The sequence below is a fragment of the Somniosus microcephalus genome, chromosome 4 (genome assembly GCF_052327205.1).
Source record: "Somniosus microcephalus isolate GS21.2 chromosome 4, FLI_Smic_1.0, whole genome shotgun sequence".
In the NCBI taxonomy this organism is placed as follows: Eukaryota; Metazoa; Chordata; class Chondrichthyes; order Squaliformes; family Somniosidae; genus Somniosus; species Somniosus microcephalus.
The window spans coordinates 8460302-8532164 of NC_140990.1; the positions used below are offsets into that span (position 1 = coordinate 8460302).

At 49.2% G+C, this 71863-nt stretch overlaps 1 protein-coding gene across 6 annotated transcripts; it reads right to left on the reverse strand.

The window, feature by feature from the left end:
- Window positions 1–27818: 27818 nt before the first annotated feature.
- On the reverse strand, window positions 27819–57611 carry LOC147118245 (uncharacterized). 6 transcript variants are annotated; one of them, XM_085984329.1, is made up of 4 exons: window positions 57498–57611; window positions 56032–56194; window positions 43873–43960; window positions 27819–28708 (listed from the first exon to the last, which is right to left on the reverse strand). In XM_085984329.1, exon 4 carries the CDS (start codon window positions 28598–28600, stop codon window positions 27983–27985), a length of 618 nt encoding a protein of 205 aa, XP_085840455.1. In that variant the 5' UTR covers window positions 28601–28708; window positions 43873–43960; window positions 56032–56194; window positions 57498–57611; the 3' UTR covers window positions 27819–27982. The 6 variants fall into 6 exon arrangements, with proteins under 6 accessions (XP_085840455.1, XP_085840454.1, XP_085840457.1 ...); XM_085984328.1 differs by having other exon boundaries at window positions 57462–57611; XM_085984331.1 differs by lacking the exon at window positions 57498–57611 and adding an exon at window positions 57098–57180.
- Window positions 57612–71863: the final 14252 nt, after the last annotated feature.

A 71863-nucleotide genomic window follows, 5' to 3' on the forward strand; every position in this document is an offset into this window, starting at 1 on the left:
CTGGATTTTAAAATTCTGTATCAATAAATCAGCTTTGTTTGAAACACCCAGTCTATTGAGGCCTTGTTTCTAAGATAAGCCGAGAGCTAATTGATGATTTGTTACAGACATTCCCTGTCCCCTCAATGTCGGTGTCCAGGGGAGAAGCTGATGGGTTGGTGTTACTTTCTTGAAGTGAATTTTTGTGCTCATGAAGGTGCTGGATGTCACTGGGGAAAAGGAACATTTTAACATTCTCAGCACCTGGTGTCAACATCAAACACTCCCTGGGCAGGTACAGCACGGGTTAGATTCAGAGTAAAGCTCCCTCTACACTGTCCCATCAAACACTCCCACGGCAGGTACAGCACGGGTTAGATGCAGAGTAAAGCTCCCTCTACATTGTCCCATCAAACACTCCCAGGGCAGGTACAGCACGGGTTAGATACAGAGTAAAGCTCCCTCTACACTGTCCCATCAAACACTCCCAGGGCAGGTACAGCATGGGTTAGATACAGAGTAAAGCTCCCTCTACACTGTCCCATCAAACACTGCCAGGGCAGGTACAGCACAGGTTAGATACAGAGTAAAACTCCCTCTACACTGTCCCTTCAAACACTCCCAGGGCAGGTACAGCATGGGTTAGATACAGAGTAAACTCCCTCTACACTGTCCCATCAAACACTCCCAGGGCAGCTACAGCACAGGTTAGATACAGAGTAAAGCTCCCTCTACACTGTCCCGTCAAAAACTCCCAGGGCAGGTACAGCACGGGTCAGATACAGAGTAAAGCTCCCTCTACACTGTCCCAAACAACACTCCCAGGGCAGGTACAGCACGGGTTAGATACAGAGTAAAGCTCCCTCTACACTGTCCCATCAAACACTCCCAGGCCAGGTACAGCACAGGTTAGATACAGAGTGTCAGCTGTGGCTCAGGCGGCAGCACTCTCTCCTCTGAGTCAGAAGGTTGTGGGTTGAAGTCCCACTCCAGAGACTCGAGTCTAAAATTCTGTGCTGCCCCTCCAGTGCAGTGCTGAGGGAGTAAAGTCCAGTGCAGATTAAAGTTCCCTCTGCACTGCTCCACTAACAGGCCTGAGCCCTCTGCTGCATTCCACTTGTCTCAGCAGCGGGAGAAGCAGGCGGCGGAAGTCCCGCCCCTCGGACACCCCGATTGGTTGGAGGACCCACCGCCACCTCAGTCCTCCAAGCTCCGCCCGCTCTCTCCCTATTGGTCGGAGCTCCCGTCAGTCACCGCCGTGGAGTTGATGACGTGGCCCAGTCCGGCTCCCTGCAGAAGACAAGGGGCTGCGGCCGCTCAATCCGCTCCGCTCGGTGCCGGGAGGGCGCTGGGACGGTGCGGTTTGTATTTTCTTTTTATTTATCTCCCCGCCCGCGCTTCTCTCCGCTATATATAAAAAACCCTCATAAAACTCACTTTCCGCCGACGATCCGGACTCTCGCGGTTGCCCGGGCCGACCCAGAATGCGAGGCCCTGCACAAGCGCGGTAGCGGCTCATCCTCGGGAGCGGGCCCCGGTGGCGCATGCGGAGTAGGGGAGGGGGCGGGGCCTGTTCAGAGCCCGCGCTCACCTTGGAGCGGCACATGCGGAGTAGGGGGAGGGGGCGGGGCCTGTTCAGAGCTCACACCCAACAATGAGAACAACAACAACCTGTATTTCTATAGCGCCTTTAACGTAGGAAAACGTCCCAAGGCGCTGCACAGGAGTATTGTAAGACATTGAAAAATGTGACCCCGAGCCACAGAAGGAGAAATTAGGGCAGATGGTCAAAAGCTTGGTCACAGAGGTGGGTTTTGATCAGCCATGATCTCATTGAATGGCGGAGCAGGCTCGAGGGGCTGAATGTCCGACTCCTGCTCCTATTTTCTATGAGAGAGGTGGAGAGTTTCAGGGAGGGAATTCCAGAGCTTAGGGCCGAGGCGACAGAAGACACGGCCACTGATGGTGCAGCGATTATAATCAGGGATGCTCAAGAGGGCAGAATTGGAGGAGCGCAGATGTCTCGGGGGGGGTGGGGGGTGGGGAGGAGGTTGTTTTCTTTGGAACCGAGGAGGCTGAGGGGAGACCGGATTGAGGTGTATAAAATTCTGAGGGGCCTAGATAGGAAGGACCTATTTCCCTTGGCAGAGGGGTCCACAACCAGGGGGGCGTAGATTTAAAGAAATTGGTCGGAGCTTTAGAGGGGAGTTGAGGAGAAATGTTTTCACCCAGTGGGTGGTGGGGGTCTGGAACTCACTGCCTGACAGGGTGGTAGAGGCAGAGACTCTCATCACATTTAAAAAGTACTTGGATGTGCACTTGAAGTGCCGTAACCTACAAGGCTGCGGACCAAGTGCTGGAAAGTGGGATTAGTGTGGATAGCACTTAATCGGCCGGCACGGACAAGATGGGCCAAATGGCCTCCTTCTGTGCCGTAATTTTTCTGTGATTCTATCGCGGGGGGCGGGTGGTTGCGAGTCTGAAGGGAATAACTAAGATAGGGAGGGGCGAGGCCATGGAGGGATTTGAAAACAAGGATGAGAATTTTGAAATCGAAGCATTGCTTAACCGGGAGCCAATGTAGGTCAGCGAGCACAGGGGTGATGGGTGAACGGGACTTGGCGTTGATTTACGACACTGGTAGTTTTGGATCACCTCAAGTTTACGTGGGCTGGAATGTGGGAGGCCAGCCAGGGGTGCGTTGGAATAGTCGAGTCTAGAGGTAACAAAGGCCCGGGTGAGGGTTTCAGCAGCGGATGAGCTGAGGCAGGGGCGGAGACGGGCGATGTTACTGAGGTGGAAGTAGGCGGTCTTTGTTATGCTGTGGATATGTGTTCGGAAGCTCATTTCAGGGTCAAATATGACACCAAGGTTGTGAACAGTGTGGTTCAGCCTCAGACAGATGTTAGGGAGAGGGATGGAGCCAGTGGCTCGGGAACGGAGTTTGTGGCAGGGACCGAAAACAATTGCTTCAGTCTTCCCAATATTTAATTGGAGAAAATTTCTGCTCACCCAGAACTGGATTAGAGATCGTGGAGCGGTCGAGAGAAGTGGTGGTGAGGTAGAGCTGGGTGTCGTCAGCGTACATGTGGAAACTGACGCTGTGTTTTCAGATGTCGCCAAGGGGCAGCATATAGATGAGAAATAGGAGGGGCCCAAGGATAGATCCTTGGGGGACACCAGAGGTAACGATGTGGGAGTGGGAAGAGAAGCCATTGCAGGTGATTCTGTGGCTACGATTAGATAGATAAGAATGGAACCAGGCGAGTGCAGTCCCACCCAGCTGGACGATGGTGGAGAGGCGTTGGAGAAGGATGGAGTGGTCAACCGTGTCAAAGACTGCAGACAAGTCACGAAGGACGAGGAGGGATAGTTTACCTTTGTCACAGTCACAAAGGATGTCATTTGATGAGACTTTGATGAGACTTGATTTGACTTCAGGGCCAAGTCAGTGAGGTGGATTGGGCTGTTTCTGGCCCGCTGGTTATTGTGGGCACGGCTGGACACCAGTGGGACTGGCTCTGCCCTGTTTGTTCTTTGAGGCAATATTAGCCAAAAAAAATTCATGCTTCCCCTTACCCTTTCTACACTCCTTTTATAGGGTTTTAGAAGTGGAGCATTTACAGACAGGAAGCTCAAACCAAACATCACCTCAAATTCTGACAGAGCTACGCGATTCATCAGGACCTGATTCAATCGCTCCTTGAATCTGCTGGCACCCCTGTGAGTTCACACTGATGAGAGACCTTTTAAATGTTCTGAAAGAGCTTCAAAATCTACAAATACCTGAAGCGACACCAGTGCCTACACACTGGGGGAAACCCGGGCCCCGTGTGTGGAAGGGATTCACTCAGCCACCCGCTCCGATGATACACAAGCAAGTTCACACGAGGGAGAGACCTTTAACCCGCTCCATGTGTGGGATGGGATTAATTCCACCATCCATGCAGCTGAGACACCAGCTTGTCCACACTGATGAGAGACCTTCGACCTGGTCCGTGTTTTTGAAGTGATTCTCTCATTCTTCCACCCTCCTGAGACACCAGCTTGTTCACAGTGATGAGATTAAATGTTCTGTCTGTGGGAAGAGATTTAAAAGGTCCCAGGATCTGAAGAGACACCAGCTGTAGAGAGCAGGAGAGATTCTGTTCACCTGCTCTGTGTGTGGGAAGAGATTCACTCGGTCCTCGAATCTGCTGGCACACCAGCGAGTTCACACTGGGGAGAGGCTGGTGAAACATTCCGACTGTGGGAAAAGCTTTCAAATGTCCCAGGAGCTGAAGGGACACCAGCTGGAGAGAGCAGGAGAGAGACCATTCACCTGCTCCGTGTGTGGGAAGGGATTTGCTCAGCCATCCCACCTACTGACACACCAGCGAGTTCACACTGGGGAGAGCCCGTTCACCTGCTCCGTGTGTGGGAAGGGATTCACTCAGTCATCAAGCCTGGTGAGTCACCAGCAAGTTCACACTGGGGAGAGGTCATTCACTCGCTCCGTGTGTGGGAAGAGATTCACTCGGTCATCCCACCTACTGACACACCAGCGATATCACACTGATGAGAGACTATTTAAATGTTCCGTCTGTGAGATGAGCTTTAAAACCTCTGAAGATCTTAAGCAACACCAGCGAGTTCACTCCGATCAGAGACCATTTACGTGTTCTGTCTGTGGGATGAGCTTTAAAAGCTCCAGGAATCTGAATGGAAACCAGCGAGTTCACACTGGGAAGAGACCGTTCACCTGCTCTGTGTGGGGGAAGGGATTCACTCGGTCTTCTCACCTGCTGACACACCAGCGAGTTCACATTGTTCTGTAGCGCAGGGCCCTGTAGACAGCTGGGGTGACATGAACATGGAATGGATGAATGTTTTATAAATTCTTGTACTGCTGTTTAATCTTTAAGATTGTTGTGCTGATGATTCGCTTTGTTTCACTGTTCACAGAAACATAGAAGATAGGAGCAGGAGTAGGCAATTCGGCCCCTCGAGAGTGCTCTGCCATTCAATGAGATCATGGCTGATCATCCAAATTCAGTACCCTGTCCCTGCCTTCTCCCCATATCCCTTGATCCCTTTAGCCTTAAGAAGTATATCTAACTCCTTCTTGAATATATTTAATGAATTGGCCTCCACCGCCCTCTGTGGTAGAGAATTCGACAGGTTCACCACTCTCTGGGTGAAGAAATTCCTCCTCATCTCTGTCCTAAATGGCTTACCCCTTATCCTTAGATGGTGTTCCATAGAATGTACAGCACAGAAACAGGCCATTCGGCCCAACTGGTCCATGCCAGTGTTTATGCTCCACACCCACCCTACTTCAATTAACCCGATCAACATCTCCGCCCATTCCTTTCTCCCTTGTGTGGCTTCCCCATAAATCCATCTGTGCTGTTCACCTCATCCACTCCCTGTGGTAGCGAGTTCCCCATTCTCACCATTCTCTGGGTAAAAAACTTTCTTCTGAATTCCCTCCTGGATTTATTAGTGACATTTATATTTATAGCCACATAAATATGATGAGATTTTGTTAAGCTGACCAGTATGTTGTTGTACTTTGTCTTTTTCTGATGAATGAAACATTACTGAGCCCGTGTTATGGGATGAAGTGCCAGACAAGTGAAGGCACAACGTCTGGGTGTGAATCTAATAATAACCTCACGGACCGTATAGGTGTGATAACCAGACGGGCTTGTGTTTATAGTCTGGCCACAGATGGACTAAATTCCCTGAATTAGCAGGAGTTCAGGAGGTGGTCAACAGACGGGTCCAAACAATCCCATTTCCTGAGCGGTAACCAAGCTTGTGTATAAGAACAGGCCACTTAAGCTGTTGTCAGTTGGAACAGACTCGAAGGTCACGCGCGAATCCACTGTACTTCTATTCTCCAGATTGAGGGAATTATCACCCGATCTGTGTTATGCAGCGCTCTTAATAAAGTCTGGAGAGACAATTTGTGTTCTTGTGAGCTTGATTATCTAGTGTCCGAAACCCTGGGACTCCCGATCGTTAGAGTCAACCTCAGTGTGTGGAAAGGGATTCCCTGGTGTATCCCAACCGCTGACACACCAGAGTGTCCACAGTGTGACTGCGGTGGGTCGATTCCACTGTTTCCGATGCCTTTAATCACATCCAGGACTGAACCATGTTAATTCAGGCAACTGGGGCTTGTTAATGTTAAGAGCCCCCAATAACTGGGCTGGATTTAAAGATTATTCCCTGTTCTCTCAGTACTAGTGAGCAGAGAGAAGCTGATGTTATAGAATCATAGAGCACAGTAGGATGCCTTTTGGCCCATCGTGCTGGTGCTGGCTCTCTGAAAGAGCGATGCAATTAGTCCCACTGCCCTGCTCTTTCCCCACAGCCCTGCAAATTTCTGCCTTTAGTATATATCCAATTCCCTTTTGAAAGTTACTATTGAATCTGCTTCCACCTCCCATTCAGGCAGTGCATTCCAGATCATCACAATTCGCTGAGTAAAAAAAGTCTCCTCATTTCCTCTCTAGATTCTTTTGCCAATGATCTGAAATCTGTCCTCTCGTTACCGACCCTCCTGCCAGTGACAACAGCTTCTCCTTGTTTGCTCGATCAAAACCCCATATAATTTTGAGCACCTCGATCACAGCTCCACTTAACCGTCTCTGCTCCAAGTTATATTGCCATTGTTTTGTGAATTGTTGCTGTGATCGAGGTGCTGGATGTCCGTGCCTGGGGAATGGGACATTCTATCCTCGTGAGCACCGAGTGTCAGCATCCAGCAATCTCTGGTCAGGGACTGTCTTTTTAAACTGCCTCACCTCAGCTTTTTGACTCCCTGATTTCATTATTAAACATTTCAGAGTTTTTGCAGGCTGACCAAGGCTGAACAGATAAATAGAAACATAGAAGATAGGAGCAGGAGTAGGCCATTCGGCCCCTCGAGCCTGCTCCGCCATTCAATGAGATCATGGCTGATGATCCAAATTCAGTACCCTGTCCCTGTCTTCTCCCCATATCTCTTGATCCCTTTAGCCTTAAGAAATATATCTAACTCCTTCTTGAGTACATTTAATGAATTGGCCTCAATTGCCTTGTGTGGTAGAGAATTCCACAGGTTCACCACTCTCTGGGTGAAGAAATTCCTCCTCATCTCTGTCCTAAATGGCTTACCCCTTATCCTTAGACTTAGAGATGAAGAGGAATTTCTTCACCCAGGGAGTGGTGAACCTGTGGAATTCTCTACCATAGAAGGCAGTAGAGGCCAATTCATTAAATATATTCAAGAAGGAGTTGGATATATTTCTTAAGGCTAAAGGGATCAAGGGATATGGGGAGAAAGCAGGGACAGGGCACTGAGTTTGGATGATCAGTCATGATCTCATTGAATGGCGGAGCAGGCTCGAGGGGCCAAATGGCCGACCCCTGTTCCTATCTTCTATGTTTCTTCTTTGTTTAATCTGAAGAACACATGAAAGGGGGGAGGGAGTCCCTTTAAATGTGGAGGAGGTGGGCATCCCTTTAAATGTAGAGGGGGTGGGTGTCCCTTTCATTGTGGAGGGGGTGGGTGTCCCTTTAAATGTGGAGGGGAGGGGGTGGATGTCCCTTTAAATGTGGAGGGGGTGCATGTCCCTTTAAATGTGGAGAGGTGGGGCCGCGCATGCTCATTCGGCCCCCTCACCACAACACTAGGCTGCCAGTGCGCCTGCGCGGGGCCTCCGGGTAGCAGACGGATGGCCGGGCCCGGGGAAGAAGCGGAATCAGCGGCCGGGGTAAAGTCAAGTGTTTGGGGAAGCGATTTAAATCGAGGTGAGGGGGGAAGCGGAGAGCGAGATTATGAAGTAAACTACGAGAAAAACCAAACCTGAGAGGCGGGCGGGCGGGCGGGACCTCCGTGGACGCCGAACGGAGTGGATTGTGCCGCGTGGGGGGGGGCCGGAGTGAGCCGGAGCAATGTGATTCTGACTGACGGGAGCGCTGATCAATAGGAAGAGGGCTGAGCTGGGAGGACTGAACTGGGCGGCTTGGTCCTCCAACCAATGGTGGTGCGGCTAGGGGGCGGGACCTTCCTCCCCGGTGCTGGTGGGCTGGGAATAACAACAGAAAATGCTGGAAAAACTCAGCAGGTCAGGCAACATCCGTGGAGAGAAATTTGAGTTGATGTTTCGGGTTGAGACCCTTCTTCAAAACTGAAAATAAAAGAAAATAGATCGAAGGCAGTGCTGCGATCGAACAAAAGAACTAAAAGAGACAATAAAAGGTATTCGAACCCAGACGAGATGGTAATAGGCCAGTGGAGACAAAAGGCAGCTGAGATTAGGTGTGAAGTTGTGGTAAACCACTTTTATCGTTACACTATAGTTATCACTGTTGTATTGTTATCACCGTTATCACTGTTGTATCACGATACGAGGTCGCCTCTTGTCGCGCTGTTATACCTGGGCTGACCACCTCCGACTCCGCCCATGGCTCCACCTACCTGCCCAGGTATAAAGGTAGTCGACTGGCTGGTATTCCTCCTTGTTGGACCCGATCACCCACGAGGGTGGACTCTGTTATTTAGTCAATAAAAACCTTTAGTTACGTTCCTAACTCGTCGCTTTTTATTGGACGAATTGATAGGTATATCAATTTTATTGACTAAATTTTAAAGATGTCTACTACTGGCCAGCCAGAAGCCCTCCCAGAAGCACAGCCACACCAGCCGGCTTGGCTGCAAGCCCTCAAACCACCGTACCTGGATCTAAACCCACAGGCAGCAAACGCAGCCCTCAACTTCAAACACTGGCTGGACTGCTTCGAATCCTACCTGGAAGAATCCGGCGCCCCGCAGAGATCCAAACTAAGACTTCTGAACGCCCAAGCGAGCCCGAGAGTATACGCACTCATCCAGGACACGACTACGTACGAGGCCACTATCAACCTACTGAAACAGCAGTACCGCAGCCCGGTAAATTACATGTACACCAGGCACCTCCTAAGATCCCGCCCGCAACAGCCAGGAGAGTCTGTAGCTGAATTTTTACGGGCGCTAAGAGCGCTCGGCAGGAACTGTGACTTTAAAGCGGTGACGGCTGTTGAAAATACGGAAGATAATATCCGCGATGCCTTTGTGAAAGGCCTACGGTCCGACTACTCACGGCAAAGACTGCTTGAAGCTAAAGACCTCGACCTGGACAAAGCTGAAGCCCTCGCTCTCTCCCTGGAGGTGGCCCATCAGGACCAGGAGGCGTTTTCCAGGTACTGCTCGCGACCCTGGGACTCGGGCCCGACCCCTACCGCAATACCCTTCGCAGCGCCGCCCCCGGGACCTACCTCAGCGTCGGCGTCCCGGACCCGACCGGGCCCGCCACCCCCGGTACCGGCTCCGACATCGGGCACCCGCGATCGGGCCGCCGGCTGCTTCTTTTGCGGCCAGGAGAAGCACCCGAGGTCGCGCTGCCCAGCCAGGAACTCTACCTGCACAACCTGCAGGAAGAAAGGCCACTTCTCTAAGGCCTGCAGGAGCGGATCTTCAGAGGCCAGCAGTGCCTCATGCGAACTGTGGGGGCGGCCATCTTCTTTCACGGCAACTGAGGCCAGTATCCCCACACGTGAGTCATGGGGGCGGCCATCTTTGATCAAGGCAACCGACCCCAATAGTGCCTCATGTGAGTTATGGGGGCAGCCATCTTCTCCGCCATTTTGTCCTACCTCGTGGGAGACGCCATTTTACCCACCACGCCCGACTGCCACCGGGCCCCCGGACCCGACAACCGCCTCGCCCGCAGACGACAACGACTCGCTTACCTACACACTAGCCTCCGTCACTCTGGATCAAGCCCGCCCACACCACCTGTCCAAGTCGATGATGGACATCAAAGTAAACGGCCACGCCACGACCTGCCTGTTCGACAGCGGAAGCACGGAGAGCTTCATCCACCCAGACACGGTGAGCCACTACTCCCTCCCTGTCCTGCCAACGCGCAACCGAATCTCGATGGCATCGAGGTCCCACGCCACGGACATTAGCGGCTACTGTGCTGTGACCTTGTCGGTTAAGGGTACAGAGTATAAAAACTTTAAACTCCTCGTCCTCCCCCAGCTCTGCGCTGCCGTCCTACTAGGGCTGGACTTCCAATCCCACCTCCAAAGTGTAACCCTAGCATACGGTGGACCCCTCCCCCCACTCACAGTCGACAACCAGCGAAGGTTAAACCGCCCACCGCGTAACACCTGCAGCCTATCCACCCTCAAGGTGCCGCCACCTTCCCTGTTCGCTAACCTCACCCCCGACTGCAAACCCGTCGCTACCAAGAGCAGGCGGTACAGCGCTGGGGACAGAGCTTTCATTAGCTCTGAGGTGCAGCGTCTCCTGAAGGAGGGCATCATCGAGGGGAGCAACAGCCCCTGGCGTGCCCAGGTCGTGGTCGTTAAGACCGGCGATAAAAATCGCCTGGTCATCGACTACAGCCAGACCATAAACAGATACACCCAGCTGGACGCATACCCCCTTACCCGCATATCTGACATGGTCAATCAGATTGCACAATACCGCGTATTCTCGACCATCGACCTTAAGTCGGCCTACCACCAACTCCCTATCCACCCCGAGGACCGCCAGTACACCGCCTTCGAGGCGAATGGGCACCTATACCACTTCCTTAGGGTCCCCTTCGGTGTCACCAACGGGGTCTCGGTCTTCCAAAGGGAGATGGACCGGATGGTTGACCAGAACGGACTGCAGGCCACATTCCCCTACCTAGATAACGTCACCATCTGCGGCCGCGACCGGCAGGACCACGACGTGAATCTGGAGAAATTCCTCCGTACAGCCCAACGGCTGAACCTCACCTACAATAAGGAGAAATGTGTGTTTAACACCTCGCGCCTTGCCATCCTTGGCTGTGTAGTAGAGAACGGACTCATCGGCCCCGACCCCGAAAGAATGCGCCCCCTCATGGAGCTACCCCTCCCCCACTGCCCTAAGGCACTTAAGAGAACCCTGGGGCTCTTTGCCTACTATGCCCAATGGGTGCCCAATTATGCGGACAAAGCCAGACCCCTCATGAAGTCCACATCATTCCCCCTTACGGAGGAAGCGTGCGCAGCCTTCTCCCTCATTAAGGGAGACATTGCCAAGGCCACTATGCACGCAGTGGATGAGTCCATCCCCTTCCAAGTCGAGAGCGATGCATCCGACTTCGCCCTAGCCGCCACCCTTAACCAGGAGGGGAGACCGGTGGCCTTCTTCTCTAGGACCCTACAGGGCCCTGAGATCCGACACTCGTCGGTCGAGAAGGAGGCCCAGGCGATTGTGGAGGCGGTACGACGCTGGAGGCACTACCTGGCAGGCAAACGATTTACCCTCCTTACCGACCAACGTTCGGTCGCTTTTATGTTTAATAACAAGCTGAGGGGCAAAATCAAGAATGACAAGATCTTGAGGTGGAGAATCGAGCTCTCCACCTACGATTATGATATCTTGTACCGGCCAGGTAAGCTGAACGAACCCCCCGATGCTCTGTCACGAATTACATGCGCCAGCGCGCAAAGTGATAGACTTCAGACCCTCCACAACGACCTCTGCCACCCCGGGGTCACCAGACTTTACCACTTCATTAAGGCCCGCAACCTGCCCTACTCCATCGAGGAGGTCAGGACCATAACCAGGAACTGCCAGACCTGCGCCGAGTGCAAACCGCACTTCTTTAGGCCGGACAGAGCAAGCCTGATCAAGGCCACCCGCCCCTTCGAGCGCCTGAGCATCGACTTTAAGGGGCCCCTCCCGTCCTCTGACCGTAATGTGTACTTCCTCAACATTGTTGATGAGTACTCCCGTTTCCCCTTTGCCTTCCCCTGCCCAGACATGACCAGTACCACGGTCATTAAATGCCTGAACGACCTCTTCGCCTTGTTCGGGTTCCCAAACTATATACATAGTGACCGGGGCTCCTCTTTCATGAGCGAGGAACTCCGTCAGTTCCTACTAGCGAGAGGTATTGCAGCAAGTAGGACCACCAGCTACAACCCCCGAGGGAACGGCCAGGTGGAAAGAGAGAACGCGACGGTATGGAAGGCCGTCCTCTTAGCCTTAAAGTCTAAGGGCCTCCCAACCTCCCGCTGGCAGGAAGTCCTCCCGACAGCGCTGCACTCCATCCGGTCACTACTTTGCACTGCCGTTAACGCCACCCCCCATGAACAAATGTTTTTTTTCCCCAGGAAGTCAACTACGGGAACCACTCTACCAACCTGGCTGACCTCTCCGGGGCCCGTCTTGCTGCGAAAGCACGTGAGGGCCCATAAAACAGACCCCCTGGTCGAGAGGGTGAACCTCCTGCACGCCAACCCCCAGTACGCCTACGTGGCTTACCCAGACGGGCGGGAGGACACTGTCTCCTTACGAGACCTCGCACCCTCGGGCACTCCAGAGACACCACCTTTACCCCCCCCCCCCACCACCCCCCCAATTCCAGCCCAGGTAGACGGCATGCCGGAACCCCACGAGCCTTCGCCGACCACGCAGACACCAGCACTAACACCGGATAATGCAGCACCGCCGCTGCGACGATCGGAGAGGCTTACGAGGCCTCCGGACAGACTGACATACCAGAACTGGTAGTACACTTCACCCCGCCGGACTCAAATCTAAACAAGGGGTGAATGTGGTAAACCACTTTTATCGTTACACTATAGTTATCACTGTTGTATTGTTATCACCGTTATCACTGTTGTATCACGATACGAGGTCGCCTCTTGTCGCGCTGTTATACCTGGGCTGACCACCTCCGACTCCGCCCATGGCTCCACCTACCTGCCCAGGTATAAAGGTAGTCGACTGGCTGGTATTCCTCCTTGTTGGACCCGATCACCTACGAGGGTGGGCTCTGTTATTTAGTCAATAAAAACCTTTAGTTACGTTCCTAACTCGTCGCTTTTTATTGGACGAATTGATAGGTATATCAGAAGTGTACTGACAGGTAAGAGACAGCTGCCAGGTGGGAGAGAGAAACAAATGGAAAGGTCGGGGGGGAAGGAAGACCCAAAACAAAGGTGTGGAAAAAATAATAAGTAATAGGGGCCGAGGTTATGATCTGAAATTATTGAACTTGATATTGAGTCCGGTAGGCTGCAAAGTGCCTAATCGGAAGATGAGGTGCTGTTCCTCGAGTTTACGTTGAGCTTCCGTGGAACGATGCAAGAGGCCGAGGACGGTGAGGTCCGAGTGGGAATGGAGCGGTGAATTAAAATGACAGACGACCGGAAGACAATTTCAGATCATAACCTCGGCCCCATTACCTTTTTACTTATAATTTTTTCCACCCCTTTGTTTTGGGTCTCTTTCCCCGCCCCCCCCTTTCCTTTTGTTTCTCTCTCCCACCTGGCAGCTGTCTCTTACCTGTCAGTACACTTCACACCTAATCTCAGCTGCCTTTTGTCTCCCACTGGCCTATTATCATCTCGTCTGGGTTCGAATACCTTTTATTGTCTCTTTTAGTTCTTCTGTTCGATCGCAGCACTGCCTTCCTTCGGTTTTATTTTATTTTCAGTTTTGAAGACGGGTCTCAACCCGAAACGTCAACTCAAATTTCTCTCCACGGATGTTGCCTGACCTGCTGAGTTTTTCCAGCATTTTCTGTTGCTTTTTCGGATTTCCAGCATCTGCAGTATTTTGCTATCGTACTGGTGGGCTGGGGCCCGATTGTGACATCATCAGAGGAAGAGGCCCATTCAGGTGATGGAGGCCGGCCCGGGCCTCTCACTGACAGGAGCGCTGACCAATAGGAAGCGGGCTGAGCTGGGAGGACTGAACTGGGCGGCCTGGTCCTCCAAACAATGGCGGCGCGGCAAGGGGGCGGGACCTTGGTTTCCAGCTCAGGTGCACTGGGGCTGATTGTGACGCGCTGTCCCCAGGTGAGAGCAGCTCAGTCAGCACAGAGCTGGGGCTGGAATCTGGGAGAGGGGCCGCAGGCAGCGGGCCTGGCAAAGGGGCACAAGCTTCACAATACAAGCTGCTTTCAAATGGACAATTGTTTCCTACACACAGCCTTGGTCACTCTGCAAAAACAACTGTTTAACAATTCATCATAACTCCCCTGCTTTTGGAGAGGCGTAGAGTGCAAAAGCAAGGAAGTTATGATGAAACTGTGTAAAAGACTGGAGTCAGCTGTGGCTCAGTGGATAGCACAGTCAGAAGGTTGTGGGTTCAAGTCCCACTCCAGGGACATGGGTTCAAATCCCGCTGCAGGGACTTGAGCACATAAAGCGAGGCTGACACTCCAGTGCAGTACTGAGGGAGCGCCGCACTGTCGGAGGGGCAGTACTGAGGGAGCGCCGCACTGTCGGAGGGGCAGTACTGAGGGAGCGCCGCACTGTCGGGAGGCAGTACTGAGGGAGCTCCGCACTGTCGGAGGGGCAGTACTGAGGGAGCGCCGCACTGTCGGGAGGCAGTACTGAGGGAGCGCCGCACTGTCGGAAGGGCAGTACTCAGGGAGCGCTGCACTGTCGGAGGGGCAGTACTGAGGGAGCGCTGCACTGTCGGAGGATCAGTACTGAGGGAGCGCCGCAATGTCGGAGGTGCAGTACTGAGGGAGCGCCGCACTGTCGGAGGGGCAATACTGAGGGAGCGCCGCACTGTCGGAGGGGCAGTACTGAGGGAGCGCCGCACTGTCGGAGGGGCAGTACTGATGGAGCGCTGCACTGTCGGAGGGGCAGTGCTGAGGGAGCGCTGCTCCATCGGAGGGGCTGTACTGTGGGAGCACCGCACTGTCGGAGGGGCAGTACTGAGGGAGCGCCACACTGTCGGAGGGGCAGTGCTGAGGGAGCGCTGCTCCATCGGAGGGGCTGTACTGTGGGAGCACCGCACTGTCGGAGGGGCAGTACTGAGGGAGCGCCACACTGTCGGAGGGGCAGTGCTGAGGGAGCGCTGCTCCATCGGAGGGGCCGTATTGAGGGAGTGCCACACTGTCGGAGGGGCAGTACTGAGGGAGCGCTGCACTGTCGGAGGGGCAGTACTGAGGGAGTGCTGCACTGTCGGAGGGGCAGTACTGAGGGAGCTCTGCACTGTCGGAGGGGCAGTACTGAGGGAGCGCTGCTCCATCGGAGGGGCTGTACTGTGGGAGCGCCGCACTGTCGGAGGGGCAGTACTGAGGGAGTGCTGCACTGTCGGAGGGGCAGTACTGAGGGAGCTCTGCACTGTCGGAGGGGCAGTACTGAGGGAGCGCTGCTCCATCGGAGGGGCTGTACTGTGGGAGCGCCGCACTGTCGGAGGGGTGGTACTGAGGGAGTGCCGCATTGTCGGAGGGGCTGTACTGTGGAGCGCCGCACTGTCCGGGGAAGGAGTGCCGCATTGTCAGAGGGGCACTAATGAAGGAGCGCTGCAGTATCAAGGTGCGGTCTTACGGATGAGACGTTAAACCAAGGTCCCCGTCTGCCCCCTCAGGTGGATGTAAAAGATCCCGTGGTGCTATTTCGAAGGAGTTATCCCCGGTGTTTTGAGCCCAATATTTATCCCTCAATCAACATGATGAAGAAACAGATTATCTGGTCATTATCACATTGCTGTTTGTGGGAGCTTGCTGTGCGCAAATTGGCTGCCGTGTTTCCCACATTACAACAGTGACTACACTTCAAAAGTACTTCATTGGCTGTAAAGCGCTTTGGGACGTCCGGTGGTCACGAAAGGTGGTTAAGAAGGCAAATGGTATGCTGGCCTTCATTACAAGAGGATTTGAGTACAGGAGTAAAGAAGTCTTACTCCAATTATATCTTCTTAGGCAGTCCCTCGGAACCGAGGATGACTTGCTTCCACATTAAAAATGAGTTCTCAGGTGACTGATGAGTCCAATGCGGGACCGACAGCCTCTGTCACAGGTGGGGCAGACGGTGGTTGAAGGGGTGGATGGGTGGGGTGCTTGGGTTGATGTGCGCTCCTTGCGTTTGGCTTCCCCCTGCTTCCGGCGAAGAGACTCGAGGTGTTCGGCACCTTCCCGGATGCTTCTCCACTTTGTGCGGTCTTGGGCCAGGGATTCCCAGGTGTCGGTGGGGATGTTGCACGTTTTCAAGGAGGCTTTGAGGGTGTCCTTGAAGCGTTTCCTCTGCCCACCTGGGGCTCTCTTGCCGTGTCGGAGCTCTGAGTAGAGCGCTTGTTTTGGGAGTCTCGTAGTGGGCATGCGGACAATGTGACCCGTCCATCGGAGCTGAACAAGCATGGTCAAAGCTTCGATGCTGGGGATGTTGGCCTGTTTTGTCCTTGACAGTGGTCTCCAGTCGTTCACCCACCACTGACATTAGACTGATTGGCCTGTAGTTACCAGGTTTATCCCTCTCCCCTTTTTAAACCAGGGGTGTAACATTTGCTATGCTCCAGTCTTCTGGCACCAATCCCATATATCTGAGGGAGATTGAAAGATTGTGGTCAGAGCTTCTGCTATCTCCACCCTAGCTTCCCTCAGCAACCTAGGATGCATCGCATCTGGACCGGGTGACTTGTTAACTTTGAGTGATGACAACCTATTTAGCACCTCCTTTCTATCCATTTTTATCCAACTTCTCTACTCCCCCCCTCCTCTACTGCGACATTAACTTCATCCACTTCTTTTGTGGAGACAGATGTAAAGTACTCATTCAGTACCTGAGCCCCGCCCTCTGCCTCCGTATGATCATAATACAGTCAAGCAGAGTCAGCATGGTTTTATGAAAGGGAAATCATGTTGACAAATTTGCTGGAGTTCTTTGAGGATGTAACGAACAGGGTGGATAAAGGGGAACCAGCGGATGTGGTGCATTTGGATTTCCAGAAGGCATTCGATAAGGTGCCACATAAAAGGTTACTGCACAAGATAAGAGCTCACGGGGTTGGGGGTAATATACTAGCATGGATAGAGGATTGGCTAACGAACAGAAAACAGAGTCAGGATAAATGGGTCAAATGCAGGAAGGATGTTCCCGATGGCGGGGGAGTCCAGAACCAGGGGTCACAGCCTAAGGATAAGGGGTAAGCCATTTAGGACAGAGATGAGGAGGAATTTTTTCACCCAGCGAGTGGTGAACCTGTGGAATTCTCTACCACACAAGGCAGTTGAGGCCAATTCATTAAATATATTCAAGAAGGAGTTGGATATATTTCTTAAGGCTAAAGGGATCAAGGGATATGGGGAGAAGGCAGGGACAGGGTACTGAATTTGGATGATCAGCCAGGATCGCATTCAATGGTGGAGCAGGCTCGAGGGGCCGAATGGCCTACTCCTGCTGCTATCTTCTATGTTTCTATGTATTTTCAGGTTGGCAAACTGTAAGAAAAAGAAAAAAGCAAATTATTATTTAAATGGAGATTACAAAATTCTGCAGTACAGAGTGACCTAGGGGTCCTTGTTCATGAAACACAAAAAGTTAGCATGCAGGTATAGCAAGTAATCAGGAAAGCAAATGAAATGTTGGCCTTTATTGCAAGGGGGCTGGAGTATAAAAGCAGGAAAATCCTGCTACAACTGTACAGGGCGTTGGTGAGACCGCACCTGGAGTACTGCGTACAGTTTTGGTCTCCTTATTTAAGGAGGGATATACTTGCATTGGAGGCAGTTCAGAGAAGGTTCACGAGGTTGATTCCTGGGATGAAGGGGTTGACTTATGAGGAAAGGTTGAGCAGGTTGGGCCTACACTCATTGGAGTTTAGAAGAATGAGAGGTGATCTGATTGAAACATATAAGATACTGAGGGGGCTCGACAGGGTAGATGCAGAGAGGATGTTTCCCCTCGTGGGGAAATCTAGAACTCGGGGGCACAGTTTCAGAATAAAGGGCCGCCCTTTTAGAACTGAGATGAGGAGGAATTTCTTCTCTCCGAGGGTCGTAAATCTGTGGGATTCTCTGCCCCAGAGAGCTGTGGGGGCTGGGTCATTAAATACATTTAAGGTGGAGAGAGACAGATTTTTGAACAATAAGGGAGTGATGGGTTATGGGGAGCGGGCAGGGAAATGGAGCTGAGCCCAAGATCAAATCAGCCATGATCTCATTAAATGGCGGAGCAGGCTCGAGGGGCCAAATGGCCGACTCCTGCTCCTATTTCTTATGTTCTTATGATGAGATCCTATTTGGTCGCTAATCGGCCCCACCATTCCTTTAACTATCCTTTTACTTTTCATATGTTTATAGAAGATTTTTGGGTTCCCTTTTATGTTACCCCCTAATCTTTTCTCATATTCTCTTTGCCCTTCTTATATCCTGTTTCAATTTCCCCCGCACTCTCTGTATTCTGCCTGGTTTTTGACTCTATTCTGTACCTGACATTTGTCGTAAACCTCCTTTTTCTGTTTTATTCTAACCTCTATATCCTTAGTCATTGGGAGCTTTAGCTTTGGATGGCCCATCTTTCCTCCTTATGGGAATATGCTTGGTTTGTACCTGAACTATCTCAGCTTTGAAGGCCTGCCATTGGTCATTCACTGTTTTCCTGGACAATCTTTGTTTCCAGTCCACCTGAGCTCGATCCCTTCTCAAATCACTGAAACTGGCTCTCTTCCAGCTGGGTATTTTCAGCGTTGGTTTTATTTTGTCCCTTTCCATAACTACTTTAAACCTAATGATATTGTGATCACTGTTAACCAGATCCCTCCTGCCCCAGAACCGATGAGAGACCCTTTAAATGATCTGACTGTGCAAAGAGGTTTCAGAGCTCATCCCACCTGCTGAGTCACCAGCCTGTTCACACAGATCCTCAAAAAAGGAAGAAGTTTTAGAAAGGCTGGCGGCACGAAAAGTTCGCAGCCATCTCAGAGCAGTGTCCCTTTAATTACAATCTCACAAAACAAGGAGAATTACTGTCCCTTTAACTACCACAAATCGCTGTGTGGAGGAGAGGGGAGATACAGTCTGTCCCAGTAACTGTCACAGAACAGAATTAGCGACCCTGTCCCATAAGGGCTTGACCCTCCCACACTCCCTGCTTTTCCTCAAGTGTCTCATCCTTAAAATTCTCATCCTTGTTTTCAAATCCCTCCGTGGCCTCGCCCCTCCCTATCTCTGTAATCTCTTCCAGCCCCACAACCATCCGAGATATTTGCGCTCCTCTAATTCCGGCCTCTTGAGCATCCCCGATTTTAATCGCTCCACCATTGGTGGCCGTGCCTTCAGCTGCCTGGGCCCTAAGCTCTGGAATTCCTTCCCTAAACCTCTCCATCTCTCTACCTCTCTCTCCTTCTTTAAGATGCTCCTTAAAACCTACTTCTTTGACCAAGCTTTTGGTCATCTGCCCGAATATCGCTTTATGTGGCTCGGTGTCAAACTTTGTTTTCTAACGCTCCTGTGAAGAGCCTTGGGATGTTTCACTACATTAAAGGTGCTTTATAAATACAAGTGGTTGTTGTTTCCTGAAACTAATAACAAATTCCCGAGAGGGGAAAAAACTTGTACTTTTACTCCCAAATATTAAAAAGTTTGTGCCACAGAAGCACGAGGTTTATCTGCTTTTATTCATGAATTTAAAAAGTCTGTATTGCAATCTGAGCCCGTGTGTTGTGAGCCAAAGAGCCTTGTGTCCAATGAGGGGAATAAAGGCCCACAGCCGCCCTGGGCCCTGAACAAGGGACTGGAGAAACTCGCTGCCCTGCGGATCAGACAATCAGCCGGCGCAAGTCCCGCCCCTCAGGCTCCCCGATTGGTTGGAGGAACCGCCGCCGGCTCACTCCTCCAGCCCCGCCCCGCTCGCTCCCTATTGGTCGGAAGCTCCCGTCAATCAGGCCCTGGGCCCGGGTCACATGTCCCTCACAAAGAAAGCCCCGCGCGGTCGCCGGGCAGAGCTGCTGGTCGGCGGGAGCGGGGTCGGGAGATTAATAAACTGTGGGTAGGCTGCGCCGCAGGGTTTATAAAGTTAGAAAACGGCCTCAGGCCCGAATGAGATCCAGCGGCCTGGTCTATGTTCCACCGGACGGCAGCTGTGAGGCTTTTTCTCGGCAACAGGCCTGGGTTAGGTGCCGCCATCTTGGTGAAGGAAAGACAGACCGGTTCCACCTGCAGCACGGCGCATGCATGGCCATCTTGGTACAGGAACAAAGAGTGGGCGGGGCTTCAGGGTCCCCGTGACCAGGCGAGACAATCATTGACTCATTGATTTTATTCTCACTTTGCACACAGCGGGTGTAGAACTGAACCCAACCAGAGCAGAGGGAGAAAACTGGGAGTGGAGGAAAAAAATGTTGGAGATGGTGCGATGGGTTTGGATTTCAGCACAGGGAGGAGGGAGAGTGTGTGGGACGGGGATTTACAGCTTTGGGGTTAAAATGTGTTATTTTGGTCATATTTCTAGGTTTGCCATTTTCTGCCCACAGGGCAATCACAGTGCACTGACCAACACCTCAGCTTGTCAGAATAGGGCAGGTGGAACCGAGCCAGAGGCAGCTCTGGGACTTCATCTTCTGAGCATTGGGTTGGGAAACAAGAATTCCATTGTTTATTGGGCCCTGGGCGAGCACTGCCCTCCCTCCCACAATTTTAATATTTTGATGCATCTGTCTATTTATATACTAGGAATGTTTTAATTGCTTTCACAGCAAAATGCATTTATTATTAAACCTTCACAGAAGGCAGCTGTGGTAAGAATTGAATAAAACTCAGAGAGTTGTCGGGATCTGGAACGCTCGACCTGAAAAGGTCATGAGCTGATTCCATCAATGATTTTAAAAGGGAGTTGGGCGGGTACTTGAGGATGAGGATCTTACAGGATTACAGACAACAAGCAGGGATGTGGGACGAAGCACGAGGGCTCTTTCTAAGAGACAGCACAGGCACGATGGGCCGAATGGCTTCCTTCGTGCTGTACTTTTCAATGATTCTATGAAAGCTAACAGAACCAAACAAAGAAATGATCTTCCTTGGTTATTGATCATTTCACTAAATTTCAACAGAGTTCTCTATACACCAACAACAACTTACCTTTATATATAGCTTTTAAAACATCTCAAGGCACTTTACAGTAGGGTAATAAGACAACCATCGACACACATATTTTGTTTGTGGTCCAGTGCACTGACACAAAGTTCCTTCACAACTGTAACAATTTTATTGCGGTTGCTGTGAAGACTGCGCTCACTCTGCTCGTACACCTGGTCTCCAAAGGAGGCAAAACAGGACTAATGCTGCCGAGCTCAGCTCTTTTTGATCAGAAAATATCAACTGTTTTGCCTCGCCAGGAAATGCACATAAGAGGCAGCAGTGCTCATTGGCTGCCCAGGAAAGTCCTATTTAGATTAAACGCCTTCACCCAGAGGGTGCTGAGAATGTGGAACATGCTGCCACAGGGAGTAGTTGAGGCGAAGAGCATGGATGTATTTAAGGGGAAGCTGGATAAACACATGGGAGAAAGGAATAGAAGGAGATGCTGATAGGGTGAGATGAAGAGAGATGGGAGGAGGCTCGTGTGGAGCATAAACACCACATGGACCAGTTGGGCCGATTGGCCTGTTTCTGTGCTGTACAATCTGTGTAATTCTATGTAATAAGAGAGGAGAGAATGTTCCATAGAAACTAGAATTATCTGTTCTGAATTTTAATCCTGAACTTACAGTGATGTCTTTTGTAAACTGCTTTTACAGGGAATATCGTCGGCCTTTGAATGTGGAAGGAGAAATGTTTGCCTGTTCTGTCTGTGGGAAAAGATTTCAAAGATCGGTGTGACTGGAAAAGCATCAAGACACACACACCCAAGTGAGAGTGTTCCAGTGCACTGACTGTGGAAAGAGCTTTAACCAGTTACACAGTCTGAAAAAACATCGCACCGTTCACAGCGGGGAGAAACCGTACACGTGTTGTGTGTGTGGATGAGGCTTCAACCGATTGTCCAACCTGGAGAGACACAAGGACACCCACACCACGGAGAAAATGTGGGGACTGAGGGAAGGGATTTAGCTCCCCGTCCCAGCTGGAAACTCATCGATGCTATCACACCGGGGAGAGGCCGTTCACCTGCTCCAAGTGTGGGAAGGGATTTAGTCAGTCATCCCACCTTCTGACACACCAGCGACTTCACACTGAGGAGAGACCATTCAGTTGCTCTCAATGTGGGAAGAGGTCCAGGCAATCATCTCACGTCATTGAGCACCAGTGCATTCACACTGGGGAGAGACCGTTCACCTGCCCTGTGTGCGAGAAGGGATTCACTAATTCATCCACCCTGCTGATACACCAGCACATTCACACTGCAGAGAGGCCGTTCACCTGCCCCGTGTGTGAGAAGGGATTCACTAATTCCTCTGACCTTCTGAGACACCAGCGCATTCACACTGGGGAGAGGCCGTTCACCTGCCCTGTGTGTGGGAAGGGATTCAATCAGTCATCCAACCTGCTGACACACCAGCGAGCTCACACTGGGGTGAGGTTGTTCACTTGCTCCGTGTGTGGGAAGAGATTCAATCAGTCATCCAACCTGCTGGCACACCAGCGAGTTCACACCGGGGAGAGGGCATTCACCTGCTCAGTGTGTGAGAAGGGATTCAATCAGTCATCCAACCTGCTGAGACACCAGCAAGTTCACAAGTGACTGCAGAGGTTTGATTCTGCTGTTATTGCTGCTGTTAATCACATCCAGGACTGAACCATGTTCATTCTGACAGTTGGGGTTTGTTTCTGCTGATGTTAATACTCACAGATACTCACAGAAACCCCACAGTGCAGATAGAGGCCATTTCGTCCCATCGAGCCTGCACCGACACATATCCCACCCGATCCCCATAACCCCTACACCAACACATATCCCACCCTATCCCTGTAACCCCACGTATTTAATCCCCCTAACACTAAGGGTCAATTTATCATAGCCAATCAACCTAACCTGCACATCTTTGGACTGTGGGAGGAAACCGGAGCACCTGGAGAAAACCCACGCAAACACGGGGAGAATGTGCAAACTCCACACAGACAGTCGCCCGAGGCCGGATTCGAACCCGGGTCCCTGGCGCTGTGAGACAACAGTGCTAACCACTATGCCACCGTGCTGCCCTATAACTGGGCTGGATTTTAATATTCTGGATATATAGCTGATTGAGTTGTTGGGGCTGCAGAGTCCCTTTAAGTACTGCTGTCTGATCTTTCCCCTTAATTTCTGATGTGTGTTCCTGAAATATTTTACAATAAAATTATGAACTTTTACTTCAATCGTATATTAATCTTTGCTATAAAATCTACAATTCATTGTCTGAAAGATTCCATTGATTATCATCTCCAATTAGAAAGTGCTGATTAATCCTCACTGACAACTCTTACTGACTTACACATTACACACAGTGGCACCTCCATTATCCACCAGAAAGAAGGGGAATGGGAATTGGTGGAGAATCGAGAGTCCCCAAATGTTGCCCCTCCCGTGTGGTACAGCAATCCCCTCGGCCCGGGAATGGAGACAAGTCCAGTTATAGTGACGGGATGAGTTAAAGGTATTTACTCAGACAGGCGGAAGGTGGGAAGTGGTGTTCCACGGAGATTGGTGCTGGGACCACTATTGTTCACCATTTTCATGAATGATTTGGACTTGGGAATCAGAAGTACAATTTCAAAATTTGCTGATGACACTAAATTGGGGGGTGTAGTTAATACTGAGGAAGACTGCGATAGCATCCTTGTAGAATTATTCAGTTGTGTTCAGTAAATAGCACCATCTGTTAATTTGCTTTGACTGATCCCATCACTATATAGTTATGTGAAAAACAGAAATCATTAAAAGCTCCCAATTTCAGAATTGTTAGATTCAAACTCAACTACTTCCAAGTACAATCTAACATTTCAAAAATTGTAATGGATGTAGGCGAGATAATGGCCCAGAAATTAGGCTCGGGGGCTTGCCGCGCGTGCAAGCCCCCGATGAGCACTTACCCGGCGTGCCTGCCGTTCGGCTCCCGTGACGCTTGCAATTCCTGTTTTCAGTTGATTACTCCCGGGCAGTGTCTGACGTCACGCCGCCCAGGAGTGCAGCCAGCGCGAAGCCTCGCGCGCGGAGTCTAAGTTAGACACGCCCCTTGAGGTCTCCTTAACATAGGCCACGCCCCCAATTTTTAACAAGCTGCAAAGCAATTCTACATGGAGAGCAGCATTTTAAAGACTTTTTTTGTATTTTTATTCATCTTTAGGTAACTTTTGTAAAGATTTAAATACTTTTAAATTATTTTGAAGAATGTAAAGTAGTTTTAAACAGAATTAAAGCGTAGTTATTTTGATGAGCCGGCTGGGATCACGTGGGCACTGGGCAACCAATGGGAGGTTGCAAAAGTTCATTCATGAGTTTGATAGTAAGAACTGTCAAACTCATGAAAACTCAGGGCGCCCAAAACAGCACTTAAACTAATAAAAGTTTTTAAAAATCCCACTAAATAAATGAACTATGAATAAATGTAATAAACTATTTTAAACAATTAATCAAATTTAAAAAAAAATATTTTTTTTTAACAAATAGGGTCTAAAAATACTTACCTTACTGTAAATTCTTTAAAAATAACAAACCTGTGGAAAAAAAATTCTAAATTGTATTAATAGACCACTTACCTGTAAAACTAAGTACTTACATCTGGTATTTTCAAGCGTAAAAACCGGAGGCCTTTACGCACGGGCAACTCTTTACAAAAAAAGGAAATTCAGCGTGCACGCGCTGCCTGATACGCCGTACGCATTCCACCTCTTAACCCCTTGGTTCAGAGGACAGGAAATGCCGGTTTTCAGCGCATGCACTGTGCATCCTGAAAACCAGCACTTCCATCGGGCCCACGCGTGAGTACACCGTCCGTACTCACACGTTGGGACCGGAATTACTGGCCCATTAGGACTGTTGTCTAACACAATCCAAACACAGTGACACACAGACAGATGGGCAGGTGTAGCTTCACAGCGAATCCTTTCAAGCCTCACTAAAAAGTGGCAGACTGGCAATCCATTGTTCACGAATGGAGTTGTGATCTTTGTAAATTAAGGAATGGAAATGTGTCAAAGAGTTGATTAACAGAGTGGGGCATCATCTTCCTTTGATTTCTATTTCTGACACCAGGCAACAGAAAAAGGTCATTACAACACGACATAAACAGACTCTTCAGGTGTGAGACATCAGACTTCAGAACAACACGTCTGCCAGCTCTGGCCACAAACCTCAGTACAGTCAACCTTTCAGCAGCTGCAGCCCTGATTAAATAACTAGTAGTTTAACATGTCTAGTAGAACTTTTGTATCAAAATAGAAGAAATGTATTTGTGACACACACACAATTAATAATTAAATCACAATGTGATTGTGAGGATCGATTATCGCCTCTTGATACCTTCCGTGTCCACCGGTCAAGGAAGGTATCAAGTGAACCGGTGGACACCGCCTGCTCCCTCTCCACGGACAAGACCGCAGGAGAGAGGCAGGCAGCCAGAGTGACCCCCCCATGGGCCCCGCCCATCCTGGACCTACAAATTGCTGTTTTCACCAGGCGCAAGAGCAGGTCCAGAAGATCCTCCGACTTACCCACCCCCACTCCGCACCGGGCGGCCAAAGATTAGGAGCGTGGGGCTAAAGTGTAACCAAGAGTTGAGGAGCAGCCCCTTCAGGGAACTATACAGGGGCTGCAACCTCTCACACTGAATATATACACGGCCCGTGGACTCCTCTAGGCCGCAGAAAACACATCTGACCTTGGAGTCCGGAAAGGAGCTTAAACTGTTGCACACGACAGCTCCCTGCAACAGTCTCCACCCCAGAGCCCCAATGGTGCTGGGAAGGACTCCTGCATTGAGAGCCCTCCATTGGGGACCCTCGCCTCCGTCAGACAGCAAGATGACCCGCCAGTCTGATCGAGATTGGGCAATAAACGAAATTAATCAATAAATGACACAGAAACCCGAGTCCCCAGGTCTTCAGGCCTGGTGTGAAGTACGCTGGCCACTAATTTTCCATTACTAACTCGCACCTCAGGCCCCGCCCAGTCTGGTTTAATTACTAAATGTTTTCTAACTCGGGTTCAGGCCTATCATTTTGAGGGAAAAAAGGCCTCATTTATTGGTGTGTCCCATCCGAGCGGCTGTTAATGGCTTTAATAAACTGGCAGCAAGGTTGTTTTTAAAGGTGGAAAGTGGTGAAAAACGCCACTAGCGATGCCTCAAAACTCATGGACAGATAAATCAACTTCATCAGCGCCCCTGCCACAGGACTCAATATCCACCCCCTCCACCACTGGTGCACTGTGTCTGCAGTATGTACGGTCTACAAGATGACCACGGTCAGGCCGCAGAATGGATGGAAAGATCGCTACAAACTTCCCTTAACTCCAACCCTCTGATTTCTGTTTTGTAGCCATCTTTCCATCCATTCTGCTGCCTGGCCCTTCACTCCACATGGCCTGACCTGGGTCATCTTGTCGCTCTTACATACTGTTATGGATAGCAAGCTGGTCACAAAACAGAAGAGAGTAGGGGTTGGGAGCAGCTACTCAGGCTGGCAAAAGGTGGGAAGTGGTGTTCCACAGGGATCGGTGCTGGGATTACTGTTGTTCACCATTTACAGAAATGATTTGGACACGTGAATCAGAAGAACAATTTCAAAATTTGTCGATGAGACCAAATTGGGAGGTAGAGTTAATACTGAGGAAGACAAAATGCAAGAAGATATTAATAAATTTCAGAATGGGCATGTAATTGGCAAATGAATTTCACTATAGGTCAGTGTGAGGTGGTGTTAATGAATTTCACTATAGATCAGTGTGAGGTGGTGTGTTAATGAATGTCACTATAGATCAGTGTGAAGTGGTGTTAATGAATTTCACTGTAGATCAGTGTGAGGTGGTGTTTTGGTGGGAAGAAGGAGGCCACACACTACTTGGACAACAAGGGGGTAAAAGTGGGTTGCTTTGTGCCTCCTGTGACATTCAGCAGGTTAGCGGTGGCGGTAGACGGTAGCGCCCCGCGGCACTGCACCGCTGGCAATGATGTCATCGCCATGCACAGCACCCCGGCTGCAACCTTGGGTTGCTACCCCTGACCTATCGCCGGACGATATGCCCAACAGGGTCAGGGGTCGTTCCTGCAGCCGTGGGGGCGCCACTTAAAGGGCAGGTGTTGGATAGCAACTTTTTATTTTGGCTGACTGCCAGCACCTGCCCCCTTCCCCGTTCTTCTTCGGGGGTGTCGGCTGCGATCGCTCAGCCCGGCGTTCCTCTTGATCCAACACCCCGTTCCCCGGTGGTCCAGCAGGGCCCTGGTGTGTGCAGTGCTAGACCCCTCCCCTTTAATCAGGGAGGGCGGTCTGCTATGACGCGGTGCTATATGCCGATGGGCGTGGCGCTGTTGCACAAAGCACCGTGAAATTCACTGGTAGCGCCTCAAGAGGGAGGGGAGCGCTTCCAGTAGCACCCCATCTCCTGCTTGGGGCGCTACCGCTGAATTTAATGCATGGGGCGCTAACTTTTTTGGAGGGCTAAAATTAGCCCCGGCGACGTTAGCGACCCAAAGGGGGCATCACCAAATTTTTCCCCCAAGAGTCTAAATGGGCTGGAGGAGCAGAGGGCTCCCGGGATACAGATACACAAATCACTAAAAGTAGCGACACACAGGTTAATAAGGCCATTAAAAAAATAACACTGGGGCTACATTCCTAAAGGAGCCTTCTGTTCCATGCCTAGGAGCTCTGAATCATGGCAGAGAGCGGCTGGGACACGTTTCTCACACGCCTCGAGATTAACCCGCACGGCAACTTTGCTGTCAGTGAAGAGAGACAAGAAAGACCAAAGTGCCGTTTGCCCCTCTCAGTGTGGCCCTGAAGGACTGTGTCCAGGCTGGAGTTCTGTTCCCACCATACGATCCTCCCCCAGATTGTCCTTTGAGCTCCAGCCAGGTGATGCTAAACACTCCGGTGGGAAAGAAGAAAATCTATAACAATGTGTTTAAAACAAAGTTGATTTATTTGACATCTATCCAGAATATTAAACTCCAGCCCAGTTGCCGGAGTTATTAATATCAGCAGAAACAATCCCCAACTGTCAGAATGAACATGGTTCAGTCCTGGATGTGATTAACAGCAGCAACAACAGAATCCAACCCCTGCAGTCACTTGTGAACTCGCTGGTGTGTCAGCAGGTGGGATGACTGAGTGAATCCCTTCCCACACTCAGAGCAGGTGAACGGCCTCTCCCCAGTGTGAGTGCGCTGGTGTACAGTGAGTTCAGATGATCGCCTGAACCCAGTCCAGCAGTGCGAGCACCTGAACGGTCTCTCCCCAGTGTGAACACGTTGATGGCGTAACAGTTCCCCGAAACCTTTATAGCACTTCCCACAGTCGGAGCAGTTAAAAGGTCTCTCATCAGTGTGAACTCGCTGGTGTGTCAGCAGGTGGGATGAATTAGTGAATCCCTTCCCACACGCAGAGCAGGTGAACGGCCTCTCCCCGGTGTGAACACGCTGGTGTCTCAGTAGGTGAGATGAATTAGTGAATCCCTTCCCACACGCAGAGCAGGTGAACGGCCTCTCCCCGGTGTGGACACGCTGGTGTGTCTGAAGGTCAGATGACTCAGTGAATCCCTTCCCACATTCAGAGCAGGTGAACGGCCTCTCCCCGGTGTGAATGCGCTTGTGTCTCGATAGGCCAGAGGGTCGGTTGAAGCCTCGTCCACACACAGAACACGTGTACGGTTTCTCCCCGTTGTGAACGGTGCTTTTTGCTTCCATGTTCAGAGGCCGGTGATATTCAGATCCGATGAGTCGAGTGACTCTGTCAGATCTTGATGTGATGTTTGGTCTGAGCTTACCGTCTGTAAATCCTCCCCTTCCAGTGCCCTGTAAAATTAATTTAAAACAGGGAGCGTGAGAGAGAACGCACAAGAAAACAAAGGCAGGTTGTGAAATTGAGCTCAGTGAATCTGGTCATTTGTGGGGCCGGCAGTAGAAAAAAGTGACCATGAAAGCTGCCGGATTGTCATAAAAACCCAACTGGTTCACTGATGTCCTTCAGGGAAGGGAATCCACCACCTGGTCTGGGCCTACACAAGACTCTGGCCTCTATGGGAGGAGAGAGAGAGGGAGAGGTGGGAGGGGGCGAAGGAAAGGAACTTTATACATCTGCAACTCGACCAGAACTTTGATAGAACCTCCAAAACCCACAACCTCCACCACCTAGAAGGACAAGGGCAGCTGTTGCATGGGAGCACCATCACATCCAAGTTCCCCGCCAAGTCACACATCATCCTGACTCAGATATATTCATCGTTGCTGGGTCATAATCCTGGAACTCCTTACCGAACAACATTGTGGGAATACCTTCACCACACGGACTGCAGTAGTTCAAGAAGGTGACTCACCACCCCCTTCTCAACGGGCAACTGGGGATTGGCAATATTTGCTGCTCTTGCGAGCTACGCCCACATCCCAAGAATGAATTAAAACAAATCTGTAGATGTAAACTGGATTAAAAGCCTCTACAGAAATACTTGTTCCTAAAACAATACTCTTTTACATTGTACGGACAGTGTCTGTGTAACAACCTAATCTCCCCTAGAATCCACCTCCCTTGACAGTCTCACATTGGAAATTGTTGGGTCCTCCTGGGCTCAGAAGTACTGGGGGTTAAACCCAGCAGCTTCTCCTCCATCTCCACTCCAGCTCAAACTGAAGCATAGAAACATACAAACATAGAAGATAGGAGCAGGAGTATGCCATTCGGCCCCTCTAGCCTGCTCCGCCATGCAATGCAATCATGGCTGATCATCAAAATTCAGTACCCAGTCCCTGCTTTCTCCCCATACCCCTTGATCCCTTTAGCCTTAAGAAATATATCCAACTCCATCTTGACTATATTTAATGTATTGGCCTCTACTGCCTTCTGTGGTAGAGAATTCCACAGGTTCATCACTCTTTGGGTGAAGAAATTCCTCCTCATTTCTGTCCTAAATGGCCTACCGCTTATCCTTAGACTGTGACCCCTGGTTCTGGACTCCCCGACAATTGAGAACATCCTTCCTGCATCTAGTCTGTCCAGTCCTGCCAGAATGTTATAAGTTTCAATGAGATCTCCTCTCATTCTTCTAAACTCCAGCGAGTACAAGCCCAGTCGTCCCAATCTCTCCGCATACGTCATTCCTCCCATCCCAGGTATCAGCCTGGTGAATCTTCACTGAACTCCTTCCACGGCAAGAACATCCTTCCTCAGATAAGGCAACCAAAACTGCACACAATACTCAAGGTGTGTTCTCACCAAGGCCCCGTACAACTGCAACAAGACATCCTTGTTCCTGTACTCGAACCCTCTCACTATGAAGGCCAACACACCATTTGCCTTCTTAACCGCCTACTGCACCTGCATGCTTACCTTCAGCGACAGGTGCAAAAGGACACCCAGGTCTCGTTGCACTTCCCCTTCTCCCAATCTATTGCCATTCAGATAATAACCTGCCTTCCTGTTTTGGCCACCAATGTGGATAACCTCACATTTATCCACGTTATATTGCATCTGCTATGCTTCTGCCCAATCACCCAACCTGTCCAAATCATCCTGTAGTTTCACTGCATCCTCCTCACAGCACACACGCCCACCCAGCTTTGTGTCGTCTGCAAATTTGGAGATATTACATCTAGTTCACTTGTCTAGATCATAAATATATATTGTGAATAGCTGGGGTCCAAGGACCAATCCCTGCGGTACCCCACTAGTCACTGCCTGCCACTCGGAAAAAGACCCATTTATTCCAACTCTTTGCTTTCTGTCTGCCAACCAGTTCTCTATCCAAGTCAATACCTTGCCCCCAATCCCATGTGCCTTAACTTTACATGCTAATCACTTATGCGGGACCTTATCGAAAGCCTTCTGAAAGTCCAAATACACAACATCCACTGGTTCTCCCTTATCTATTTTACTAGTTACATCCTCAACAATGAAGCAACAAAAAGACCTACACAGGCGGCCAGGGACCTACCTTCCGTCAGCCTGCAATAAAACTCTTCCCGACAGCCGCTGACTAATGGCGGCCGCAGCACCCACAATTCCCCGCGCCCCAGAAACCGCTCTATCCAACGCGCTGATTTCCCCACTGAGAGTGCGCATGCTCCCCGGGGCCGCAGGCCATTCTGGGAGCCTGGCTCCTGTCCTTTTCCCGATTCGGACTCGGTGGAACTGGCTGAAGAAACCAGGAAGCGGCGGCTCGGATGGGGGAAGCGCTGCACTCTGGGTTTCCTGGTGCCTGGGCCCTGGCCGCACGTCCGCCGGGCCCGGCCGCTCTGATTCTGATTGAGTTTTTGATGAGGTAACAGAGAGGGTTGATGAGGGCAATGCGGTTAACATTTATTTCCAAACGGCGTTCGACAAGTGCCACATAATTGGCTTCACACAACACCAGGTTATAGTCCAACAGCTTTATTTGAAATCACAAGCTTTCGGAGCACTGCTCCTTTGTCAGGTGAAGTGGAGAGATGCATAAAAACACAGCTTATATAGTCAGAGAATAATGTCAGATGTTTACAGGTAATCTTTCTAACTGCCATTTATCACACCTCGGCAGAGAGATAATCACAGCAATCAAAGGTGTAAATGGTGTCCAAACAGGTCAGTCAGGAAAACATTACATCAAATTACAATGAGGTGGGGTCACAAGGGGTCAAATGTTGCAGATGCTGGGGTCTGTATGAAAAACAAAAAAAGACAAAAAATATTTTTTTTGCTGGAAATCACAGCAGGTCCGGCCTCTCCACACAGATACGGCCGGACCTGCTGTGATTTCCAGCCAAAAACTCACTTTGCGTCACCGATCGCCACTCTGGACCCGACACCAAGGCCTTTCCCCGGAATGGCCAGCACCGACTCCGTCCGGCAGGATCCGAGTGCACAGGCACAGCTCCGAGTGGGGGAGGGGGGTTGGTCTCCACTGGGAACACGCAGTTGTTGCCCTTGGTGACCGGGAGGGGTCGCTGCGCCGGACTCGGTCCAAACCGCCGCTCCCTGTGCGCATGCGCGGACTATCGTCTGTCAATCAACCATCAGCCAGAAGAGGTCGCTGGTGAGACCAGTGAAGAAAGAAACACTTGCATTTCTATAGCGCCTTGCACCACCACCGGACGTCCCAAAGTGCTTTACAGCCAATGAAGTACTTTTGAAGTGTAGTCACTGTTGTAATGTACGAAATGCGGCAGTCAAATAGCGCACAGCAAGCTCCCACAAACAGCAATGTGATAATGACCAGATAATCTATCTTTTTGTTAACTCTGTTTCTCTCTCTACGGATGTTGCCTGGCCTGCTGAGTGTTTCCAGCATTTCCTGTTGTTATTTCAGATTTCCAGCATCCGCAGTATTTTGCTATTATCCTTTTGTTACATTGATTGAGGGATAAACATTGGCTAGGACACCGGGGATATTTCCCCTGCTCTTTCCCACATTACAACAGTGACTACACCTCAAAAGTACTTCATTGGCTGTAAAGCACTTCAAGACGTCTGCTGGTCATGAAAGCACTATATAAATGCAAGTCTTTCTTTCTCAAAATAGTGCCATGGGATCTTCTACATCCACCTGAGAGAGCAGACAGGGCCTCAGTTTAATGTCTCATCTGAAAGGCGCCACCTCTGACAGTGCCTCAGTACTGCACTGGAGTGTCAGCCTGGATTTTTGTGCTCAAGTCTCTGGAGTGGGACTTGAACCCACAACCTTATGCCTCAGAGGCAAGAGTGCTACCACAGAGTCATAGATTTATACAGCACAGAAAGGGGCCCTTCGGCCCATCGTGTCCGCGCCGGCCATCAAGCCCTGTCTAATCTAATCCCATTTTCCAGCACTTGGTCCGTAGCCTTGTATGCTATGGCGTTTCAAGTGCTCATCTAAATGCTTCTTGAATGTTGTGAGGGTTCCTGCCTCTACCTCCCTTTCAGGCAGTGAGTTCCCGATTCCAACCACCCTCTGGGTGAAAAAGTTCTTCCTCAAATCCCCTCTAAGCCTCCTGCCCCTTACCTTGAAACTATGCCCCCTGGTTATTGACCCCTCTACTAAGGGGAAAAGTTCTTTTCTATCGACCCTATCTATGCCCCTCATAATTTTGTACACCTCAATCAGGTCCCCCTCAGCCTTCTCTGCTCTAAGGAAAACAACCCCAGCCTGTCCAGTCTCTCTTCATACCTGAAGCGCTCCAGCCCAGGTAACATCCTGGTGAATCTCCTCTGCACCCTCTCCAATGCAATCACATCCTTCCTATATTGTGGCGACAGAACTGCACACAGTATTCCAGCTGTGGCCTAACTAGCGTTTTGTACAGCTCCATCATAACCTCCCTGCTCTTATATTCTATGCCTCGGCTAATGAAGGCAAGTATCCCATATGCCTTCTCGCTGTCCTGCTGCCCTCAGGGATCTATGTACATGCACACCAAGGTCCCTCTGATCCTCTGTCCTTCCTAGGGTTCTACCATTCATTGTGTATTCCCTTGTCAGTACTCCCAAAATGCATCACCTCACACTTTTCAGGGTTAAATTCCATTTGCCACTGTACTGCCCATCCAACCAACCCGTCTATATTCTCCTGTAGCCTGAGGCTTCCCTCCTTGCTATTTACCACTCCGCCAATTTTCACGTCATCTGCGAACTTACTGATCATACCTCCTACATTCATATCTAAATCATTAATGTACACCACAAGCAGCAAAGGACCCAGCACCGATCCCTGCGGTACACCACTGGACACAGGCTTCCAGTCAAAAAAACAACCTTCGACCATCACCCTCTACCTCCTGCCACTAAGCCAATTTTGGATCCAATGTGCCAAATTGCCCTGGATCCCATGGGCTCTTACCTTCTTGACCAGTCTCCCATGTGGGACTTTGTCAAAAGCCTTACTGATGTCCATGCAGACTACATCAACTGGACTGCCCTCATCCACACACCTAGTCACCCCCATCGAAAAATTCAATCAAATTGGTTAGACATGATCTCCCCCTGACAAAGCCATGCTGACTATCCTTGATTAATCCTTGCCTCTCCAAGTGGAGACCAATTCTTTCCCTCAGACTTTTTTCCAATAATTTCCCTACCACTGATGTTAGGCTCACTGGCCTGTAATTCTCTCGTTTATCCCTACTACCCTTGTTGAATAATGGTACTACGTTAGCTGTTCTCCAGTCCTCTGGCACCTCCCCTGTGGCCAGAGAGGTTCTGAAAATTTGTGTCAGAGCCCCTGCAATCTCCTCCCTTGCCTCACACAGCAGGCTGGGATACATTTCGTCTGGGCCTGGGGGTTTATCCACTTTTAAGCCTGCTAAAACCACTAGTACCTCCTCTCACAAAATCCCCCTGCCTGATTTCTATGCCTGCATCGTCCTTCTCCATAGTGAACACAGATGCAAAATATTAATTTAAAACCTCACCTACATCTTCCGGCTCTACACACAGATTGCCACTTTGGTCCCTAATGGGCTCTACTCTTTCCCTGGTTATCCTCTTGCCTTTAATATACTAATAAAACACCGTGGGATTTTCCTTTATTTTGCCTGCCAGTGTTTTTTCATGCCCCCTCTTCGTTCTCCTAATTTCTTTTTTAATTACCCCCCTGCACTTTCTATACTCCTCTAGGGCTTCCACTGTTTTTAGTCCTTTGTATCTGCCAAAAGCCTCCCTTTTTTTCCTAAACCAATCTTGTATGTCCCTTGACATCCAGGGTTCCCTGGGCTTGTTGGTCCCACCCTTGACCTTTACGGGAACATGCTGGCGTTGTACTCTCTCTATTTCCTTTCTGAAAGACTCCCACTGCTCTGATGTGGATTTTCCTACAAGTAGCTGATCCCAGTCCACTTTGGCCAGATCCTGCCTTATCATATTAAAATCGGCCTTCCCCCAATTTAGAACCTTTATTTTCGGTCCATCTTTGTCCTTTTCCATAACTACTTTAAATCTCACCGAATTATGGTCACCGTCACCAAAATGGTCTCCTACTAACCTTTCTACCACTTGCCCTGCTATATTCCCTCGAATTAGGTCCAGTACCACCCCCTCTCTTGTAGGACTTTCTACATGTTGGCTGAAAAAGCTCTCCTGGATACACTTTAAGAATTCCACACCCTCTAAGCCTTTCACACTCTGACTATCCCAGTTAATACTGGGGAAGTTGAAATCCCCAACAATTATTACCTTATTATTTCTACACTTCTCTGAGATTAGCCTACATATCTGTTCCTCTATCTCCCCCTTACTGTTTGGGGGCCTATAGTACACTCCCAGCAAAGTGCTTGCCCCCTTTTTGTTCTCTAGTTCTACCCATATGGCCTCATTAGAGGAACCTGCTAAGGTATCATCCCTTCTTACAGCAGAAATTGACTCCTTGATTAATATTACTAACCTGATTTTTGGTCAACTCTTGGAGTATTCACGCTTAATAAATCTCTGGGAGAAGGAGTCGCTTCACTTGTACTGGTTACATAAGAACATAAGAAATAGGAGCAGGAGTAGGCCAATCGGCCCCTCGAGCCTGCTCCGCCATTCAATAAGATCATGGCTGATCTGATCCTGACCTCAAATCTACTTTCACTCTCCATCCCACCCGAACCCATGTGATCTCCCGGGAGAGGCGAAAAACCAGATAGAAAACCTAATAACCAATTTGGGAGAAAAAATCTGGGAAATTCCTCTCCGACCCCTCTAGGCGATCGAAACTCGTCCAGGAGATCACTCTGTCCCTGTATTTCCTGCAGTACTTACCTTCTGTAAGAGGTGATCTCCACCCCAGCCAGGAACAGGCCCAATTTACTCTTGAAGGACTCCTAGCTGGCAGCCTGTTCCCGAGGTCTCCACTAATCCCTGTGAATAGAACCATCTCCTGAAATCTAACACAGAATTAGAACACAAGAAGTAGGAGCAGGACCAGGCTACACAGCCCCTGGGCCCGCTCCGCCACCCACAGGGCCATGACCGATCCGAACCTAGCCTCATGTCTGATTTCCTGCCCGCTCCCCGTAACCCCTAATTACCTTTACTTCTAGGAAACTGTCTATTTCTGTTTTAAATTTATTTAATGATGTAGCTTCCACAGCTCTCTGGGGCAGCAAATTCCACAGACCTACCACCCTCTGAGTGAAGAAGTTTCTCCTCATCTCAGAGTTCCTGCGGCCTGATCACCTTCCCCAGGAGCAGGGCCTTGAATCTGACTTTGTTCACTTGTACTGGTTCCTGGGGCCTGATCACCTTCCCCAGGAGCAGGGCCTTGAATCTGACTTTGTTCACTTGTACTGGTTCCTGGGGCCTGATCACCTTCCCCAGGAGCAGGGCCTTGATTCTGGGGGTGTATTATTGCACTGCTTGGTTTACTTGAGAAGAGCCCCATCAGGGCGAGCGCGGGAGGGCCAGGGGGCGCGCGCGGGAGCGTCCATCTCCAGGACCAGTGCGTATCTGAGTTAATGGGACTCTCTCTGACCTTTCTCCCCGGTCTATCTCCAGGACCAGTGTGTATCTGAGTCAATGGGACTCTCTCTCACCTTTCTCCCCAGTCTATCTCCAGGACCAGTGTGTTTCTGAGTCAAACATAAGAACATAAGAAATAGGAGCAGGAGTAGGCCAATCTGCCCCTCGAGCCTGCTCAGCCATTCAATAAGATCATGGCTGATCTGATCCTAACCTCAAATCTACTTTCACTCTCCATCCCACCCGAACCCATGTGATCTCCCGGGAGAGACGAAAAACCAGATAAAAAACCCAATGGCCAATTTGGGAGAAAAAATCTGGGGAATTCCTCTCCGACCCATCTAGGCGATCGAAACTCGTCCAGGAGATCACTCTGTCCCTATATTTCCTGCAGTACTTACCTTCTGTAAAAGGTGATCTCCACCCCAGCCAGGAACAGGCCCAATTTACTCTTGAAGGACTCCTAGTTGGCAGCCTGTTCCCGAGGTCTCCACAAATCCCTGTGAATAGAACCATCTCCTGAAATCTAACACAGAATTAGAACACAGTAGGAGCAGGACCAGGCTACACGGCCCCTGGGCCCGCTCCGCCACCCACAGGGCCATGACCGATCCGAACCTAGACTCATGTCCGATTTCCTGCCCGCTCCCCGTAACCCTTATTCCCTTTACTTCTAGGAAACTATCTATTTCTGTTTTAAATTAATTTAATGATGTAGCTTCCACAGCTTTCTGGGGCAACAAATTCCACAGACCTACCACCCTCTGAGTGAAGAAGTTTCTCCTCATCTCTGTTTTGAAAGAGCAGCCCCTTATTCTAAGATTATGCCCCCTAGTTCCAGTTTTACCCATCATTGGGAACATCCTCACCGCATCCACCCGATCAAGCCCCTTCACAATCTTATATGTTTCGATAAGATCGCCTCTCATTCTTCTGAACTCCAATGAGTAGAGTCCCAATCTACTCAACTTCTCCTCATATGTCAACCCCCTCATCCCCGGGATTAACTGAGTGAACCTTCTTTGTACTGCCTCGAGAGCAAGTATGTCTTTTCTTAAGTATGGATACCAAAACTGTATGCAGTATTCCAGGTGTGGTCTCACCAATACCTTGTACAACTGCAGCAATACCTCCCTGTTTTTATATTCCATCCCCCTAGCAATAAAAGCCAAGATTCCATTGGCCTTCTTGATCACCTGCTGTACCTGCATACTAACTTTTTGTGTTTCGTGCATCAGGACCCCCAGATCCCTTTGTACTTCAGTACTTTCCAGTTTCTTGCCATTAAGATAATAACTTGCTCTATGATTTTTCCTGCCAAAGTGCATAACCTCACACTTTCCAGTATTATATTCCATCTGCCAAATCTCTGCCCACTTACTTAGCCTGTCTATGTCCCTTTGCAGGTTTATGTCCTCCTCACTCACTGCTTTCCCTCCCATCTTTGTATCATCTGCAAACTTGGCTATGTTGCACTCGGTCCCCTCCTCCAAATCGTTAATATAGATTGTAAAGAGTTGGGGACCCAGCACTGACCCCTGCGGAACACCACTAGTTACTGATTGCCAGTCTGAGAATGAACCATTTATCCCAATTCTCTGCTTTCTGTTAGAGAGCCAATCCTCCACTTATGCCAGAATATTACCCCCAATCCCATGATTTTTTATCTTGAGCAATAATCTTTTGTGTGGCACCTTGTCAAATGCCTTTTGGAAGTCTAAATACACTACGTCCACTGGTTCCCATTGTAGTGTATGTACCTTTAAGAGGAACTATGTTTTTTTGAAGCCCCTGTGTACGGTAGTACCGGTAGTGACCACTCAGGTATATAAGCCTGTATAGCGTCTTGTATAGTTAGTTCACCTCCAGACTTTGTTCAGTAAACACTTGTTAACTCAACTCCTGCATTCCGTGTCTCCTTTAACACACGGATTCAACACCCATATATCCACCCTGTAGGTTACGTCCTCAAAGAACTCAAGCAAATTTGTCAAACATGACTTCCCCTTCATAAAACCATGCTGACTTTGTCCTATTAAATTATGTTTATCCAACTGTCCCGTTACTGTCTCCTTAATAATGGACTCCAACATTTTACCAACCACAGATGTTGGGCTAACAGGTCTATAGTTTCCAGCCTTCTGCCTACTACTCTTTTTAAATAAGGGTTTTACATTAGCAGTTTTCCAATCTGCCGGGACCTTTGCTGAGTCCAGGGAGTTTTGGAAAATTATTACCAATGCATCCACAATCCTTACCGCCACTTCCCTCAAGACCCTAGGATGTAAGCCATCAGGTCCAGGGGAGGGGCAGTACTGCGGTAACACCACACTGTCGGAGGGACAGTGCTGCGGGAGAGCCGCATTGTCGGATGGGCAGTACTGAGGGAGCGCTGCAGTGTCGGAGGTGCCGTCCTACGGATGAGACGTTAAACCGAGGCCCCCGTCTGCTCCCTCAGGTGGATGTAAAAGATCCCGTGGTGCTATTTCGAAGATGTTATCCCCGGTGTTTTGATCCCAATATTTACCCCTCAATCAAAATGACGAAAAAACAGATTATCTGGCCATTTTCACATTGCTGTTTGTGGGAGCTTGCTGTGCGCAAATTGGCTGCCACGTTTCCCACATTACAACAGTGACTACACCTCAAAAGTACTTCATTGGCTGTAAAGCACTTTGGGACGTCCGGTGGTCATGAAAGGCGGTTAAGAAGGCAAATGGTATGCTGGACTTCATTACAAGAGGATTTGAGTACAGGAGTAAAGAAGTCTTACTCCAATTATATCTTCTTCTTAGGCAGTCCCTCAGAACCGAGGATAACTTGCTTACACATTGAAAATGAGTTCTCAGGTGACTGATGAGTTCACACAGGTGGGGCAGACGGTAGTTGAAGGGGCGGGTGGGTGGGGTGCTTGGGTTGACGTCCGCTCCTTGCGCTTGGCTTCTGCTTGCTCCCGGCAAAGAGACTCGAGGTGTTCGGCGCCTTCTCGGATGCTCCTTCTCCACTTTGTGCGGTCTTGGGCCAGGGATTCCCAGGTGTCGGTGGGGATATTGCACCTTTTCAAGGAGGCTTTGAGGGTGTCCTTGAAGCATTTCCTCTGTCCACCTGGGGCTCTCTTGCCTTGCCGGAGCTCCGAGTGGAGCGCTTGTTTTGGGAGTCTCGTATCGGGCATGCAGACAATGTGACCCATCCATCGGAGCTGATCGAGTGTGGTCAAAGCTTCAATGCTGGGGATGTTGGCCTGAGTCAGAACACTGACGTTGGTGCGTCTATCCTGCCAATGAATTTGCAGGATCTTGCGGAGGCAGCATTGGTGGTACCTCTCCAGTGCACCTCAAATCACTGGAGAGATACCACCAACGCTGCCTCCAATTATATAGGGCCTTGGTGAGACCACACCTGGAGTACTGTGTACAATTTTGGTCTCCTTACCTAAGGAAGGATATACTTGCCATAGAGGGAGTGCAACAAAGGTTCACGAGATTGATTCCTGGGATGGCAGGACTGTCGTATTAGAAGAGATTGAGTAAACTAGACCTGTATTCTCTTGAATTCAGAAGAATGCGAGGGAATCTCATTGAAAAAATTATACATTAATTTGGGCTAACCAAATTAGTAACAATATTGTGGAGGAGGAATTCCTGGAGTGTTTACGGGATGGTTTCCTGGACCAATATGTCGAGGAACCAACCAGAGATCAGGCCATCTTAGATTGGGTATTATGTAACGAGAAAGGATTAATTAACAGTCTTGTTGTGCGAGGCCCCTTGGGTCAGATCGATCATAATATGATAATTCTCCATCTTAATGAAGAATTCTAAGTTGTTGAATCAGAGACTAGATACTGAATTTAAATAAAGGAAACTACGATGGTCTGAGGCGCGAGTTGGGTAGGATTGCTTGGGGAATGTCACTCAAAGGGTTGACGGTGGATAGGCAATGGCAAACATTCAAAGACCGCATGGATGAACTACAGAATTTGTTCATCCCAGTTTGGCATAAAAACAAAAAAGGTGACTCAACCGTGGCCAACAAGGGTAATTAGGGATAGCATAAGATCCAAGGAGAGGACATATAAATTGGCCAGAAAAAGCAGTAATCCAATGGATTGGGAGCAGTTTAGGATTCAACAAAGGAGGACAAAGCGATTAATTAAGAAAGGAAAAATAGAATACGAGAGTAAGCTAGCAGCCAACATAAAAACTGACTGTAAAAGCTTTTATAGATATGTGAAGAGAAAAAGATTGGTGAAGTCAAGCGTAGGTCCCTTGCAGTCAGAATCAGGGGAATTTATAACTAAATACATATTTTGGTTCCGTCTTCACAAATAACCTCCCAGAGATGCTGGTGAACATAGGGTCTGATGAAAGGGAGGAACTGAAAGAAATCAGTATTTGTAGGGAAATGGTGTTAGGGAAATTGATGGGATTGAAGGCCGATAAATCCCCAGGGCCTGATAATCAACATCCTAGGGTACTTAAGGAAGTGGCCCTAGAAATAGTAGATGCATTGCTGATCATCTTCCAACATTCGATGGAATCTGGAACAGTACCCATGGATTGGAGGGTAGCTAATGTTACCCCACTATTCAAAAAAGGTGGTAGAGAGAAAACAGAGAATTACAGACCGGGAAGCCTGACATCGGTAGTGGGGAAAGTGCTGGAGTCCATTATAAAAGATGTAATAGCAGAGCACTTGGAAAACAGTGACAGGATCGGACAAAGTCAACATAGATTCACAGAAGGTAAATCGTGCTCGACTAATCTACTGGAATTTTTTCAGAATGTAACTGGTAAAATGGATAAGGGAGAACCAGTGGATGTGGTGTATCTGGACTTTCAGAAGGCCCTCGATAAGGTCCCGCATAAGAGATTAGCGTGTAAAGTTAAGGCACATGGGATTAGGGGCAAGGTATTGACTTGGATAGAGAACTGGTTGGCAGACAGAAAGCAAAGAGTTGGAATAAACGGGTCCTTTTCCGAGTGGCAGGCAGTGACTAGTGGGGTACCGCAGGGATCGGTCCTTGGACCCCAGCTATTCACAATATATATTAATGATCTAGACAAGGGAACTAGATGTAATATCTCCAAATTTGCAGACGACACAAAGCTGGGTGGGCGTGTGTGCTGTGAGGAGGATGTCGAGAAACTCCAGGATGATTTGGACAGGTTGGGTGATTATATTGCATCTGCTATGCTTCTGCCCAATGTGGATAAATGTGAGGTTGTCCACTTTGGTGGCAAAAACAGGAAGGCAGATTATCTAAATGGCAATAGATTGGGAGAAGGGGAAGTGCAACGAGACCTGGGTGTCCTTGTGCACCAGTCGCTGAAGGTGAGCATGCAGGTGCAGCAGGCGGTTAAGAAGGCAAATGGTATGTTGGCCTTCGTAGCGAGAGGGTTTGAGTACAGGAACAAGGATGTCTTGCTGCAGTTGTACAGGCCTTGGTGAGACCACATCTTGAGTATTGTGTGCAGTTTTGGTCGCCTTATCTGAGGAAGGATATTCTTGCCATGGAAGGAGTTCAGCGAAGATTCACAGGCTGATACCTGGGATGGCAGGAATGACGTATGAGGAGAGATTGGGTCGATTGGGCTTATACTCGCTGGAGTTTAGAAGAATGAGAGGGGATCTCATTGAAACTTATAAAATTCTGGCAGGACTGGACAGACTAGATGCAGGGGGGTTGTTCCCGATGGTCGGGGAGTCCAGAACCAGGGGTCACAGTCTAAGGATAAGGGGTAGGCCTTTTAGGACAGAAATGAGAAGGCAGGGACAGGGTACTGAACTTGGATGATCAGCACTGATCACATTGAATGGCGGAGCAGGCTCGAGGGGCCGAATGGCCTACTCCTGCTCCTATCTTCTATGTTTCTATCTCTTATGCGGGACCTTATCAAAAGCCTTTTGAAAGTCCAAATACACCACATCCACTGGTTCTCCTTTATCTATTTTACCAGTTACATCCTCAAAATTCCAGTAGATTAGTCAAGCACGATTTACCTTTCGTAAATCCATGTTGACTTTGTCCGATCCGGTCACTGTTTTCCAAGTGCTCTGCTATTACATCTAGCATTTTCCCCACTACCGATGTCAGGCTTACCGGTGTATAATTTCCCGTTTTCTCTCTACCACCTTTTTTGAACAGTGGGGTAACATTAGCTACCCGCCAATCCATGGGTACTGTTCCAGAGTCTATAGAATTTTGGAAGATGACCAGCAATGCATCTACTATTTCTAGGGCCACTTCCTTAAGTACCCTATGATGTAGATTATCTTCTATGTTTCTATGTATTCAATCTTTCCTTATAGCTGAAATTCTCTAGTCCTCGCAACATCACTGGCATCTACCCGGCAATGTGGAAAATTGCCCAAGTATGTCCTGTCTACAAAAAGCAGGACAAATCCGACCCGGCCAATTACCGTCCCATCAGTCTACTCTCAATCATCAGCAAAGTGATGGAAGGTGTCGTCGACAGTGCTATCAAGCCGCACTTACTCAGCAATAACCTGCTAACTGACGCCCAGTTTGGGTTCCGCCAGGGCCACTCAGCTCCTGACCTCATTACAGCCTTGGTCCAAACATTCAAGCATAACCTCCCTGCTCTTACATGATACAGAGAAAGAGAGAGGCACTGACGTATGAGGAGAGATTAGGTCGATTGGGCTTAAACTCACTGGAGTTTAGGAGAATGAGAGGGGATCTCATTGAAACTTATAAAATTCTAACAGGACTAGATGCAGGAAGGATGTTCCCGATGGCGGGGGAGTCCAGAAGCAGCGGTCACAGTCTAAGGATAAGGGGTAAGCCATTTAGGACAGAGATGAGGAGGAATTTCTTCCCCCAGAGAGTGGTGAACCTGTGGAATTCTCTACCACAGAAGGCAGTAGAGGCCAATTCATTAAATATATTCAAGAAGCAGTTGGATATATTTCTTAATGCTAGAGGGATCAAGGGATATGGGGAGAAAGCAGGGACCGGGTACTGAATTTGGATGATCAGCCATGATCGCATTGAATGGCAGAGCAGGCTCGAGGGGCTGAATGGCCTACTCCTGCTCCTATCTTCTATGTATTCAATCTTTCCTTGTAGCTGAAATTCTCTAGTCCTGGCAACATCCTCGTAAATCTCCCGTCTGGTGCACAGTCACATCTTTCCTGCAATGGGCACAACCAGAACTGCACGCGGTGGACTAACTGGTGTTTTTGTAAAGTTCAAGCAGAACCAAAGATGTGCGTGTTAGGTTGATTGGCTATGATAAATTGACCCTTAGTGTTAGTGGGGTTACGGGGATAGGGGTGGGATATGTGTTGATGTAGGGGTTACAGGGATCAGGTGGGATGTGTGTCGGTGCAGGCTCGATGGGCCGAAATGGCCTCTCTCTGCACTGTGGGGTTTCTGTGATTTCTGTGGAACCTCCCTGGTCTTACATGATACAGAGAGAGGCACTGCCCCTTTAAATACCTGGGGGGCACCCATTCCCCTTTAAATGGCCAAGCAATAATTTTTTTGGAAAAGGGGCCGCAGTCCCCTTTGACTCACCACCACCCCCCCCTCTCACCCACCACAAATACTCACGAGAGAGAGAGAGGAGGAAGAATGCTGGTCTTTGTCCCTTTAAAAGTGGCTGCCCACCAAAATGTTCACAGCACCAGGGCTCTTTGTTCTGGATAAAAGTCAAAAAGAGAAAAGGTTCACTTATTTTTAAATGAATGCAGTTGATGAACAGCCTTGCAATAAAGGTAATGCAAAGGAATAAACACTCACAAGCTGGGGTTTTTCCCACCCTTCCCTTTAACAGCTCCTGCAGACAATGAAAGCAGGAAAGCGGCCTGCAGCCCACCGAGGTCCCGCCCCCCTCCCTCCCGCGCCGCCATTGGTTGGAGGACCGTCAGCCCGCCCGGTCCTCCCAGCGTTTTCCGCGCTCCTGATTGGCGGATGCCTCGCGTCAATCAATCCCCCCTCCGATTACGCGCTGACGCCAGCACGCAACGCCCAGGGGTCGGTTAGATTGGCGCACGCCACCGCAAGGTAAAAAAAAGACACCCCACACAAATGAGGAAAAACAAGAATAATAATAATCGCACTTTAGGGGGGAGCAGGTTGGGGGAATTAATGAGTGCTTTCAATTTGTTTCGCAAAAAAATATTTGAAAAGCTTCCCAACGGTGCGTGGCAGGCTGCGCATGCGCTCCAGCCAGCCTTTGTCTCCCCCACGTGGGCCCGGGGGCCGGACACGCCCACTTGCCTTCCCCTGCACCAATCACAGCGCGGGCAGGCGCTTCTATCAATCGTCACCTGTCAATCACCCTCCCTTCCCCCTCGTGGTGTCGATTGACAGCGGTGTCAGCCAATGAGGTGCAGGAAGAGGCGGGACCAGGGCCAGGACTGACAGCAAGCCTGAACTAACTCAATTAAATACCTGCATGCAGCCAAAAAAAAACTTTTATTTAGTCAGCCAAAAAACAGCAAAGCAAATGAGGTTTGCTGAGTCAGCAAAGTCTATTTTAGAAACATAGAGGATAGGAGCAGGAGTCGGCCATTCGGCCCCTCGAGCCTGCTCCGCCATTCAATGCGATCATGGCTATTCAAGGAGTTGGATATATTTCTTAAGGCTAAAGGGATCAAGGGATATGGGGAGAAAGCAGGGACCGGGGACTGAATTTGGATGATTAGCCATGATCTCATTAAAGGGCCGAATGGCCTACTCCTGCTCCTATCTTCTATGTTTCTATGTTTTTATGATCACTACCCCCACAATGCTCTCCCACTGATACCCCTTCCACCTGCCCGGCTAAGGTTCAGGGGAGATCTGATAGAGGGGGTCAAAACCATGAAGGGTTTGGATCGAGTAAATAAGGAGAAACTGTTTCCAGTGGCTGGAGGGTCGGTAACCAGAGGACACAGATTTCAGGCAAAAGAACCAGAGGCGACATGAGGAAACAGATTTTAAACACAGCCAGTTATGATCTGGAACGCGCTGCCTGGAAGGGCGGTGGAAGCAGATTCAATAGTAACTCTCAAAAAAGAAGTGGGGAAATACTTGAAGGGGAGACATTTACAGGGCGAGGGGGAAAGAGCAGGGGGGAGTGGGACTAATCGGAGAGCTCGACCAAAGAGCCGGCACAGGCACGGTGGGCCGAATGGCCTCCTTCTGTGCTGTTTCATTCGATGGTTCCGTCCCCATAATGAGACCTTCTCAGCCCCGGTGTCCTCCTGGTGAATCTGCCCGGCACCCCCTCCGAGGCCAGTGTGTCCCTTTCTGAGGTGCGGTGCCTGAAACTGAAGGCAGTCCTCCGGATGGGGCCTGAGCAAGGCTCTGGACAGCTGAGGCATGGCTGTGTATATCTGGAGTTGTGGTGTAGACAGTCCGACCTTGTCAAGTTAAGTGGGTGGCGATCAGGAGCAGGTGCCCTTTCCTCCCAGGGTGCCGTCACACTACATTAGGGCTCATGGGATTGGGGGTAATATTAGCATGGATTGAGGATTGGTTAACGGTCAGAAAACAGAGTAGGAATAAACGGCTCATTTTCGGGCTGGCAGGCTGTAACTAGTGGGGTCCCGCAAGGATCAGTGCTGGGGCCTCAGCTATTCACAATCTCCATCAATGACTTAGATGAGGGGACCGAGTGCAATGTGTCCAAGTTTGCTGACGATACAAAGCTAGGTGGGAAAATAAGTTGTGAGGAGGACACAAAGAGGCTGCAAAGGGATATCGACAGGTTAAGTGAATGGGCAAGAACATGGCAGATGGAATATAATGTGGAGAAGTGTGAAGTTATCCGCTTTGAACATAAGAAATAGGAGCAGGAAAAGGCCACTTGGCCCCTCGGCCCCTCGAGCCTGCTCCGCCATTCAATAAGATCATGGCTGATCTTGGGCTCAAAGCCACTTCCCCGCCCGCTCCCCATAACCCTTCACTCCCTTATCTTGCCAAAATCTGTCTATCTCCACCTTAAATGTATTTAATGACCCAGCCTCCACAGCTCTCTGGGGCAGAGAATCCCACAGATTTACGACCCTCTGAGAGAAGAAATTCCTCCTCATCTCAGTTCTAAAAGGGCGACCCTTTATTCTGAAACTGTGCCCCCGAGTTCTAGATTACCCCACGAGGGGAAACATCCTCTCTGCATCTACCTTGTCGAGCCCCCTCAGTATCTTATATGTTTCAATAAGATCACCTCTCATTCTTCTAAATTCCAATGAGTATAGGCCCAGCCTGCTCAACCTTTCCTCATAAGTCAACCCCCTCATCTCTGGAATTAACCTAGTGAATCGTCTCTGAACTGCCTCCAATGCAAGTATATCCCTCCTTAAATACGGAGACCAAAACTGTACGCAGTACTCCAGGTGTGGTCTCACCAAGACCCTGTACAGTTGTAGCCGGACTTCCCTGCTTTTATACTCCAACCCTCTTTGGTAGGAAAAATAGAAAAGCAGAGTATTTTTTAAATGGTGAGAGATTGGGAAATGTTGGTGTGCAGAGGGATCTGGGTGTCCTTGTACACGAGGCACTGAAAGTTAACACACAGGTGCAGCAAGCAATTAGGAAATCAAATGGTACGTTAGTCTTTATTACAAAAGGATTGGAGTATAAGAGTAAAGTCTTACCGCAATTATATAGGGCCTTGGTGAGACCACACCTGGAGTATTGTGTACAGTTTTGGTCTCCTTACCTAAGGAAGGATATACTTGCCTTAGAGGGAGTGCAACGAAGGTTCACCAGACTGATTCCTGGGATGGGGGGATTGTCCTGTGAGGAGAGATTGAGGAGACTGGGCCTATATTGCCAGCAATTTTGAAGAATGAGAGGTGATCTCATTGAAACATCTACAATTCTTACAGGGCTCGACAGGGTAGATGCTGGGAGACTGTTTCCCCTGGCTCGGGAGTCTAGAACCAGGGGTCACAGTCTCAGAATAAGGGGTCGGCCATTTAGGACTGAGATGAGGAGAAATTTCTTCACCCAGAGGGTGGTGAATCTTTGGAATTCTCTGCCCCAGAGGGCTGTGGAGGCTCAGTCATTGAGTATAATCAAGGCTGAGATCGATAGATTTTTGGACTCATGGGGATCGGGCGGGAAGGTGGAGATGAGGTAGAAGATCAGCCATGATCTTATTGAATGGCGGAGCAGGCTCGAAGGGCCGAATGGCCTGCTCCTGCTCCTATTTCTTATGTTCTTAAGAAAGCTGTTTGCTATAGCCTGCTGCCCCACGACAAATACACAGAGAATTTCAGTTACGTGGAGAGACTGGAGAAGCTGGGATTGTTCTCCTTGGAGCAGAGAAGGTGCAGCGGAGATTTAATAGAGGTGTTCAAAACACAAAGGGTTTTGACAGAGTAAATAGGAGCATGGGAACAGGAGGAGGTCATTCAGCCCCTCCAGCCTGTTCCACCATTCAATGAGATCATGGCCGATCTGTGTCTTAACTCCACCCACCTGCCTTGGCTCCATATCCCTTTGCTCCCTTGTCTAGCAAAAATCTATCGCTCTGGGATTTAAAATGATTAATTGAGCTGGCATCGACTGCTTTCAGTGGGAGAGGGTTCCACACTTCTACCACCCTTTGTGTGAAGAAGTGTTTCCCAACTTCTCTCCTGAATGGCCTGGCTCTGATTTTAAGGTGATGTCCCCTTGTCCTCGACTGCCCCACCGGCGGAAAAAGTTTCTCTCTATCTACTCTACCAATTCCTTTCAAAATCCTAAAATCCTCAATCACTCCTTAACCTTCTAGATTCCAGGGAACACAAACCTAGTTTATGTAATCTCTCCCTCATAATCTAACCCTTGGAGCCCAGGTAACATTCTGGTGAATCTGTGCTGCACTCCTTCCAAGGCCAATATATCCTTTCTGAGGTGCAATGCCCAGAACTGTACACAGTGCTCCAGGGAGTTCCTGGGAGTTAATGTGCGTAGGTCCCTGAAGGTGGCGGGACATATTGAGAGAGTGGTTAACAAAGCATATGGGATCTTGGGCTTCATAAATAGAGGTATTGAGTACAAAAGTAGAGAAGTTATGCTGAACCTTTATAAAGCACTGGTTAGGCCACAACTGGAGTATTGCGTCCAGTTCTGGTCACCACACTTTAGGAAGGATGTGAAGGCCCTTGAGAGGGTGCAGAGGAGATTTACCAGAATGGTTCTGGGGATGGGGGATCTTAGCTACAAGGACAGGTTGGAGAAGCTGGATTTGTTTTCATTAGAGCAAAGGAGGTTGAGGGGTGATTTGATAGAGGTGTACAAGATTATGACAGGTTTGGATAGGCTAGACGGGGAAAGGCTGTTCCCACTAGTTGATGGTACAAGGACTAGGGGACACAGATTTAAGGTTTTGGGCAAGAGATACGGGGCGGGGGGTGGGGGGTTCGGTGAGGAAAAACTTTTTTACGCAGCGAGTGGTGATGACCTGGAACTCACTGCCGACGGAAGTGGTGGAAGCGGAGACACTCAATGTTTTCAAGGGGAGACTGGATAGGCACTTGAGGGAAATAAACTTGCAGGGCTACGGGGATAGAGCGGGGGAGTGGGACTGACTGGATTGCTCTACAGAGAGCCGGCACGGACTGGAAGGGCCGAATGGCCTCCTTCTGTGCCGTTATGACCCTATCACTCTCTGGGATCTAACCAGGGCTTTGTATAGCTGGAGCTTATAAGGAGAAACTGTTCCCAGTGGCAGGAGGGTCAGTAACCAGAGGACACAGATATAAGGTCATTGCACGGTGGCATAGTGGTTAGCACTGTTGCCTCACAGCGCCAGAGACCCGGGTTCGAATCCGGCCTCGGGCGACTGTCTGTGTGGAGTTTGCACATTCTCCCTGTGTTTGCGTGGGTTTTCTCCGGGTGCTCCGGTTTCCTCCCACAGTCCAAAGATGTGCGGGTTAGGTTGATTGGCTATGATAAATTGACCCTTAGTGTACGGGGGGGTTACGGGGATCGGGTGGGGTATGTGTCGGTGCAGGCTCGATGGGCCGAAATGGCCTCTATCTGCACTGTGGGATTTCTGTGATTTCTGTGACAAAAGAACCAGAGGCGAGGTGAGGAGAATTTTATTGACGCAGCGAGTTGTTGTGATCTGGAATGCGCTGCCTGAAAGGGCGGTGGAAGCAGAGTCAATAATAACGTTCACTGGGGAATTGGATAAATACTTGAAGGGGAAAAATTTTCAGGGCTATGGGGAAAGAGCAGGGGAGTGGGACTAAATGGAGAGCTCGTTCAAAGAGCCGGCACAGGCACGATGGGCTGAATGGCCTCCTTCTGTGCTGTATGATTCTAGGAGCCACTCCTAGAGTGGAGTGGTGCCCGCAGGGATCGCTTGGCAGGAAATTGGGAGGAGGTGGTTCACACGCAGACAGCACCTGATTTCGAGACGCTGTCCTTTTAAAATTGGTCCTCCACAGGCAAGGAGGGACTCGGTCCCTTTAATGAAAATCACATTGAAAAGGAGAGTCCCTGTCCCTTTAAGAGCCCTCCGCCCACCACTCCCACCTTTTTCGTAAAGTCTTTGAAATTAATAATAAAAGTTCATGCAGAAAAAATGTGAGTGTGTGTCTGACTATTTTAGTGAGTATCTGTGTCTGTGTGTCTGTCTGACTGTATGTGTGTGTGTCTGTGTAGAATAGCATCATAGAATGATACAGCACAGAAGGAGGCCATTCGGCCCATCATGCCTGTGCCGGCTCTTTGAAAGAGCGATCCAATTAATCCCACTCCCCCTGCTCTTTCCCCAAAGTCCTGTAAATGTTTTCCCTTCAACTATTTATCTCAATCTCTTTTGAATTAGAATATCGAATCTGCTTCCACCGCCCTTTCAGGCAGCGCATTCCAGATCACAACAACTTGGTGTAAAAAGCTGTTTCCTCGTGTCACCTCTGGTTCTTTTGCCAATCGCCTTAAATCTGGTTTCTGTCCCTTCAGCCATTGGAAACGGTTTCTCCTTATTTACTCTCTCAAAATCCATCCTGATTTTGAACAACTCTATCAAATCTCCTCTTAATCTTCTTTGCTTAAGGAGAACAAGCCCAGCTTCTCCCGTCTCTCCACGTAACTCAAGTCCCTCATCCCTGGTCCCATTCTCGTAAATTTCTTCTGCACCCTCTCTTAGGCCTTGACAGTTCCAGGGAGCAGCAAGGCGAGGAGGAGCCCGGTATAAAAACCGGCGCGAGCACCGAGGCCCGACCAGTTCCAGGGAGCAGCGAGGCGAGGAGGAGCCCGGTATAAAAACCGGCGCGAGCACCGAGGCCCGACCAGTTCCAGGGAGCAGCGAGGCGAGGAGGAGACCGGTACAAAAACCGGCGCGAGCACCGAGGCCCGACCAGTTCCAGGGAGCAGCGAGGCGAGGAGGAGCCCGGTATAAAAACCGGCGTGAGCACCGAGGCCCGACCAGTTCCAGGGAGCAGCGAGGCGAGGAGGAGCCCGGTATAAAAACCGGCGCGAGCACCGAGGCCCGACCAGTTCCAGGGAGCAGCGAGGCGAGGAGAAGCCCGGTATAAAAACCGGCGCGAGCACCGAGGCCCGACCAGTTCCAGGGAGCAGCGAGGCACACCAACTCAGCAGCGGGGAGAGAGGTAAAAAGTAATCAGAGTGTGACGTCACCAGGGAGCAGGTAAGTGATTGGTTGGTGAGTATTTCTCTTTTTTAAACTTTAACTCTGTAGTTTATAGTTACTAGGGTCTTTTCTGGTGTAGCAGGGACTGTTGGTAGACTATACAAGCGCCTTAGAGATATCTTTAATTGGTGATAGTGAATTAATTTAAATTAATTAAAGGGTAAGTCATGTCAGGAGAGCCCAGCCCCGTGTTATGCTCCTCTTGCTCTATGTGGGAATTCAGGGACACTGCCTGATGACCACGTGTGCCAGAAATGCATCCAGCTGCAGCTACCAGCAGACCACATTGAGGCACTGGAGCTGCGGGTGGATGGGTGGTGGAGCATTCACGATGCTGAGAGGGTCGTGGATAACACGTTTAGTGAGTTGGTCACACCGCAGGGTAGGGCTGCACAGGAAGAAAGGAAATGGGTGACCACCAGGCGGAGCAATAGAAGCAGACAGGTAATGCAGGAGACCCCTGTGACCATTCCCCTCTCAAACAGGTATACCGATTTGGATACTGTTGAGGGGGATGACTCACCAGGGGAAGGCAGCAGCAGCCAACTTCCTGGCACTGGGGGCGCTCCTGCTGCCCAGGAAGGGAGGAAAAAAAGAGTGGGAGAGCAATAGTGGTAGGGGATTCTATAGTAAGGGGGAACAGATAGGCGTTTCTGTGGCCGTAGACATGAATCCAGGATGGTTTGTTGCCTCCCTGGTGCCAGGGTCAAGGATGTCACTGAGCGGCTGCAGGGCATTCTGGAGGGGGAGGGTGAATAGCCAGAGGTCGTGGTCCACATTGGTACCAACAACATAGGTAAAAAGAGGGATGAGGTCCTGCAGCAAGAATTTAGGGAGCTAGGTGGAAGATTAAAGAGCAGGACCTCAAAGGTTGTAATCTCTGGATTACTCCCAGTGCCACGTGCTAGTGAGTATAGGAATAGGAAGATAGAACAGATGAATGCGTGGCTAAAGGGATGGTGCAGGAGGGAGGGCTTTAGTTTCCTGGATCACTGGGTCTGCTTCTGGGAAAGGTGGGACTTGTACAAGTCGGATGGTTTACACCTGAACCAGAGGGGGACCAATATCCTTGCGGGGAGGTTTGCTAGCACTGCTGGGGGGGGTTTAAACTAACTTGGCAGGGGGATGGGATACAGAGTGGAGCTATAGTAGGGGGTGATTTACAGCCAAATACAGAGGAAAAAACAAGTCAGCTGGGAAGGCAGAGCAAATATGTGAAGGCAAAAGGGAATATGGCAAGGCTGGAAGGCATTTATTTTAATGCAAGGAGTCTTGCAAATAAGGTGGATGAACTGAAGTTGTTGAACACATGGGAGTACGATATTGTTGCTATCACGGAGACATGGTTGAGGGAGGGTCAGGACTGGCAGCTCAATATTCCGGGGTATAGAATCTTCAGGCGAGACAGAGGGGGGTGTAAAAGGGGAGGGGGTGTTGCAATATTAATTAAGGAATCAATTACTGCTGTAAGGAGGGATGATATATTAGCAGGTTCCTCTAATGAGGCCATATGGGTAGAACTTAAAAACAAAAAGGGGCAAGCACTTTGCTGGGAGTGTACTATAGGCCCCCAAACAGTCAGGGGGAGATAGAGGAACAGATATGTAGGCAAATCTCAGAAGTGCAAAAATAATAGGGTAATAATAGTGGGGGATTTCAACTTCCCCAATATTAATTGGGATAGTCAGAGTGTGAAAGGCTTAGAGGGTGCAGAATTCTTAAAGTGCATCCAGGAGAGCTTTTTGAGCCAACATGTAGAAAGTCCTACAAGAGAGGGGGCGGTACTGGACCTAATTCTAGGGAATGTAGCCGGGCAAGTGGTGGAAGCGTCAGTAGGAGAGCATTTTGGCGACAGTGACCATAATTCGGTGAGATTTAAGGTGGTCATGGAAAAAGACAAAGGCGGCCCGGAAATAAGGGTTCTAAATTGGGGGAAGGCCGATTTTAATATGATAAGGCAGGATCTGGCCAAAGTGGACTGGGAGCAGCAATTATAGGAAAATCCACAGCAAAGCAGTGGGAGACTTTCAGAAGGGAAATAGAGAGAGTACAACACCAACATGTTCCTGTAAAGGTCAAGGGTGGGACCAACAAGCAAAGGGAACCTTGGATGACAAGGGATATACAAAAATGCATTAGGAAAAAAAGGGGGGCTTTTGGCAGTTACAAAAGACTAAAGACGGAGGAAGCCCTAGAGGAGTATAAAAAGTGCAGGGGCATACTGAAAAAAGAAATTAGGAGGGCGAGGAGGGGCCATGAAATAACACTGGCGAGCAAAATAAAGGAAAATCCTAAGATGTTTTATAAGTATATTAAGGGCAAGAGGATAACCAGGGAAAGGGTAGGGCCCATTAGGGACCAAAGTGGCAATCTGTGTGTAGAGCCAGATGATGTAGGCGGGGTTTTAAATGAATTTTTTGCATCTGTGTTCACTATGGAGAAAGACGATGTAGACATAGAAGTCGGGCAAGGGGACTGTGACATACTTGAACATATTAGCATCGAGAGGGAGGAGGTACTAGCGGTTTTAGCAGGCCAAAAAGTAGATAAATCCCCAGGCCCGGACGAGATGTATCCCAGGCTGTTGTGTGAGGCAAAGGAGGAGATTGCAGGGGCTCTGACACAAATTTTCAGAACCTCTCTGGCCACAGGGGATGTACCAGAGGACTGGAGAACAGCTAACGTAGTACCATTATTCAAGAAGGGTAGCAGGGATAAACCAGGGAATTACAGGCCAGTGAGCCTAACATCTGTGGTAGGGAAATTATTGGAAAAAATTCTGAGGGACAAAATTAGTCTCCACTTGGAGAGGCAAGGATTAATCGGGGATAGTTAGCATGGCTTTGTCAAGGGTAAATCATGCCTGACCAATCTGATTGAATTTTTCGAGGGGGTGACTAGGTGTGTGGACGAGGGAAATGCTGTGGATGTGGTTTACATGGACTTCAGTAAAGCTTTTGACAAAGTCCCGCATAGGAGACTGGTCAAGAAGGTAAGAGCCCATGGGATCCAGGGTGCCTTGGCGCGTTGGATCCTAAACTGGCTGAGTGGCAGGAGGCAGAGGGTGATGGTCGAAGGTTGCTTTTGTGACTGGAAGCCTATGTCCAGTGGGGTACCTCAGGGATCGGTGCTGGGTCCCTTGCTGTTTGTGATCTACATAAATGATTTGGATGAGAATGTAAAAGGTATGGTCAGTAAGTTCGCAGATGACACGAAAATTGGTGGGGTGGTAAATTGTGAGGAGGAAAGCCTCAGGCTACAGGACGATATAAACGGGTTGGTCAGATGGGCGGAAAAGTGGCAAATGGAATTTAACCCTGAAAAGTGCGAGGTGATGCATTTTGGACAGACAAATAAGGCAAGGGAATACACAATGAGTGGTAGGACCCTAGGAAGTACAGAGGGTCAGAGGGACCTTGGTGTACATGTACATATCTACCTGTTCCGCTGCCTTCAGGGATCTAAGGTGGTTAAAAAGGCATATGGGATACTTGCCTTCATTAGCCGAGGCATAGAATATAAGAGCAGGGAGGTTATGATGGAGCTGTACAAAACGCTGGTGAGGCCACAGCTGGAGTACTGTGTGCAGTTCTGGTCGTCTCACTATAGGAAGGATGTGATTGCTTTGGAGAGGGTGCAGAGAAGATTCACCAGGATGTTACCTGGGATGGAGAGCCTCAGCTATGAAGAAAGACTAAACAGGCTGGGGTTGTTTTCCTTGGAGCAAAGAAGGCTGAGGGGGAACCTGATTGAGGTGTACAAAATGATGAGGGGCATAGATAGGGTAGACAAAGAGGAACTTTTCCCCTTAGTAGGGGGGTCAATAACAAGGGGGCATAGATTCAGGGTAAGGGGCAGGAGGTTTAGAGGGGATTTGAGGAGGAACTTTTTCACCCAGAGGGTGGTTGGAATCTGGAACTCACTGCCTGAAAGGGTGGTAGAGGCAGGAACCCTCACAACATTCAAGAAGCATTTGGATGAGCACTTGAAATGCCATTGCATACAAGGCTATGGGCCAAATGCTGGAAAATGGGATTAGACTGGACAGGGATTGATGGACGGCGCAGACACGATGGGCCGAAGGGCCTCTTTCTGTGCTGTATAACTATGACTCTATCCATCCTAAAGTGTGGTGCCCAGCGGAAGCCTAGCCAGTGTTTTATAAAGGCTTAACATAACCTGCTTGCTTTTGTACTCTATTCCTCTATTAATAAAGTCAAGGATCCTGTTTGCTTTTTTAACAGGCTTCTCAACTTGTCCTGCCACCTTCTAAGATTTGTGTACAGACACCCCGAGGCCTCTCTGTTCCTGCACCCTCTTTAAAACGGGACCATTTGGTTTATATTGCCTCTCCTCATTCTTCCTACCAAAATGAATCACTTCACACTTCTCTACATTAAATTTAATCTGCCACGTTTCTGCCCATTTCACCAGTCTGGCTACATCCTCCTGAAGTCTGTTACTATCCTCATTGTTTGCTACATTTCCGAGTTTCGTGTCATCTGTAAATTTTGAAATTTTGCCCTGGATCCCCAAGTCCAGGTCATTGATATATATCAAAAAAAGCAGTGGTCTGAATCAAAGTTCACGTTAAGTTGCGCGGCCACGCAGCCGGCTCACTGCCCTATAAATGGAATAAACGCGCATGCGCGGAAATTTGAATGGGCCGTGCAGCACGTTAAAGGGGCCACACACCTCAAAAAAAGAGGGAACATTGATCCTAATACCGACCCCTGGGGAATATCACTGTTTACCTCCCTCCAGTCTGAAAAGAAACCGTTCACTAGTACTCTCTGCTTTCTGTCCCTTGGCAGAAAATTGGGAGGGGGCGAGAGCAAACAGCACCTGATTTCTCACCAAGCACTCAGGGAAGCAGGGGATTAGCCCTACTTTAAATGGCCGTCTCTTACATATACATTATTTAAAAAGGGAGACGCTGTCCCTTTAAAATCAGTCATCCACGGGGACGCGGTCCCTTTAATGAAAAGCTCATGGAAAAAGAGTGCGCCTGTCCCTTTAAGAGAACCCCCACCACTCCCATATTTTTCTTAAAGTGCTTGAAATTAATAATTAAAAACGCAGAAAATTAGGATTAAAAAAATTAATTCAGGTGAAAAAATATTTTTACTCACATTTACTCCCCAGGGTTGCTTGTTTCTGTTTCATCAATTTAAAAACGAACTGCTTTTTTTATGATCAGCCATGATCACATTGAATGGCGGAGCAGGCTCGAGGGGCCGAATGGCCGACTCCTGCTCCTATCTTCAATGTTTCTATGTTTAAAACAAGTATCTTCTGTAAAATAAAATTAGTTTGAGCTGTAAAATCGGAAAGGAACATTAAAAATAAACTTTCCCAGGATCACAGATTCTGACCAGGCCGCTTTACAAAATGGCGGCGGGCCGATCCCAGGTCCCGCCTCCTCCTTCGCCGCGATTGGTTGGAGGACCAAAGCCCCTCGGTCGGTCCTCCAGGCTCCGCCTCCCCTCGCTCATTGGTGGAGAGCTCAGTGTCAGTCAGTGCACGCCGGCGACATCGTGACGTTGCAGGGTGGGCGGTTGGAGCAGGCGGGAAATTAAATTCATTTAAATTAAATCTCCCGTCAGCCTCCTCTGTCCCAATCAGCCGGCGCAAGTCCCGCCCCTCAAGCTCCCCGATTGGTTGGAGGACCCGCCGCCGGCTCGCTCCTCCAGCCCCGCCCGCTCCCTATTGCTCGGATGCTCCCGTCAATCAGGCCCTGGGCCCTGGTCCTATCTTCTATGTACTTTCAGTGATGACTTTTATAAACTGGTTTTACAGGAAATTACAAGAGAAGGGGAGAGATTTGAAGACTCTCGGTCCCTTTGTGACTCTAAAGTTGCAGCTGACCCCGCGCATGCGCCCCATGGCCCCGCACTCTCCTGCTCCACAGGCGCCCGGCCCGCACCGCGCATGCTCAGCACACACCCTGGGCTCCTGTCAATCATCCTCCCCCACTGAACAGGCCCCGCCCCCTACTCCGCATGCGCCGCCGGGCCCCGCACTCGAAGTTCAGCCGCTACCGCGCCTGCGCAGGGCCTCCGATTCTGGGTCGGCCCGGGGCAACCGCGATAGTCCGGATCACCGGCGGAAAGTGAGTTTTATCAGGATTTTTTTTTTTATATATAGCGGACAGAAGCGCGGGCGGGGAGGTAAATAAAAAGAAAATACAAACCGCACCGTCCCAGCGCCCTCCCGGCACCGAGCGGAGCGGATTGAGCGGCCGCAGCCCCTTGTCTGAATGGCCTCTTCCTGTGATGACGTCACAACCGGGCCCCAGCCTCAACGCCGGGAGAAGGTCCCGCCCCCTTGCCGCGCCGCCATTGGTTGGAGGACCAGGCCGCCCAGTTCAGTCCTCCCAGCTCAGTCCTCTTCCTATTGGTCCGCGCTCCCGTCACTCAGTTCACATTGTTCCGTCTCACTCCGCCACCCCGCGCGGTTCAATCCGCTCCGTTCGGCGTCCGCGGAGGTCCCGGCCGCCCGACTCTCAGGTTTGGTTTTCTGGTATTTTACTTTATAATCTCGCTCTCCGCTCCCCCCTCACCTCGATTTAAATCGATTCCCCAACACTTCACTTTACCCCGGCAGCTGATTTCGCCTCTTCCCTGGGCCCGGCCTTCCGTCTTCTCCCCAGAAGCCCCGCGTAAGCGCACTGGCAGCCTTCTTTTGCGATGGGGTCGAATAAGCATGTGCGGCCCCGCCTCTCCACATTTAAAGGGACACACCCCCTCCACATTTAAAGGGACACCCACACTCTCCACATTTAAAGGGACACCCACCCCCTCCATATTTAAAGGGACACACACCCACTCCACATTTAAAGGGACACCCACTGCCCCCACATTTAAAGGGACATCCACCCCGCCACATTTAAAGGGACACCCACCTCCTCCACATTTAAAGGGACTCCCTCACCCCCTCTCATGTCCTCTACTCTGGAGGAGGAATTCCTTGAGTGTTTACGGGATGGTTTCCTGGACCAATATGTCGAGGAACCAACCAGAGATCAGGCCATCTTAGACTGGATATTATGTAAAGAGAAAGGATTAATTAGCAATCTTGTTGTACGAGGCTCCTTGGGTCGGAGTGATCATAATATGATCGAATTCTTCATTAAGATGGAGAATCAAGTTGTTGACTCAGAGACTAGGGTCCTAAATTTAAATAAAGGAAACTACGATGGTCTGAGGAGCAAGTTGGGTAGGATTGATTGGGGAATGTCACTCAAAGGGTTGACGGTGGATAGGCAGTGGCAAACATTCAAAGACCGAATGGATGAACTACAGAATTTGTTCATCCCAGTTTGGCATAAAAATAAAACAAAAGAGGTGACTCAACCGTGGCGAACAAGGGAAATTAGGGATAGCATAAGATCCAAGGAGAGGACATATAAATTGGCCAGAAAAAACAGTAAACCTGAGGATTGGGAGCAGTTTAGGATTCAACAAAGGAGGACAAAGGGATTAATTAAGAAGGGGAAAATAGAATATGAGAGTAAGCTTACAAGGAACATAAAAACTGACTGTAAAAGCTTTTATAGATATGTGAAGAGAAAAAGAACATAAGAAGTAGGAGCAGGAGTAGGCCATATGGCCCCTCGGGCCTGCTCCACCATTCAATAGGATCATGGCTGATCCGAACCTAGACTGACGTCCACTTCCCTGCCCACTCCCCATAACCCCAATTCCCTTATCAGTTAGGAAACTGTCTATCTCCGTTTTAAATTTATTTAATGTCGCAGCTTCCACAGCTATCTGAGGTAGCAAATTCCATAGATTTACCACCCTCTGAGTGAAGAAGTTTCTCCTCATCTCAGTTTTGAAACGGCAGCCCCTTATTCTAAGATTATGCCCCCTAGTTCTAGTCTCACCCATCAGTGGAAACGTTCTCTCCGCATCCACCCGATCGAGCCCCCTCACAATCTTATATGTTTCGATAAGATCGCCTCTCATTCTTCTGAATTCCAATGAGTAGAGGCCCAACCTACTCAACCTTTCCTCATAAGTCAACCCCCTCATCTCCGGAATCAACCGAGTGAACCTTCTCTGAACTGCCTCGAGAGCAAGTATATCTTTTCTTAAATATGGAAACCAAAACTGCACACAATATTCCAGGTGTGGCCTCACCAGTCCCCTGTATAACTGAAGCAAGACTTCCCTGCTTTTATACTCCATCCCCCTTGCAATAAAAGCCAAGATTCCATTGGCCTTCCTGATCACCTGCTGTACCTGCATACTAACCTTCTGTGTTTCATGCACCAGGACCCCCAGATCCCTTTGTACTGTAGCACTTTGCAGTTTCTCTCCATTTAGATAATAACTTGCTCTTTGATTTTTTCTGCCAAGGTGCTTAACCTCACACTTTCCAACATTATATTCCATCTGCCAAATTTCTGCCCACTCACTTAGCCTGTCTATGTCCTTTTGCAGGTTTTTTATGTCCTCCTCACTCACTGCTTTCCCTCCCATCTTTGTATCGTCGGCAAACTTGGATATGTTGCACTCGGTCCCCTCCTCCAAATTGTTAATATAGATTGTAAAGAGTTGGGGTCCCAGCACTGACCCCTGCGGAACACCACTAGTTACTGATTGCCAACCTGAGAATGAACCATTTATCCCAACTCTCTGTTTTCTGTTAGATAGCCAATCTTCCACCCATGCCAGTATATTACCCCCAATCCAATGATTTTTTATCTTGTGCAGTAATCTTTTGTGTGGCACCTTGTCAAATGCCTTTTGGAAGTTCAAATACACCACATCCACTGGTTCCCCTTTATCCACCCTGTTTGTTACATCCTCAAAGAATTCGAGCAAATTTGTCAAACATGACTTCCCCTTTATAAAACCATGCTGACTCTGTCCGATTAAATTATGCTTATCCAAATGTCCTGTTACTGCTTCCTTAATAATGGACTCCAACATTTTACCAACCACAGATGTTAGGCTAACTGGTCAATAGTTTCCAACCTTTTGTCTCCCTCCCTTTTTAAATAAGGGCATTACATTAGCAGTTTTCCAATCTGCTGGGACCTTGCCTGAATCCAGGGAGTTTTGGAAAATTACCACCAATGCATCCACAATCCCCACTGCTACCTCTCTCAAGACCCTAGGATGTAAGCCATCAGGTCCAGGGGATTTATCTGCCTTAAGTTTCATTATCTTACCGAGTACCATCTCCTTAACGATTTTAATCGTGTTTAGCTCCTCCCTCCCTATAGCCCCCTGTTTGTCCAGTGTTGGGATATTTTTAGTGTCCTCTACTGTAAAGACTGATACAAAATATTTGTTCAGCGTTTTTGCCATCTCCATGTTCCCCACTACTAATTTCCCGGTCTCGTCCTCTAAGGGACCAACATTCACTTTAGCCACCCTTTTTCTTTTTATATAACTGTAGAAACTCTTGCTATCTGTTTTTATATTTTTTGCTAGTTTACTTTCATAATCTATCTTCCCTTTCTTAATTAATCTTTTAGTTATTCTTTGCTGGCTTTTAAATGCTTCTCAATCTTCTATCCTCCCACTAGATTTGGCTACTTTATATGCCCTTGTTTTCAGTCGGATACCATCCTTTATTACTTTACTTAGCCACGGATGGCTGTCTTTTCTTTTACGCCCCTTTTTCCTCAGTGGAATATATTTTTCTTGAAAGTTGTGGAATATCTCCTTGAATGCACACCACTGCTCATGTACCGTCTTACACCTTAATCTATTTTCCCAGTCCACTTTAGTCAACTCTGCTCTCATACCTTCATAGTCTCCTTTATTTAAGCTTAGTACGCTGGTTTGAGATCCAACTCTCTCACCCTCCAACTGAATTTGGAATTCAACCATGTTATGGTCACTCATTCCAAGGGGATCCTTTACTAGGACATTTTTTATTAATCCTGTCTCATTACATAGGACCAGATCTAAGATTGCCTGGGACAGTGTAGAGGGAGCTTTACTCTGTATCTAACCCGTGCGCTACCTGCCCTCATGAGCAAATTTGGCTAGGGTAAATAAAATCAGAGAGTTAAATGCGTGGCTCAAAGACTGGTGTGGGAGAAATGGGTTTTGCTTCTTGGGACACTGGCACCAGTACTGGGACAGGAGAGAGCTGTTCCGTTGGGACGGAGTTCACTTGGCCAGTGCTGGGACTAGAATCCTGGCGAATCGAATAACTAGGGCTGTCGAGAGGGCTTTAAACTAATTAGTGGCGAGGAGGCTTCAAGAGAGCCTGGTTGGTTCAGTAACATACTGCTCAGGGAACCCGTCCCTAATACACTCTATGAACTCTTCCTCAAGGCTGCGCTGCCCAATTTGATTTGTCCAGTCAATATGAAAGTTAAAATCTCCCATGATTATAGCTGTTCCCTTATTACAAGCCCCAACTATTTCCTGATTTATACTCCGACCAATAGAGTTGCAACTGTTAGGAGGCCTATAGACTACGCCCACTAGTGACTTTTTCCCCTTATTATTCCTTATTTCCACCCAAACCGTTTCACTATCCTGATCCTTTGACCCAATATCATTTCTCACTATTGCAGTGATTCCATCCTTTATTAACACAGCCACCCCACCTCCTTTTCCTTCCTGTCTGTCCTTCCTATTGGTTAAATACCCCTCGATGTATAGCTCCCAGTCATGGTCACCCTGCAGCCATGTCTCCGTAATGGCCACCAGATCATACCCATGTGTAGCTATTTGTACCGTCAACTCGTCTATTTTGTTACGAATGCTGCGTGCATTCAGATAAAGAACTTTTAAATATGTTTTGTGACAATTTATTCTTGCTTTTACCCCCTTTACTACTTTACCTTTATCTTTATATATTCTGTCCCTTCCTGACACGCTCTGGTTTTTAAATCCCCACTGCTACCTTGCTCTATTGCCTTCTCCGCTGACATTTTTATTTTTCGCTCTCTTGAAACCGCCCCCCACAAATTAGTTTAAAGCCCTCTCTACAGCCCTAGTTATTCGATTCGCCAGGATTCTAGTCCCAGCACTGGCCAAGTGAAGTGCGTCCTCTCCTGTCCCAGTACTGGTGCCAGTGTCCCAAGAAGCAAAACCCATTTCTCCCACACCAGTCTTTGAGCCACGCATTTAACTCTCTGATTTTATTTATGCTAGCCAAATTTGCTCGTGAGGGCAGGTACAGCATAGGTTAGATACAGAGTAAAGCGCCCTCTACACTGTCCCTTCAAACACTACCAGGGCAGGTGCAGCACGGGTTAGATACAGAGTGTCAGTCGTGGCTCAGGCAGCAGCACTCTCTCCTCTGAGTCAGAAGGTTGTGGGTTGAAGTCCCACTCCAGAGACTGGAGTCTAAAACTCTGTGCTGCCCCTGCAGTGCAGTGCTGAGGGAGTAAAGCCCAGTGCAGAGTAAAGTTCCCTCTGCACTGCTCCACTAACAAGCCTGAGCCCCAAACTCAGAAGAGCGCCCTCTGCTGCATTCCACTTGTCTCAGCAGCGGGAGAAGCAGGCGGCGGAAGTCCCGCCCCTCGCACACCCCGATTGGTTGGAGGACCCGCCGCCACCTCAGTCCTCCAAGCTCTGCCTGCTCTCTCCCTATTGGTCGGAGCTCCCGTCAGTCACCGCCGTGGAGTTGATGACGTGCCCCAGTCCGGCTCCCTGCAGAAGACAAGGGGCTGCGGCCGCTCAATCGGCTCCGCTCGGTGCCGGGAGGGCGCTGGGACGGTGCGGTTTGTATTTTCTTTTTATTTATCTCCCCGCCCGCGCTTCTCTGCGCTATTTATTTAAAAATAACTCATAAAACTCACTTTCCGCCGGTGATCCGGACTTTCGCGGTTGCCCGGGCCGACCCAGAATGCGAGGCCCTGCGCAGGCGCAGTAGTGGCTCATCCTCGGGAGTGGCGCATGCGGAGTAGGGGCAGGGGGCGGGGCCTGTTCAGAGCCCGAGCTCACCTTGGAGTGGCGCATGCGGTGTAGGGGGAGGGGGCGGGGCCTGTTCAGAGCCCGCGCTCACCTTGGAGCGGCGCATGCGGAGTAGGGGGAGGGGGCGGGGCCTGTTCAGAGCCCACGCTCACCTTGGAGCAGCGCATGCGGTGTAGGGGGAGGGGGCGGGGCCTGTTCAGAGCCCGCGCTCACCTTGGAGCAGTGCATGTGGAGTAGGGGGAGGGGGCGGGGCCTGTTCAGAGCTCACCTCCAACAATGGGAACAACAACAACCTGTATTTCTATAGCACCTTTAACGTAGGAAAACGTCCCAAGGCGCTGCACAGGAGTATTGTAAGATATTGAAAAATGTGACCCCGAGACACAGAAGGAGAAATTAGGGCAGATGGCCAAAAGCTTGGTCACAGAGGTAGGTTTTGATCAGCCATGATCTCATTGAATGGCGGAGCAGGCTCGAGGGGCCGAATGGCCGACTCCTGCTCCTATTTTCTATGTAACAGAGGCGGAGAGGTTCAGGGAGGGAATTCCAGAGCTTAGGGCCGAGGCAACAGAAGACACGGGCACTGATGGTGCAGCGATTATAATCAGGGATGCTCAAGAGGGCAGAATTGGAGGAACGCAGATGTCTCGGGGGGGAGGAGGTTGTTTTCTTTGGAACCGAGGAGGCTGAGGGGAGATCTGATTGAGTTGTATAAAATTCTGAGGGGCCGAGATAGGAAGGACCTATTTCCCTTGGCAGAGGGGTCCACAACCAGGGGGTGTAGATTTAAAGTAATTGGTCGGAGGTTTAGAGGGGAGTTGAGGAGAAATGTTTTCACCCAGTGGGTGGTGGGGGTCTGGAACTCACTGCCTGACAGGGTGGTAGAGGCAGAAACTCTCATCACATTTTAAAAAGTACTTGGATATGCATTTGAAGTGCCGTAAACTACAAGGCCACGGACCAAGTGCTGGAAAGTGGGATTAGTGTGGATAGCACTTAATCGGCCGGCACGGACAAGATGGGCTGAACGGCCTCCTTCTGTGCCGTAATTTTTCTGTGATTCTATCGCGGGGGGCGGGTGGTTGTGAGGCTGAAGGGAATAACTAAGATAGGGAGAGGCGAGGCCGTGGAGGGATTTGAAAACAAGGATGTGAATTTTGAAATTGAAGCATTGCTTAATGGGGAGCCAATGTAGGTCAGTGAGCACAGGGGTGATGGGTGAACGGGACTTGGCGTTGAGTTACGACACGGGTAGTTTTGGATCACCTCAAGTTTACATAGGGTAGAATGTGGGAGGCCAGCCAGGAGTGCATTGGAATAGTCGAGTCTAGAGGTAACAAAGGGCCGGATGAGGGTTTCAGCAGCGGATGAGCTGAGGCAGGGGTGGAGACGGGCGATGTTCCCGAGGTGGAAGTAGGCGGTCTTAGTTATGCTGCGGATATGTGTTCGGAAGCTCATTTCAGGGTCAAATATGACACCAAGATTGTGAACAGTGTGGTTCAGCCTCAGAGAGATGTTAGGGAGAGGGATGGAGTCAGTGGCTAGGGAACAGAGTTTGTGGCAGGGACTGAAAACAATCGCTTTAGTCTTCCTAATATTTAATTGGAGAAAATTTCTGCTCACCCAGAACCGGATTAGAGATCGTGGCGGGGTCGAGAGAAGTGGTGGTGAGGTAGAGCTGGGTGTCATCAGCGTACATGTGGAAACTGAGGCTGTGTTTTCAGATGTCGCCAAGGGGCAGCATTTAGATGAGAAATAGGAGGGGCCCAAGGATAGATCCTTGGGGGACACCAGAGGTAACGATGTGGGAGTGGGAAGAGAAGCCATTGCAGGTGATTCTGTGGCTACAATTAGATAGATAAGAATGGAACCAGGTGAGTGCAGTCCAGCCCAGTTGGACGACAGTGGAGAGGCGTTGGAGAAGGATGGAGTGGTCAACCGTGTCAAAGACTGCAGACAAGTCAAGAAGGACGAGGAGGGATAGTTTACCTTTGTCACAGTCACAAAGGATATCATTTGATGAGACTTTGATGAGACTTGATTTGACTTCAGGGCCAAGTCAGTGAGGTGGATTGGGCTGTTTCTGGCCCACTGGTTATTGTGGGCACGGCTGGACACCAGTGGGACCGGCTCTACCCTGTTTGTTCTTTGAGGCAAAATAAGCCAAAAAAAATTCCTGCTTCCCCCCTTACCCTTTCTGCACTCCTTTTACAGGGTTTAAGAAGTGGAGCATTTACTGACAGGAAGCTCAAACCAAACATCATGTCAAGATCTGACAGAGTCGCTCGATTCATCAGGACCTGATGCAGTCGCTCCTCCAATCTGCTGGCACCCCCGTGAGTTCACACTGGGGAGAGAACTTTTAAATGTTCTGAAAGAGCTTCAAAATCTACAAATACCTGAAACGACACCAGTGGCCACACACTGGGGGGAAACCCGGGCCCCGTGTGTGGGAAGGGATTCACTCAGTCATCCGCTCCGATGGCACACCAGCAAGATCACACTAGGGAGAGACCTTTAACCCGCTCCATGTGTGGGAAGGGATTAATTGCACCCTCCGTGCTGCTGAGACACCAGCTTGTCCACACCGATCCGAGACCGTTGACCTGCTCCGTGTTTTTGAAGCGGTTCTCTCATTCTGCCACCCTCCTGAGACACCAGCTTGTTCACATTAAATGTTCTGACTTTGGGAAGAGATTTAAAAGGTCCCAGGATCTGAAGAGACACCAGCTGGAGAGAGCAGGAGAGATTCTGTTCACCTGCTCCGTGTGTGGGAAGAGATTCACTCGGTCCTCGAATCTGCTGGCACACCAGCGAGTTCACACTGGGGAGAGACCGGTGAAACATTCCGACTGTGGGAAAAGCTTTAAAAGGTCCCAGGAGCTGAAGGGACAGCAGCTGGAGAGAGCAGGAAAGAGGCCATTCACCTGCTCCGTGTGTGGGAAGGGATTCACTCGGCCATCCCACCTACTGATACACCAGTGAGTTCACACTGATGAGAGACCATTTAAATGTTCTGACTGTGGGAAGAGCTTTAAAAGCTGCGCAGAACTGAAGGTACACCAACGAGTTCACACTGATGAGAGACCATTTACATGTTCTGTCTGTGGGAAGAGCTTTAAAAGGTCTGGTGAGCTGAAGAGACACCAGCGAATTCACACTGGGGAGAAGCCGTTCAGCTGCTCCGTGTGTGGGAAGGGATTCACTCAGTCCTCGAATCTGCTCGAACACCAGCGAGTTCACACTGGGGAGAGGCCGTTCACCTGTTCCGTGTGTGGGAAGGGATACACTCAGTCCTCGACTCTGCTCGAACACCAGCGAGTTCACACTGGGGAGAGACCGTTCACCTGCTCCGTGTGTGGGAAGAGCTTTAAAAGCTCCGCGGAACTGAAGGGACACCAGCGAGTTCACACTGATGAGAGACCATTTACATGTTCTGAGTGAGGAGGACATAAAAAACCTGCAAAAGGACATAGACAGGCTAAGTGAGTGGGCAGAAATTTGGCAGATGGAATATAATGTTGGAAAGTGTAAGGTTATGCACTTTGGCAGAAAAAAATCAAAGAGCAAGTTATTATCTAAATGGAGAGAAACTGCAAAGTGCTACAGTACAAAGGGATCTGGGGGCCCTGGTACATGAAACACAGACGGTTAGTATGCAGGTACAGCAGGTGATCAGGAAGGCCAATGGAATCTTGGCTTTTATTGCAAGGGGGATGGAGTATAAAAACAGGGAAGTCTTGCTGCAGTTATACAGGGTACTGGTGAGGCCACACCTGGAATATTGCGTACAGCTTTGGTTTCCATATTTAAGAAAATATATACTTGCTCTCGAGGCAGTTCAGAGAAGGTTCACTCGGTTGATTCCGGAGATGAGGGGGTTGACTTATGAGGAAAGGTTGAGTAGGTTGGGCCTCTACTCATTGGAATTCAGAAGAATGAGAGGCGACCTTATCGAAACATATAAGATTGTGAGGGGGCTTGATCGGGTGGATGCGGGGAGGATGTTTCCATTGATGGGTGAGACTAGAACTAGGGGGCATAATCTTAGAATAAGGGGCTGCCCTTTCACAACTGAGATGAGGAGCAACTTCTTCACTCAGAGGGTAGTAAATCTATGGAATTTGCTACCTCAGAGAGCTGTGGAAGCTGCGACATTAAATAAATATAAAACGGAGATAGACAGTTTCCTAGCTGATAAGGGAATTAGGGGTTACGGGGAGCGGGCAGGGAAGTGGATGTGAGTCTAGGTTCGGATCAACCATGATCCTATTGAATGGCGGAGCAGGCCCGAGGGACCGTATGGCCGACTCCTGCTCCTACTTCTTATGTTGTAAGAGCTTTAAAAGCTCCGGGAACCTGAAGAGACACCAGCGAGCTCACATTGATCTGTAGCGCAGGGCCCTGCAGACAGCGGGGGCATCATGAACATGGAATGGATGAATGTTTTGAAATTCTTGTACTGCTGTTTAATCTTTAAGGCTGTTGTGCTGATGATTCCCTTCGATTGACTGTTCATGGTGTTACATAGAATGTACAGCACAGAAACAGGCCATTCGGCCCAACTGGTCCATGCCAGTGTTTATGCCCCACACCCACCCTACTTCAATTAACCCGATCAACAGATCCTCCCATTCCTTTCTCCCTTGTGTGGCTTCCCCTTAAATGCATCTGTGCTGTTCATCTCAACTACTCCTTGTGGTAACGAGTTCCCCATTCTACCACTCTCTGGGTAAAGACATTTCCCCTGAATTCACTACTGGATTTATTAGTGACTTTTATATTTATAGCCACATAAATATGATGAGATTCTGTTAAGCTGACCAGTATGTTGTTGTACTTTGTCTTTTTCTGATGAATGAAACATTACTGAGCCCCTGTACCCGTGTTATGGGATGAAGTGCCAGACAAGTGAAGGCACAACGTCTGGGTGTGAATCTAATAATAACCTCATGGACCGTATAGGTGTGATAACCAGACGGGCTTGTGGTTATAGTCTGGTCACAGATGGACTAAATTCCCTGAATTAGCAGGAGTTCAGGAGGCGGTCAACAGACGGGTCCAAACAATCCCATTTCCTGAGCGGTAACCAAGCTTGTGTATAAGAACAGGCCACTTAAGCCGTTGTCAGTTGGAACAGACTCGAGAAGATCGCGCGCGAATCCACTGTACTTCTATTCTCCAGATTGAGGGAATTATCACCCGATCTGTGTTATGCAGCGCTCTTAATAAAGCCTGGAGAGACAATTTGTGTTCTTGTGAGCTTGATTATCTGGTATCCGAAACCCTGGGACTCCCGATCATTAGAGTCAACCTCAGTGTGTGGAAAGGGATTCCCTGGTGTATCCCACCCGCTGACACACCAGAGTGTCCACAGTGTGACTGCGGTGGGTCGATTCCACTGTTTCCGATGCCTTTAATCACATCCAGGACTGAACCATGTTAATTCAGGCTACTGGGGCTTGTTAATGTTAAAACCCCAATAACTGGGCTGGATTTTAATGTTCTTTATAAATAAATCAGCTTTGTTTGAAACACACAGTCTATTGAGTCCCTGTTTCTACAATAAGCTAATGGATGACTTGTTACATACATTCCCCATCCTTTCAATAATTTAACTGTGAGCTGTGGTCAGTAGGTGGCACTCTTGCCTCTGAGTCCCACTCCAGAGAATTGAGCACAAAAATCTAGGCTGACACTCCAGTGCAGTGCTGAGGGAGTGCTGCACTGTCGGAGGTGCTGTCTTTCCAATGAGATGTTAAACCGAGGCCCTGTCTGCTCTCTCAGGTGGACGTAAATGATCCCATGGCACTATTTCGAAGACGAGCAGGGGCGTTATCCCCAATGTCTTGGCCAATATTTATCCTTCAATCAATGTTGGTACATGGAACTCGGTTAATTCAGCTTCTGAAAGGTGTTTGTGTTTAGTTCATTCGATATAGGGAAAAATGTGGTTAGTATTAGAGACAGAGGGAGATATACAGATATCACTTAGCAACCAACCACCCTTGGATATTTTCAGAATAGAATGTTTAGATTAGAAATGTTATGTTATGATAAGAATGTCTGCAGACTAGAAGGGTTCTGCTTACCACAGCAAGGCCACGGTACTTTTACGTGCATCTAACGTTGTTGATGTATGTTGAAGAAACTGTCGACTTGTGTCTCTGGACGATGCAGTAACCAGCGACTACCACATTAGGCAATGCCAGTTCCAGTTTGATAAGAAAGCACTGTATAAACATACTCCTGACATGTAGGTGACGGAGAGGCTTTTGGGAGTCAGGAGGTGAGCCACTGGCTGCAGAATACCCAGCCTCTGATCTTTCCTCCTGGTCAGGATTGAGCTGAATTCCTTCCTGTTGAAAAATGCTTCGTGTGACATTAGGAGTTAACCCCTTAGTAGCAGTATAAAAAATGTGAAATATTCAACTGTGGCGAAAATAATGAATGGCTGATGGGTCCTTTTTAAATGTGGAGGCTCAGATAATCAAAGTCCCAGTAACTCTTTTCCGAGGGTACAAAGGTCCTGTTTAAATAAAAGAGCTAGCATAGTGGATATGGAAGCTGGTGGGGGCGGGGGGTCAATAGAAATGTTCCAGACTGAGATGGATACATGGTTGTTGGGTAAGTGTATCGAGGGATATGGAGCAAAGACGGGTAACTGGAGTCGAGGTACGGATCAGCCATGTTCTGATTGAATTGCAGAACAGGCATCGATGGAGCTGAAAGGCCTCCACCAGTATTCTGGGCTGGAGAACCATAATGATGGTGGGCTAAAAATAAGCCCTTTTCAATTTAATTTAAAATAAGACAATACTTTAGAAAATATGATTAAATATAAAATAAATATTCACAACCTCCGCCTTTTTACTTTAGACACGCCCCTCCTCCAGCATTCATCTGTGTGAAAGGCTTAGAGGGTGCAGAATTCTTAAAGTGCATCCAGGAGAGCTTTTTGAGCCAGCATGTAGAAAGTCCTACAAGAGAGGGGGCGGTACTGGACCTAATTCTAGGGAATCTAGCCGGGCGTGTGGTAGAACTGTTAGTAGGAGAGCATTTTGGTGACAGTGACCATAATTCGGTGAGATTTAAGGTAGTCATGGAAAAGGACAAAGATGGACCGGAAATAAAGGTTCTAAATTGGGGGAAGGCCGATTTTAATATGGTAAGGCAGGATCTGGTCAAAGTGGACTGGGATCAGCTACTTGTAGGAAAATCCACATCAGAGCAGTGGGAATCTTTCAGAAAGGAAATTGAGAGAGTACAGCGCCAGCATGTTCCTGTAAAGGTCAAGGGTGGGACCAACAAGCCCAGGGAACCCTGGATGTCAAGGGATATACAAGAATGGATTAGGAAAAAAAGGGAGGCTTTTGGCAGATACAAAGGACTAAAAACAGTGGAAGCCCTAGAGGAGTATAGAAAGTGCAGGGGGATACTTAAAAATGAAATTCGGAGAGCAAAGAGGGGGCATGAAAAAACACTGGCGGGCAAAATAAAGGAAAATCCCAAGGTGTTTTATAAGTATATTAAGGGCAAGAGGATAACCAGGGAAAGAATAGGGCCCATTAGGGACGAAAGTGGCAATCTGTGTGTAGAGCCGGAAGATGTGGGTGAGGTTTTAAATGAATATTTTGCATCTGTGTTCACTATGGAGAAGGACGATGTAGGCATAGAAATCAGGCAGGGGGATTGTGATATACTTGAACAAATTAGTATTGAGAGGGAGGAGGTACTAGCAGTTTTAGCGGGCTTAAAAGTGGATAAACCCCCATGCCCAGACGAGATGTATCCCAGCCTGCTGTGTGAGGCAAGGGAGGAGATTGCAGGGGCTCTGACACAAATTTTCAGAACCTCTCTGGCCACAGGGGAGGTGCCGGAGGACTGGAGGACAGCTAACGTAGTACCATTATTCAACAAGGGTAGTAGGGATAAACCAGGGAATTACAGGCCAGTGAGCCTAACATCAGTGGTAGGGAAATTATTGGAAAAAATTCTGAGGGACAGAATTAGTCTCCACTTAGAGAGGCAAGGATTAATCAAGGATAGTCAGCGTGGCTTTGCCAGGGGGAGATCATGTCTAACCAATTTGATTGAATTTTTCGAGGGGGTGACTAGGTGTGTGGATGAGGGCAGTCCAGTTGATGTAGTCTACATGGACTTCAGTAAGGCTTTTGACAAAGTCCCACATGGGAGATTGGTCAAGAAGGTAAGAACCCATGGGATCCCGGGCAATTTGGCACATTGGATCCAAAATTGGCTTAGTGGCAGGAGGTAGAGGGCGATGGTCGAAGGTTGTTTTTGTGACTGGAAGCCTGTGTCCAGTGGGGTACTGCAGGGATCGGTGCTGGGTCCTTTGCTGTTTGTAGTGTACATTAATGGTTTAGATATCAATGTAGAAGGTATGATCAGTAAGTTCGCAGATGACACGAAAACTGGTGGAGTGGTAAATAGCGAGGAGGGAAGCCTCAGGCTACAGGACAATATAGACGGGTTGGTCAGATGGGCAGAACAGTGGCAAATGGAATTTAACCCTGAAAAGTGTGAGGTGATGCATTTTGGGAGGACAAACAAGGCAAGGGAATACACAATGAATGGTAGGACCCTAGGAAAGACAGAGGATCAGAGGGACCTTGGTGTGCATGTACAAAGATCCCTGAAGGCAGCAGGACAGGTAGGTAAGGTGGTTAAAAAGGCATATGGGATACCTGCCTTCATTAGCCGAGGCATAGAATATAAGAGCAGGGAGGTTATGATGGAGCTGTACAAAATGCTAGTTAGGCCACAGCTGGAATACTGTGTGCAGTTCTGGTCGCCACACTATAGGAAGGATATGATTGCATTGGAGAGGGTGCAGAGGAGATTCACCAGGATGTTACCTGGGCTGGGGCGCTTCAGCTATGAAGAGAGACTGGACAGGCTGGGGTTGTTTTCCTTAGAGCAGAGAAGGCTGAGGGGGGACCTGATTGAGGTGTACAAAATTATGAGGGGCATAGATAGGGTAGATAGAAAGGAACTTTTCCCCTTAGTAGAGGGGTCAATAACCAGGGGGCATAGTTTCAAGGTAAGG

Coding starts and splice junctions, on each gene's coding strand:
- LOC147118245 (XM_085984333.1), bottom strand. CDS start 28,600: ATGGAAGCAAAAAGCACCGTTCACAACGGGGAGAAACCGTACACGTGT.